Source organism: Arvicanthis niloticus, chromosome 6 (genome assembly GCF_011762505.2).
Source record: "Arvicanthis niloticus isolate mArvNil1 chromosome 6, mArvNil1.pat.X, whole genome shotgun sequence".
NCBI classification, from domain to species: Eukaryota; Metazoa; Chordata; class Mammalia; order Rodentia; family Muridae; genus Arvicanthis; species Arvicanthis niloticus.
Window position 1 is genome coordinate 58,619,131 of NC_047663.1, and position 72,089 is coordinate 58,691,219.

The window sequence follows — 72,089 nt, forward strand, 5'->3', positions numbered from 1 at the left end:
AGGAGCTTCTCAGAAGCTGCCAACACTGATATATTCGAGTTCTGCTTCTAATCAGGTCAGAATTCCATGGCTGCTTGCTGGGCACGTGTCCTGTCTTTGGTGGTGGCTGCACCATGCCCTCTTCAGAGGGGTTGTGATCTGCCAACTTGAGGAGGATCCAGAGTGAGGATTTTGGAGCTGGGAGGATCATGGTGCCAATGTGGTGAGACCATGTGTCTAACTAAGAAAGGCTGAGGTACAGGAGGACGGTGACTTTTCTTTACTTGGAGTTGTAGTGTGTTTCTGTAGGTCGCTGAATCTCAGAGCAGGTTTCCCTCAGTAGCTGTCCTTCAGTACCGACATCAAGTGAGAACATGAAACACATTGTTACATATGACAATACACACATATAAATAGAGTCCTCCGTATCCACAGGTACCCTGTCCAGAGTCAACAAACTTGATAGGCAAAATTTTTAAAGGATGTTCTAAAAAAGTATTGAACACACAGAGCATTTAATTGTCATTATTCACCAACCACACAGAAGAGTAACATTTACATAATCTTCACATTGTCATATTTATCATCTAGAGGTGATATAAAGTAGATAGAGGACCAGGTTCTTTGCTCTAAGCTGATATGAAGCCTCGGCTGTCCTGTTATGCTAGATGGGGAAAGGCAGACAATAGGAAGTACCCTGCTGAACGTTGCCATTGTCTTTTCCAGGCCACAGAACTAGACACAACTTAGGAATAAAGCGTCAGTGCCATTGTGTCTGTGATGGAGAAAATAAGGAAGCCATTAGTAAGAGGAAATGAGGTGCAGGAGGCTACAACATCTCCAAGATTAACAGAGGCATTGCAGGGTTTAGAATTCACATGGATGTACTGAGATCCATGTTCAAGGTGGAGCTGGCCTTCAGCACAGAACAGAAATCAAGTTTAGGTTGTGGCCCCCTGAAAGTAACCCTGCCTAGCAACAACTGGCATTCTGCTGCCCTTCTCCCCGAGCCTACAAGGTTTGGTCTTTATGCCCTACACAATGTTATGCTTTGGCAATCTGCAAGAGCCCCAGTGGCTATGTCGAAGTAAAAGAAGATAATTCTTTTTCTGGGATGATACTGGTGGGCCAGGATGACAAGTGGCCATTGAGACAATTTTGTGGAATATGCAAGCATTCCCCCCAGAGCTTCACAAGAAGTGCTTGGGAACTTCCCATTGTCCTCCTGATAAACTGCAAATGAAAAGAATATGTCCTCCTAAAGTTTGCAGTGGTCAGAATCCTCTTTCACAGATTGTAAGAAAAGCAGCTACTTGCAATCAGCATCATTTTATTTTGCAATCAATCACACACACACACACACACACACACACACACACACACACACACCAATGGAGATCAAAGGGTAATGAAGGAAGAGAAGGAGGGAAGGAAGTAGACAAAGAGAGAAGGAAGGGGAAGCAGGAAGTAGATACGGAGGAAGGGACAAAGGAAAAGGAAAGAACCATGGCAATAAAAGTGATGTCAAGATTAAAGTGCACCCCATGCCCTAGCTTCAGAGATCTGAAAAAGCAAGGGAGCTGTAGAGAGAAGACGAGAAGACCAGAACTGGAACTTCCGAATGCGAGAGCTAGGAAAGTGAAGGTTGGAGTCTGAAGGCTGCTTGAGGTTAGGGTCTGGCACCTGCCCAGGTCTGGGGTGAACACTCTAAGAGCCCTCAAGGTCTCCTTTGTCAATGCCCAGCCCAGTCATCCAGGACAGAACACCAGGCTGAGAGTAAGCCTGGGGACAAACTGCAAATGTTGGCACTTCCTCTCTGCTGTCACTAGGACCAGAAAGGGAGATGGTCTCAGCAAAAGCCAGCCTGAACTAGGAATCAGCTCCATGGTGCTACAGAAACAAACATGGAAACTGGGGCTGAATATAAACTGAAGACAGCTCTGCAAAGTTTTAAAAACTCACCCAGCCACGAAAATTCAATTGGCCGCAGCTTTGACATGACCTCACTCTCTTTTATGAGCAGCTGTCCTGACACTAATCCTGCCTCCTCCCATAATCCCCTCTGCATGAGGAAGGGAGGTCATGAGCCCTCGGCAAATACACTCTTACAGTGCCCCCTGCTTCTGCAAAGCACTCCTTACGCTGCTCCCCAGACGGTATGCTTGTCCAGTATCCCTACCACAAAAATAGAATTCCATGTCTGCCATGTCCATCCGAGGCCCTGGCACACTGCCTGGCACAAGCAAGCACTTGGTGTGCATTTTCAGGATGCCTGTCAGCATGTTGCATTAGGGCTGTGAAATTATGTCCCTTCTGATAAAGGCTAGAGGAAAAAAAGCAAACTTGGAATTTCATCACACAGGCTTGAAAGGCTTTTTAAAGGCACAGGACTAACCATATGTTTTATGACTTTGTGCCCCATGTTCCTTCTGTTTTTCCAGTATCCTAAAAGGAAAAGTACATAAAAGGTGTCCCTTATTATTTTTTAAATAATAGTGTCTAAGACCATACCACCCTGAACATGCCCGATCTTGTCTGATCTCAGAAGCTAAGCAGGGTCAGGCCTGGTTAGTGCTTGGATGAAAGACCGCCTTGGAATACTGGGTGCTGTAGGCTTAAAAATATGTACTTATTAAAAAATAATAGTATTAAGACTAGGAGTAGGGTTCACGGCAAGGCAGCCTATTCCTGACTACAAAGAAAAACGTGTTTATCAACCTCTTGTCACTAAAGAAGTCTCTTCTCAGTACCTTTTGTTTTGAGTCTTAGAGATTGCTCTTAAAAACTCCTTACTCAATCTTTGAGCACCAATTCTGAACACATACCAAACTTCAGGGGATACAGGAAAATGTGGCCAGACTTGTCTAATACCTACACGACCACTGGCACAGATCAAGCTGACTATATGAAGAAGGGTCTCAAGTAAATCTGCTTTACAATATGCCCTGGGCTCAGCAATTACAGACCAAACCCAGCAGGACTGTCATGAATACAGATTTGAGGCAATCTGAGAGCAGGGGAAGTACTGAGTTCAAAAGTGATCCCACACACCACACACGGTGTCGAACTATATGGGGGTCCAACAAAGCCTCTCTTACTTCCATTATCACCTACTTACCAAAGTAAGCATCTCCCGGCATTCTAAACAGTAAAGCGGAGACAGACAGGTTCCAGTGTGCAAAAACGTGAACAAAGAGTCAGCCACACTCAGGCCAACTTCCCTCCAGTTGCAACTGGCCCTTGAACCGCCTGTTCTCTACAAAAATATCTGCCCAATTGGCACATGTGGAGAAACAGTGCCAGGAGTCAAGTTTCCAACTTGTCTGAAATTCTCAGGTCCCTCTCTCTACTGAAAAGAATGGGTGGCTTTGGGTCGCTGAAAGGTTGAATGGAGACAGGAAGTGAATGAATCAGTAAAAAGAACCACCTAGAAATGCCAGAGGTGGGGTGGGAATTTTTATTGCCTCTGGAATATAAAGTTAAGGTCACACGGTCTATACTCAGCTTGTGCATCCACAAGGAGGCAGCTCCACCTGGAGAAATCAGCCATGTTTAGAGTGAGGTACAGAATCCGGGGTGATGAAATTGCAAGTGTATTCTGTAACCTTTACTGGAAACAACATAATTCGTAGTTAATTTGTCTCTCGCTCCATGTTTGCAGTGTGCTGCCAAGCATCCTACAATGTGTGCCAAGTGTCAGGGCCTGTGCGGACACAATGCAGGTGTTCTATATTGCCTTCTGGCTTTTCCTAAGAACCCAGCCATGCCCCCTACAGATCTTGTAATGTCACTCTGTGGTTTCCAAGTAGTTGGCTGAGGCCCTGGGTCCCAGATAAGAGAGATATGAGCCAGAGAGGAGTAAGAGGTAGGAAGAGATTTTTCGACAAACAGGAACTCTGCTTTGAGCTTCAATCAGCTCTCTGTCTCCTTCCCCTCCCCCACAGCCCTTCTGTGGCTTCCTAAGTCTATGTTCTATTTGCCACAGATAACTTCAGAGCTCTAAGAAAAAAAAATGTGCCCTTTGGTCTGTACATACAGATGAAGATTCCTTAAAAGATTCTAGGGGTGGTTGGGGGTGAGGGGTGGGGACTGACTTAAAGCCAGAAAGAACCACATGGTACAGATGGCCCTGTTGGCTTGGACACAACTTAGAGAACACTTTGTAATCTTTTTGCTACAGCTGCTGACACACAGAGAGAGTGGCTGGAGGGCTGGAGCATTTAAGGCTTGTTCTTTATCTCCACAGATGCATGGTCAGTAACTGATTGGGATTCCAATGCAGGGAGCTGGTCCCTGCCCTATGCTGGCTCCGCTACTTCCCATGTTTGCTTAGCTAACTTGAAGGAGCCCTGGCAAGGGCCAGAAATCCTCTGGCTCAGGAGCTGGTTACATTCTCCTTATCCTAAAGGAGGAAGCTATATAACTGTGTGACAGTTACCCTTCCTGCACTAAGGACACTGGACCACAAAATCAAAAAGGCACACTGGGCAGGCTACATCCACCTCACTTCAGCATGGCTCACAAAGTATCTACTCTATTCAATTGGGCCCCATCTCTAGCTCTCATTCCAGTTAGAGACCTCAGGCAACCTCCAAATACCTATACCAGAACCTCTGTTCTGGAAGTTTCCCTGAAGATTCCTGCAGCCTCTTCTAATTGAGGCAGGCCTAATCTCCAGATGTGCCCCAGCTCACAGCTAAGGAAACTCCAGAATGGAGAGCTGCTTGAGGTCCAAAGCAAAACCAATCAGCAGTTTGGATACGCTATGGAAGCTAAACGTCAACTGTCTGGCACCCCTTTGGAATTTGCAAGTGGTAAATATATTGTACACAGGAAGCCAAGGAATCCGTGTAAAACGGCTGAATGAAATGTGTCAGAATGTGTCCTTAGTTACCAGCAACACAGACAGGCTAAGAAAGTGTGCATTCTGATTCTGCACAGACTACAAAAGCAAGAAGACCCATTGCAGCAACTCTGATAAGCAAAAACCACCACACAGGTGATGAATAAGAGGTGACCATAGACTCTGAGCCATCAGAGAAATCCAGTTCCTTTTTCAAGATTACCATTAACTATGCTCAGAGTAACCTGAGATACTCCAGGCCTCTCTGGTTTGAACAAGCAGATGAGGTTACATGGAAATAACCCACATTCCACTTCATGCATGCCCTGACTTCTCCAGATGAATGTCAGGGTCCTGGAAAGGCTCCATGCTTATTTCTGGAAACATCAAAGATGAACAAAGTTAGTCTCAACAAGTGTTCTTTGAGCTTTCCTTGACCTCAAGATTCCAAGGCTATACCTAGAGTAATGGGACCTGTGTGCCGGTAGGCTGTGACATCAAAGACATATCCTTCTCTTTGTCTTGATACTCTAGGACCACATCCTTTGGGAAGATGGATCCAGTGGTCCATGTCCCCATAGCCCTCAGGAAGGTCTGAACCAATTGATACATCAAAGCATTGCATGCTGTAAGTCACTGAGGCTAAGAATCATCTTGTAACCAATGTCCAATGCTTTCTTACATGTACAGTTAGTCCTGCCCAGAAGTTTCTTCCCTGGGACAATTCTTGAAAATATAGCAAGAGATGCTCCAGCCCCTAAATGGCCAGACCCCCAGTGTCCCAACCTAGACTTAAGCTGAGTTCAGTTCTCCACTTCAAACGATTTGTTTTTTGTTTTGTTTTGTTTTGTTTTGTTTTGTTTTTCCTTTCTTAAAGACGTTGCATGGACAAGGTTCAGGCTCTTTCCATGAGGGTAGAAGGTATGAATGGCATCCCTGGCTCATGCCTATGTTGTTACACTAGGTGCTGAGAACTAAATTATTCTAAATCATGCTAGCTGGAATTGATTACTATAGAGTTGGGTTCTGTTTGTTTGTTTGGGTTTTGTTGTTGTTTTTAGAATTTATCAAGTACAAAGAAAGCAATACCTATATATGCCTATCCAAATTACACATCACTCTGTCATTAAAGGCACTGGGAGACATGACTACAGTAACCTCAGATCCCTGGTAACATTCAAGAAGGAGCCTTAATCCATGCACTCCCAGATATACCCTGACCAGAAATGCCCATAAAGGGGTAAAAGAGGTGGTTGGGGGTTTTGTTTGTTTGTTAAAAAATTGTTCTGTTTGTTTTGAGCCATGGCTAAGTAAGTAGACCATCACTCTTCTGCCTCAGTCTCCACCACTGAGTGTTTGAACTACAGGTATATATCACAGCATCACAGTCTTAAGATAAATACTCTCCTTAGAATTTATCATGTGCTTCTAGGACAGAAACTATGCTTTTTGAGATTCACCCAGAAAATATCTACAGTTTTTCAGAACTCATACTGGCCAAGGGTTAAAAACATAGGACTGGATTGGGAGCTTCTAATTGACAGTGGTGTTTGGACAGAACTGCACAGGAGCCAGAGACGGAAAAAAACTATCTCCATGAGTAATGCCAAATCGAGTGTTTACAGTCAAGTGATGAAGAGAATGTGCTGCAGGGAGAGTTGGGCTCTTTCAAATACCATTTGTAACTGTTAGTATATCACACGCTGGTGTACTGGAGGAGAAGGGTACCAGCTGCCTTGAAGACACGCAGAAACATGGGTAGGGTCATCATCCATGCTAGAGACAAACCCAAATAGAAGACTGTCTGTGTCTAAAGACAACTGTTGGCTTGGTGACTGGGGAGAATATATTTGCTTTGGAGCCAATGCAGAACATGTATGAGGACATTTCTAGCTTGCCATCTAATTAGTGCCATCTAATTAGATAGTGTCCACCCAGGAACTCACCCCTGAATTCTAATCCTTCCCCCATACTCACATTCAGATCTGTTCCCCACACTAAAACAAAGAAGTACAACAGAGTGTCAGCAAGATGGCTCAGTGGGTGAAGGTGCTTACTGATCAGTTTGACAACCTGAGGTCACTTCCCAGGATCCACATGAGGAGAAGAAAGGACAGACTTCCCCGAAGTTGTCCTCAAACCTCCACATGTATGCCATGCATAAGCACTATGGCACATTCACCATGGCACACTTAGACATGTACACATACAGTAAATAAATACGGTAAAAAATAATTTTTTAAAAACGCAGAAGAAAGAAACCCTCCATTGCTCAGCACAGGCACCCAACGACCACCACTACCACTACCGCCACCATCATATGCCCTCTGTCTTAGGGTTTTACTGTTGTGAACAAACACCATGACCAAGACAACTCTTATAAGGACAACATTTAATTGGAAGTAGCTTACTGGTTCAGAGGTTCAGTTTATTGTCATTATGGAGGAAAAAATGGTAGCATCCAGGCAGGCATGGTGATGGAAGAGCTGAGAGTTCTATCATACTGAAGACAGCTAGAAGACTGACTTCCAGGAAGCCAGGAGGAAGCTCTTAAAGCCCACCCCCACAATGACATACTTCCTTCAACAAGGCCACACCTACGACAAGGTCACCTCCAGATAATGCCACTTCCTGGGCAAAGCATATTCAAACCACCACATTTCACTCCCTGGCCCCTATAGGCATGTTCAAACACATGAGTCTATGGGGCCCATACCTAGCCATAGCATAATAAAAAATACATTTAGTCCAACTTCCCAAGTCCCCATAGTTTATAGCAGTCTCAACAGTGTTAGAAGTCCAAAGTTCAAAATCTCTTCTGAGATTCATCCAATCACTTAACTGTAATCCCCAAAGCAAGTCAGGAAACCAGCTGGGAAAACTCCAAACTCTGCATCTCCATGTCTGATGTCAAAGCAGTCTTCAGATCTCCTTTTTCATCTTTGCTAACTGCAACAAACTTCTTTCTCCTGTGCTGGTTGTTCCACTCTCTGATAACAGCTTTCCTCGGCAGGTATTCCACAGATCTGGCCTCTTTAAGATCTTGGGGGTCTCTAGTTCAGTTTCAAGTTCACAGCTTCTTATCCCAATGTCTGGGATCCACATATGATTTTTTGGGCTCCTCCAAAGGGCTTGGGTCATTTCTCTAGCTCTGCCCTCTATAGCACTCTAGGCTCTGGTTGACTCCACTGCTGCTGCTGGTTTTGGTGATCATCTCATGGTACTGGCATCTCCAATACACTAGGGTCTTCTGCTGCAACTAGGAAATAGCCTCTCATAGGCTCTTTGTTGTACCAAACCTCAGCTTCTTTGCATGATCCATTCATTCCTGGGTTGTCAACTGCAACTGAGGCTGCACCTTCACCAATGGCTTTCCCTGGCCTTTCACAGTGCCAAGCCTCAGCTACTCTTCATGACCCCTCATAACTTCAAAACCAGTACCACCTGGGTGATTCTTACATATTATCAAGTCCAACTGCATTATAAGGTACAACACTGGTTATCTCGGAAACATAGCTTCTTTGTGCTCTCAGAAAACACTTCTCAGAAAATTGCACCTTAGTGATGCTGGTCTCTTCTTAATCAGCACTAATTTCTTAGTTCCATCTAACCAGCATCAGTTATCCCAGTATTCCTTTCTATTCTTGACTCTAAAGCCAGAGCCACATGGCCGAAGCTGCTGGGTTTTGCTGCTTGCTGGAGCTGGAATATCTCCCCTTTCAGCCCCCTTGTTCTATTACCAGCTTTCTATTTTCCAACTCCTTCACTGCCTAAGCTTGGCTGTCCCAGAACTTGCTCTGTAGGTTGAACTTGAACTTAGAGATCTGCATGGTTGTCTCCATGGTTGAAATCAAAGGCATGTACCACCACACCTGGACTTAAGCTTTTCTCTACTTGGAACTTGCTCTTTACCAGATTGGCCTTGAACTCTGGGATCTGCTTGCCTCTCTCTCCTCGGATTAAAGGTGTGTACCACCATGCTTGGACCTAAACTTCGCCGGGTGGGATCTTGCCCCTAAGTCACCACTCCCTTAACCGGTTTATCTCCTTGAACATAGGATTCAGCTCCATTTCACTTTCTGGTACCCTTTTATTACTTGAATGATACATTTTATACTTTTCCTTTCTCAGCTTGTTCCTTTTCATTAAAACGCTCATCATAAGACTGAACTTTAGTAACCACACAACAGAATTTATACCAGGCTGTTTTGAGACTTCATTTGCAAAAATAATTATTCTAAATCTCTTCACTTCAGGCAGACTCTTCAGACAATGGCAAAAGCCAGCCATAGTCTTCACCAAAATATCATAAAACAGTCTCTAGGCCACATACTAACATTCTTCTCCATTGAAACCTCTTGGGCCAGCAGGCCTATACAATTCAAATTACACTCAGCACCACTGTCTTCCATATTCCTACTTAAAAGCATTCCATTGCCGGACAGTGGTGGCACACACCTTTAATCCCAGCACTTGGGAGGCAGAGGCAGGCAGTTTTCTGAGTTCGAGGCCAGCCAGGGCTACACAAAGAAACCCTGTCTAGAAAAACAAAACAAAAGCAAAAAAGCATTCCATGGCTTTCCAAATCCAAAGTCCTCAAATCCACATTCTTCCAAAGAAAAACATGGTCAGGCCTATCACAGCAATACCCCACTCCAGGGACCAAATTCTTAGTTAGGGTTTTACTGCTGTGGACAGACACCATGACCAAGGCAACTCTTATAAGGACAACATTTAATTGGGGTTGGCTTAAAGGTCCAGAGGTTCAGCCCGTTATCATTATGGCAGGAAGAATGGCAGCATTCAGGCAGGCATGGTGCTGAAGGAGCTGAGAGTTCTATCTCTCATGCTGAAGGCAGCTAGGAAAAGACAAACTTCCAGGAAGTTAGAAGGAAGGTCTCAAAGCCCACCTCAACCGTGACACGCTTCCTCCAACAAAGCTACACCTACTCCAACAAGGCCACACTTCTTAATAGTGCCATTCCCTGGACCAAGCATATTCAAACCACCACAGCCTCCAAGGGGAAAAAAAGCTCTCCAATACCAGGTTCAGGTGCCACAGGGAGCATCACATTGGTAGTTACTAAACTAATTTTCTGTTGGCTTAAAAAAAATCATCCTCTCATCATATGTCTGAGAGATGCTAGGGTTGGGAGTCAGCCAATCTCTTCTTATGCCTCCTAAACTCTGTCCACAGAGGGTACTAGCAAGAGACTGCATGGTTAGAGGGGATGAAGAAACTCACTAGCTTCATCCTGTTGGTTTCTGCTGACTCCATTCTGCTTCTGCCAGCTTTCCTCACATCCCTTTCTGTCAGCCAGCCAGTGGCAATGCCTTCCAGGATCATTTGAATCCAGTTTTTTGAGTTTCTAACACTCAACTGAACCAGTCTCTTGAATGTGTCTTATCGGTGCCAGGTGAACAAAGACCCCCTTCTCAGAGGTAAGGATGTGTTCCCTGCAGGGGTTCTCCTCAGCACTGAGTCAGCAGCAATACAAGCTGAGCACATCCAGTCCCCACCTCAGGAAGTCTGAGCTTCACCCCCATTATCTCCCTTCTGCAAACATCTAACATTCAATACATCCAGGAACAGGACTGGTTTCACACAGAGGCTACCTCTGTTGGTAACTGGCTTTTTTTTTTTTTTTTTTTTTTTTTACCTTTCTGCCCTCTTTAGTTGCCTGGTTAAAGAGCCTACTAAATTATGGCTGGTAAAGTCACTGCTGTGGTTTCTGTCTGCTGTCTGGACATGGACAAACATGCCTACAGTTAGGCCTTCAGAATCTATAGGCGCCCCCACTCCAACAGACTCCAGTGTTGGGGTTGTCTATCCAAGTACCCCCAGCCCATTTTCTGATAAGGTCTCTGTCTGTCAACCTATGTATAAAAAAGAACACCCTCAAGATTCAAGGACATGATGTAATTTGTAACAAATGGAGAGTAACTGTTGTACATTCTCAGGAGATGGCTACAGGGCTCTTTGCTAAACTTTGGTATGTGTTTCCTTGCTGGCCTGTAGTGAGCCAAATGGGAGTTTCCTCATAGCAGGCATCTTGGAGAAAATGATCTTGTTGTAGTTTGGTGTGGGCCCCTCTCTGGCTTCCATTTGGAGTTGTGCAGATTCTGGGACAAATATGGGACTCACATTTGTGGTGGAGCATTCCCACACAGGTAGCAAGGTCTCTGACAGAGCATCCTTCAGCATGAGTTCTGAGGGCTTAGATGACTTTCTCCTCTTCAGCTGCACGGCACTAGGTTTGCTTGACCTCATTGGCTTGTGGTTTTTCTCAGCAGCATAAATGCACTCCAGATCTCTGGCCCAGCTTTTTTCGGTGAGTCGGGTTACTGCCGGGGAGATAAATGTGACATAGGCTGGCCAAGTGTTTTGTTTTTCAAGCAGTGTCAGAGGAAGTCCAATGTTTTCCGTGAGTCTTGCTGGAAGAGAAATACAGTGGTTTAGAAGTGTTTGCACGCTCAGTAATCTACGTCATCAAAGAATGCCAGGGGGCTGGAGCCACAGATTGAAGTCTTTCCCCAGTATCTAATGGGAGTAAAATCCAATCCAAAGATAATAAACAGAGCAGCAGAGAATACAGGAGAGAGAGAGAGAGAGAGACAGACAGAGACAGAGACAGAGACAGAGACAGAGACAGAGAATTGGAATTGAGCAGGCTCACTTTCAAATATTTTTATCCAATTGTTGGCTTATAGCCCAAACTCTATTGTCCTCAACAAATTGCTTAGAAAGTTGTTGAAGGACTGGAACATAGTGATCCTTAGTATTCACAGGAGGTTCATTCCAGGGGCTTCTACAGTCACCAAACTTTATTCATGCTTAAGCTTCTTATTGAAAGGTATGTTGGACATGGAGGCTCATACCTGTAACATATAGTAACTCAGGAGGCTGAGGCATGTAGATTACAAGTTTGAGGGCAGCCTGAGCTTCATAGGCTGTTTTTAATTATTTTAAAGTAAAGTATATCCTCCTTTGTGCTTCAAAATCATCTCTACATAACAAAAATCTCACACAACCAAAGCTGTATGACTGGCTATTATACTGTACTATGTAAAAGACTGTGGCAACTTTTTAAGTGTTTCAGTTGTACCATTGATTATGTTCAAGGATTTGTAACTACCTGCATACATAGTGTTAACATTATGTTACAGCTTGGAACAATACAGCTTAGAGGACTAGAGTTCACTGGTGTAATGCTCACCCAGCATGCATGAGGCCCATGTTTGAGACCCAGCGCTGCTAAAAAGAGAACTGTTGGCTGAGTGTGGCGGCTTAAATGTATAACTTAGTCGAGAGAGGAAAATCAGAAGTTGGAGGCTTCCCCGAGCTATATGAGACATTGGGAAAGCAAAACAAAACAAGATAAACAAAAACAACAACATCAACAACAACAAAAAGAAACAGAAACATTATCAAAGTAGGTTTAGGACTTGAAACATGGTCCTACTATACCGAAAAAAGGATGAATCTTAAACAAGTGTCTCACCCTTTCTGAACACCAGTTGCCTCGTTAGAGGCATTGCCTTATTAGAATGAGTCTATTTTCCAAAAGCTTCCTTGACGATCAGCAATATGTTTGTTCCAAAACCTTAGCAGTCTGTGACAGGAAGTAATTGTTAAAGAACAGCTACTACCTTCCAGCTATGTCTCTAGGTACCATGTCTCAAGTCTTTATTGCATCTTATGATGTAGACATTCTCTCTATTCAACAGAGAGTATTGCAGCTGGTAAGCCTGTACAGCACACTAACAGTGAGTCTGAATTGAGCACACCCCTTCCCGTGACTGCTCAGAAGTTCTGACATCTGAGACCACAGTGGGAAGCTTGGTGAGAATTCTACCCATCCATCTGCTTGGCCCTTTGCAGGTATCGAGTTAGGGGTATGGCAGGCCCTTCTCTCATCCCGGTGGCACTCTGTGTACCAGAAGTGCCAAGCACCTCCTCTGCATCTGGCACTGCCCCATTTTCTCTGGTAGTGAAGCCTTTCCCTGGTTTTATAGCCCTAGGTCATTTCAGTAGGAGTTTATGAGGCAGAAGAATTAAACAAATTCATCTTGTCATCTCTAAACTGAGTTCAAACAAACATGGTAACTGGTAATCAAGAGCGGTAGCCCCTAAGCCCTTGTGTTACTTTCCATAATTCCAGTTACCTGAAAAGATAAAGGAAAACATTCCAGAAATAAATAATTCATTAATGTTATTATAATATTATGCCATATTATATATATTATTAGTTATTATTGCTAATTTCAGTGAGCATAACTTTAAATCAAACTTCGTCACACTCATACATAAGAGAAAACAGAGTAGATAATAGAGTTTAGTACTAACCGCCATTTCAGGCATTTATGGGTGTCTTGGGACACATCCCCTGGGGAACAGGAACTATTGTAGACAGCTATGTTGCCTTGGGGACATTGAGAAGCTGGAGTTTGTCTGAGGACAGATCTGTCAATAAAGAATGTGTTGACGAAGGGTTCCAAATCTCTGCAAGGGTCATGTATTCCACTGCCTGAAGAAAACGCGTGACACCACCTCTCATTGAGAAAGACTTACAGAAGCTCCAAGAACAGACTTGGATGTCACCTCTCCCTGCCCCCCCCCCAATTATATCCTCATGGCAAATGCCAAGATCTTGCAATGTAGACCTTCACATGACCATGGCTGAAGAACAGCAAGTAGTATCCATGGAGTCCGCTAAACATGTTGTGTTTTCTATCAGCGCAAGCACAGGCCCCTCTCCCCATTCCCCAACTCCTCTTGTATTCTTCTGCTTCAGTTCTCTTATTGATACAGTTTTCTTTATATCACAGATCCAAATGGCTTTGGGAAAATGAGAAAGCCAGGGATCTGACAAGTGATCAGTAGCTACCCTAGGGATCTAAGTCTGTCCCTCACAGGAGAACTGAGCGAGTCCTAAGGCCTGCTAGTGTGGCCTAGCTCTAGCTCCTTAGGTAGCCATGAGTGGTTCTTCAGGGTTCTGCTTTCAGATCCCCTGGTTTTACAGTCTGAGTCGTGGGCAGACCCTGGAGGCTCCAGCTATGGTCTGGTTCCTTTAAGTATGGCAAGGTCCTACCCTCTGACTTGTATTTCTCAGTCTGTAGCTTCTCAGTCCAGAAGTGGCAGAGATAGCCAGGCAACTGCCAAGATTTACCTAGAGGGGCCCCAAGGACAGACTGAAATCAGAAAGTCATAATGCCCCACGAGCCCATGAACATGGAAGATTTGGTGAAAACCACGGTCAACGGTTCACAGCCTCACAGGCCTACCTAACTGGAGAGCCTGTCCAAGCAGGCAGATACCAGAGATAAAATTCAAGTTCTTATGCATGCATAGCAAGAACTTTACAGGCTGAGCTCTCACTCCTCCACCCCACAGATGTATTATTTATTACTGTTTTTCCATCTCTATGGCCTTTAAGTATTTAAAAGTGTCATGGAACATTTCAGCCCTCACCTGCCAAAGCTCCATGAAAGCATGCAGCAGATGATCTTCAGTAAGTTTCCAGGAGATGTCAGTGCCACTGGGAAACCATGCTCAAAACTCTGGGTCTAGGATCAGTGCTTCCCAACTCTAAGAAGCCCTAGAATCACCTGCAGAGACTGGCTATGCCTGACTCTCAGATGCTCCAACTCAGTAGATCTGTTTGCAGAATCTGAGAATTTGCTTCTACAAACAACTTCAAAGGATGATGATGCTCTTGGTTATGTGGACCACACTGAGTACCACCACATCCCCAGTTTAAGAAGTGGTGCCAAGTCTGCAAGCTGCAACAGAAGTGAGCTGTGGTTTGTTAACTTGGGTAGACCATCCACCTTTAAAGGAGGTAACACATTTGCACACCTTCTGTTCTCCCAATCAAGGAACTGTCATGGAATTTGAGTATATCGTTAACAGAAACTTTAAAATCTGATGGTTTTAGAAAACAAATTATTCATAAGTTCAACAACTTTATTCAAAGTTCCTACAAATAAGAGCACCCTGGAGATTTGTTCATATTAGAAAGAAAAAGACTATGGTAGTTTGAATGAAGATGGACCCATAGGCTGGCCTCTCAGCTATCTCTCCAGCACTGTCTGCCTGCATGCCACCAACCCATCTTGCCCTAATGATAATGGACTAAACCTCTGAACAGTAAGCCAGCCACGATCTAATGGTTCCCTTTATAAGAGTTGCCATGGTCATGGTGTCTCTCCACAGCAATAGAAACCCTAACTAGGACAAAATCAAAATTCAGTTTTTGTCAAACCGTTGTGATCCAGGTCTCACAGGATTCTCCAACTGAGTTTAATGGCAATGCTCCGTAACAAGGCATTTTAAACTACAATATCAATATAGGTTTTGGAGGCTACAAAACAAATCATGCTCAAATCGTCTTCTAACCTAGAAGGAGATACTTGGACTTATTTTAAAGTAAAATTTAAGGCATCTTATTTTTCTTCTAAGACCAGCCATAGGTGCTCAAATTTTAAGGTCACGCATTCTAAGTGCCCTCAAACAGAGGGCATCTAAGTGGCCACCCAGATCTTGCCTGTCTACCTTTAGTGAAAGATAACTCAACTTATCATGCATGTTTATAGAGCTGTTAGAGTTTGTGCCCCTCACATAGTACCAGACAGTGGAAACACGCACACACACACACACACACACACACACACACACACACTTGGAGTTGATATTAAGGGGATTGAGAATCCCCTTTTGTCCTTGTTTCTAAATTCCTGGTTAACAAATCTGAAGCATCTGGGGAGCCTGGTTCATAGTGTACCCTGTTCAAAATGGTTAAGAGAGTCTCAAACGCATGGGGAAGTCTAGTCTTCTGAAAAGAAGAGATAAATAGTTGACATAAGTCAGAAGACAAGCTGTGTGGCCTCTGACAATTTGTCTTCCCGTAAATAAAATGCAAAGCTGTTTACAGTCTCCAGACAGAAGCCACATTGACGGGAGGGGCAGGAGGCCACGCTGAAGTAAGCTTTCTTGTTTCTCCCACAGATGCCAAGGTCCATGTTCAGTTCTCCCCAGTCCTCACTTAAGTTTCCCATTTTTAGAACCTAGTCTGAGATGCCAAGCTCAGATTCAAAGGAGGGACACTGACTTAAAATGTGGTGTGACCATTGTGGCCTTATCATTCTGAGCATGATAAGGCCTCAGTTGTTACTCAGGAAATGAATACAGCAGAGAAGTGAGCCCAGCTTCTCTTAGACAGTGTCTTAGTTAGGGTTCCTATTGCCTGGAAGGAGAGTCAGAGCAGGCTTTGGAATTAAAGCTTCCCAAAAGTGCAAAGGCCTTGAGGAAGGTGGGTAAAGGGGGGGCTGGATTTGATGAGTGCTCTGTTGTGTATTTGTATTGAAGTATCCCATTGAATCCCATTATTATGCACAAATAACTTATGTGCATCATTACATATTAGCCGAAATCTTCATTCGTAAGAAAGTTAGCTTTAATTGTAAACTTGACACAGCCTAGACTCGTCTGAGAGGAAAACCTCGACTAAGGATTACCTAGATCCAACTCCCCGGGAGAAGTATGGGAGTGGGTGTTGTCTTAACTGTTAACTGGTATAGGGGGATCCCAGCCTGCTGAGAGCAGTGTTATCATGGGAAGGTGGTCCTTGACCATGTAAGAAAGCTAGGTAAGCATGAGCATGTGGGTGAGCCAGCAGCATCTTCCATGGTTCCTGCTTCCCTCCCCATGATGGACGGCGATCTGCTCATGTGAGCTAAATAAAGACTTCTGCTTTTGGTCAGAGTACTTTCATCCCAGCAACTTTAATGAGCTGAACACTGGGTGATTCCAACATGCAGTACAGTTTGTGACTGGGTGAATCTCCCACCCAAACACTGAGGATTTGTAAGGTGATACTAACTACTCAGAGACAGGAAACAGGACCAGGAGATTGTCTGAGACACCAGCTTTCTTTCAGTATTTGCTTGTCATGTGCTGTTTCTCGGTGCCCTTTGAAACACTAATGAGGCCATGGTGCCTTTCCAGAACCATGTGACAATAGGGGATGAACTTGGATCAAAGGCAGAAGCCAGCCAGTGGCTTACAGTGCTGCAATGAGGGACAGGCAGTGCGGATGGGATTCTCCTAAACTGATTACCTCACTCTCTGTCTGCCACAAGCTGTGCCCTTATCTCAGGAAGCCATCTTACAAAAGGATTTTGTGGTTCCAGGCAGGATTAATGGATTAGTACATTGGTCCAAGTCAACCCCACTCGACTTTTTGCCTGATACTGTAAGATAGTGTATCCTCATGAATGAGGTACTAGCTTCATTTGATGTTGCCTAAATTGTCTTTCATAGGATACAAGAATCTCTCAAGATGTTAATAGGCACTGTTTAAGAAGAAAGGGAGCAGGGAGTCCAGGGTAAGGGCCACACATCCAGCTATGGCTGTATTTGATGCACTGATCAAATAGGTTACCTAGCCCCAAAGTCGCCATTTATAGGATCTATTTTAAACATGATTGCAGGCATATTGCCAGCCCAGTTTGTTTAAATAACTCAGTAAATACCATCCCGGCAGTATTTCTCAGGGCTTGCTATAGGTTGACTTGCTTTGTAGCCTTTCAAGAAATAGAATGAACATGTAGAATAATCTCCTTTCACGTGTGGATCATTCATTCATTAAGCTGGGAATCTCATGCAACTAGAAATCAATGAAACATTCATGCAGAATTTTAAACAAGGTTCCTCCCCAGCCTTTGGGACTGCATGCCTCAGAGAACGCTACACCAGAAGAGCATAGAAGAATAGAGATACTCAAAGCATAGCCGGCTCTGTCGTTATTGGTCCTCTCTGAAATCACCCTCAGAAGCCCGGAGAGCTATGAAAACGTACAAGAGCAAGCCAACATGAGGGCCACATTCCTCTCTCTTGCCTCCCTCCCCCTCCTCTCTGTCCGTCTCTCTGTCTGTGTCTCTCTCTGTCTCTCTTCTCTCCTCTCTCTCTTTCCTCTCTCTCTTCCTCCTCCTCCTCCTTCTTTTCTTTCTCTCTCTCTCTCTCTCTCTCTCTCTCTCTCTCTCTCTCTATCTCTCTCTCTCTCCTTCTGTTGTCTTCATACTTGTCTGACTGGACTCATTTTCAACCTCTGAATTTTATCTTCCTTCCCTGCCCTGGATCCTTTTCCACTGTCTGGCCACTCCCCAATTTACTTTCAGCAGAGGAGGAATCTGCCATTACAAGCAAAAGTGTCTTGATAAAGCTGATCTCTGAAGCACCAGGATGGGAATCAACTCGGTGTAGTGCATGCGTGTAGCAGAATGACCTTCTGGGAGCCTGCCATTCTCCGCTGAACAGAACAAGGGCCTTCACAGAGTCCCTGCAGTTCACCCCTGAAGGAAGTATTGAGTACACACCACACCAACTTCTGCCTCATCTCTACTCTCTCTGCTTTCCCACCTACCTCTGTCCCATCCCACCTACCTCCTACCAATCCCAATGGACTTTGGAGACAGGGTGTACAGGAGAGTCACTAAGTATGCTGAGGGGCACTGGCTACCCTAGAACTGTGAAGTCAGAATAGGGAGGGACAAGTTGACCTTTTAGGAAAGAAGAACACTGTCTGTTCCTCTCCCTGTATGGCCATTCATGAGCCACCTTCTCTTCCTCACTACTGCCTCTCAAGAAGAACTCTAAGTCCTTTACTGCACTCTCTTATGAATCAACTTCCAAATGGTGGGCCACTTTAATAGTTCTGACACAGAAAAGGCCTCCTTGGGGGATGCCAACGATCACTACTCCAAGGGTGGGGTGTCCTCTTGGAGTCTAATCAGAGCTGCTCATTTTCTAACACCAGTCTGCCATGACTGGATTCCACCTATTGTTCATGAGAGAAGCCATGCTTCCAGCTAATATGGCTATATAGTACATATGTTCTCCAATTATTAATGTCATAACTTTCAGGTGCTTTGTTCTTCAAGCATGGAAACAGTCTGTATTCATAAACATCCACAGCGTGATTTCATCACTGAGTTTACAATGCACCTCAAAAACTGCACTTCTGAACGATGTCCTACATTGGCTCAGAACCCAGTGGATTTACCACATTTACCTCTTGCTCCAATGTCTGCCCTTCTCAGTGTCCAGGATCTGCAAAGCAGATTTCTCATACTTATAGGAGATTGAACAAGACTAATATACGTCATCCAAATCATCAGAAGGAAAAGCTAAGAAAGCCGTGTACATAGGTCTAAATAAATCCCATCAGCCAGTCTGCACCAGATACTGAGCAGATGAAGACCACCTTGGTGCAAGCTGCTCATAGCCCTGTGAGGAAGCAGACCACCTGAGATGGGAGGGATGAAATGAAATCAAGAGTCAGGAAGGAAAACTCATTCTGCTGAATCCTAAAGGATGGGGACAGGTGACAGCTCTTGGTCTAAAGGACAGCCCTGGTGCTTCCCCACTTCTCTGCCCAGGACACATTGCTCCCTTAGGCAGGCCATCGCTGCCTCCAAATGGCCTGCTTTCTACACACAAATTATTATGCTGAACTGGTCAAAGCAACACTTTACAAATTCCCTACTGGAAGAAGTTCTGAGCATTGCACAGCTCTTGGGAACAATCATGAACACAAATATTGTATTTATTCAAGAAATACAATAATGTTTCCTTTGATGAGGTAATATGAAGACCTATTAGACATAAAGCACATGTGGGCTGTATCATTGAGAAATCAAGTTCCAACTTAAAAATTAAATTTCCAGAACAAAACAAACAGGCACAAAGAAGCCTTTCTACTTTTTCCTGCATAGGCATTTTGGGTAGACTCGTACATTACCCAGCTAGTCAAATAGGAAAGATACAGAAGAACAACCCTAAAAGCCCATACCCAGGAAACAAACATGAAAAGACTTAGGCAATCTGTGCCCAGAGACCCCCTTACTGCCTGACAGCTGGCTCCTGAGCCGTGAAAACGCATGGCCACACAACAACTAATCAATCAGAAAGAGGAAGTCCTGTTCCCGTTGGAACAATGTGGGTATTGTGAACCGAGAGAACACATGGGGGAAACAGCCAGCATTTCCCAGGGCTGATCTCAACCAGAAGAGGTCCAGGCACCCTCCTTTCAAATGCTCGGAGCTTCAGAATGGAGGCTAGGAACCCAGACTTTGAAGAGAGTGAGTGACTAATACTTGAGACCCTTCTAGAAGCAAAGTATGAAGGTAATCACTCACTCCGATTAGATTCTGCTATTCTGTCATTATTGACAGCTGGGACTCAGTTGATGCCAGAATGTGACAAAGGACTGTATCACTAAACACACTCAACTCTCAGGTCACAGGTGACTCCAAATTATGATTGAACCAAATCCCCAATTGTCTGGGGTGAATGGCCTACAGATGAGCTACAATCCAAACTGTCATTTTAAAAATTGAAGGTTTTGCACATTGTCTCAAAGGCTCTTCATACCCAGCAATAACTGTCACTCTACCACAACTTGTAGGACAGAAATTAAACCAAAAGACGCAGAAGCACTTGGCAGGGAAGGCAGGCTCTGAGCAGGACCTGAGCGTGGTGCAAACCGGAGGATGGAGGATGGTGGGTTCAAAGCTCGGTGTAAACTCTGTCTTGTAAGTACAGCTCCTTACTGCTCTCCATCTGTGGACTGCCACAGTGGTCACTAGAAAGCTGTGACCAGGAAGTAAATTGCCAGCCCCTTAGAAAAGCAACTAGAGATATGTGCCATGGTGGAGGATTGGCCATCTCTATGCTTCCCAAATTTAAGTATATATTTTGTCATATGCATTGGTATATGGTCTTATAATAGACGTTGTGTATCAACATTAAATTTGGATGATATATTTTTAAATCTCAACTATATCATCTTTTCCATCCTTACACTTAGCCTCACCGCTTTTGCTCTGCCGTTATTTGTATCTGTTCATATTGTTAGATATTCCTCATAATTATTTCAGAGGCTACTTAGCAATCCATCCAAGGAATGAATTATTATTAATGATGTCTCTGTTTGAGGATTTTAAGGTGTTTCCAGTTTTAGCCACTAAAAATGATGAGCGGCGTGTTTTAAACTTCAGGTCTCAAACAGCTGTCTGATTTTTCATGAGGCTCTGCACAGCCAACACTATTTGCTCAAGCTTTCTCCTCTGCAAAGATTTCTATATGCCCACATTCCCTTATATTCATGGACAAACAAAAAAACAAAACAAAAACAGGACTCTAGGGCTCTGAATTACCAGCTCCAGGTCTCCCCCTCAGTGTAGTACAGCCCCCAAGAATAAGAACAGGAGACACAATGAATTCTGTGACCTTCATCAAAGCAGGGCAGAGGCCTCCAGAAAAGATCTTCAGGCTGAAGGACTGTGTGGCAAAAGACCCCAGTTGCCATTCCTGTCACAGAGAGCTAAAGAAGGAGCTGGGAAGAAAGTTTTTCTGGTGGCCCAGGCCACTAATCCCAGCCACTCAGGAGGCTAAGGCAGGAGAGTTACAACTTCAAGACCAGCCTAATAAATAACTGAGAAAGACATTGACTCTAAATAAAAAAGGTATTTAAAAAGTAAAAACTTCATGGAGGTTATATGCTCTGCCAAGCATGCACAGAGACCTACATTCAATCCCTGACACCAAAAGGTAAAAGCACCCCCAAGAGTCAGTTCATGTAGGGAGGTGACAGAGCGAAGTGATGCTCTCATGGGGTGAATGGAAAGCTGGATGCTTTGTGGTATGACAGGAACAGGGTGGCAGGACCCATCAGCTCAAGCCTCAGGAGCATCACGGAGCCCAAGAGCCATCTCTGAGCCACTAGGAGCAAAGTATGCCAGCCTATGGAAGTCTCATTTGGCAGGATGCCAGGTGAGTGCCGAGCAGGCCAAAAAGCCATAGAAAGCAAACCAAAACCAGAGTTGGTATGAGCTGCTTAGTGAAGAGGCTACCAGTACCACACATCCTTCCCCAGAGTAGCAGGGACCATCCCAGCACTGTCACACAAAGTACACCTCACAGAGGCCCTTCCTGAGGCTCCTGAGGCCCTGAGAAATTGTTACTCAAGTTACAGTTAGCAAACTAAGCCAGTGTCAAGTGACACCATAGGACTCCACTATCTGCTGTATTTGAAAGCCTGACTCATGAAAACAGTTGCCAAGGGCCATAGGGAGAAGAAAGGGGACCGGTTCATTAGTGGCCTTATCACTTCATGTCTTCAGTACCACTGACACTTGGAAATTACCAAAGAACATTCCTCCAGCCATCTCTCTTCTGGGAGTAGATTCCAATCTCCTATTGCCCGTTGAACAAGCTCCTCCCTGTGCTGTTGCATCTCATCAAACATGCCCGGGACCCAGGCTCATGTCTGCTGTCACTCAGCACATCTGAAAACACGTCCTCTGTCTCCATGCCAGGTTCTGTTAAGTGCATGGTCATGCTTCCTGCTCACCCAAGCAGAAACTAACTCTTTCTTCCATATTGTACCCCAGTTTCAGGGTCTGTTCCCCAAATAAGTCTTTCTACTTTATTCTCTTTCTGGCTCATGATCCATTTGAAAGCTACAAGTAGACACGTTTATAAATCCATTCTTCTCTACAAATATATACCAATGCTCACCGAGTGCCAAGCACTAACCAGGCATGAGCAGGGAAAGAAAATGAGCAAGATCTGATTACATCACACTCCTATTTAAAATTCATAATATACTGCCTGAACTAGAAAAGGCAAGATTCCCAGCTTTGGGATTCCAAACTCTGCAATACCATGCCCTAGAAAAGTATCTCCATATTGATTATTTTTATGTCAACTTGACACAGGCTAGTCATTTAGGGAGAGGAAACGATGATGTCATAACACCGGCCTATAGGCAAATTTGCTTGTGGGGCATTTTCTTGATTAATGATTGGTGTGGGAGAGCTTAATCCACTGTGGGTGGTGTCGCCCCTGTGAAGGTGGTCCTGGGTTATATAAGAAAGCAGGCTGAAGAAGCAAGCCATGAGGAGCAAGCCAGGAAGCAGCATTCCTCTGTGGCTTCCTAACTGCAGATTCCTGCCTTGAATTTCTGATCTGACTTCCCTAAATGATGGACTACAATCTGTAAGAGGAAATAAGTTCCTTCCTCCCCAGGTGGCTTTGGTCATGGTGCTTTAGCTCAACAATAGAATCTCTAACTAAGACCATATGCACCTTGACTTCTGTAGCAAAGTCTGCCCTGCACACACACAATACACACAAAGATGAACACATACATAATACATGCACATGTGCATATGGGTGAATATGTATGAACATATACATGAGCACGAATAGGTACAGACTTGTGTCCATGCATACACATTAGCGCTTATACACAAGTGCCCACTTACACAAATGTGCATGTTTGTGCACATGGACATGTATGTGCAAACACACACCCATACTTCACACTCTCGACACCCATCATTGGTGGCAGGGGAAATGACTCCATTACACATAGCACTAACCACATGAGAGTGGATCAGTCCTCAGGGATCAAAAGACTCAGGATGCACCTGGACTTGGAGTAGCCTGATCTAATTAAATTCAAAACTGGAAAACAGGCTGAAATTAGAAGACACTACCACCACCACTATCACCTCTACCACTGCTCAATTGTGTAAGCGCAAGTGCAAGCATGCACACACACACAAAGATGTACAGGAAGTTCTGTCAGGAGTACTTTGTTAGATAAAAACAAAGAATGTACCCTATCTCCTGGCCCCCTTAGCACAGAATCCTCTGAGGCCTTGAAAGGAAGCCCAGGATGTCCCCACCCCCACTTCCACCCCTGAGTCCACAGGTTTCTGCCTGAAAGCAGGTCCCTGATCTCTTCACTCCCCGTGACTCTCAAGTCATTTCCTCCCTTGCTTCTCTGAAGCCCATGCCACCATACTAGACCTGGCCCTCTACTCCTTGGTCACTGACAAACGTTAGAGCCCGCCCCACATCTTCCTTTCTCAACCCGTGTGGGTTGCAACTCCTTTGGGTGTCAAATGGCCCTTTCACAGGGGTCACCTAAGACCAGCTGAAAACACAGATGTTTACAATACAATACATAACAGTAGCAAAACTACAGTTGTGAGGGAGCAACAATATATTTTATGGTTGGGGGTCACTACAACATGAGGAACTGCATTAAAGGGTCACAGTGTTGGAGAGGTTGAAAACCCGCTCTGCTAGAGCCGTGTGCTATCATTATCAGCAGGTCTTCATCTCCAAGCTCCATGCAAACGTCTTGCCTCAGTGTCCTGGGAACTACTCACTTCGAACAATTTATCCGTCTACCTATCTATCCCTCTCCATAGTGTCTTCACTTCCTGTTGTAGAAAATTTTAATCCCAATCTGGGGTTTCTACCCTACCTTTGATCATTCAGTTCCCAGATAAAAGACACACAACTTTCAACATTTACAATAAACCTTAAACACCACAAGCCTTAATCAAGCAAATCTGTCATGTTGCTTTTATCTGGCTAAGAAAGGAACTAATATCACCTTATCTCTCTGTCTATCACGTTTGCAGGACAAATGCCCAGCACCAGTTAAGCAAAAGCTGGTCCTTCCAAAGTGCCTCCATCTCAGCCACCAGACCTACTAGGAGATGAATCTGACTGCGTGCCAGGTCTCAAATGAAATGTTGGTAGCTGGCATCTCTATGTTGTCTACCACGTATCAAGCACATTCTAAGCATCCTATGCTAATTCTGACAAAAGTCAATTTTATCCCCATTTCACAGGCAAAGAAACTAGAGTCTATGGAGCAGGCTGCCTACCTGCCAAGGGCTCTCCTTATTACTGCCCACTCCACAGGCTCCCCTTTACTCATTCACTTGCTTATTTTCCAAGAAGTGGCTTTAAATCCCTATCACCTGCTTCCCCTTCTCACCCTCAGCGACTGTTTTTTCTGATTTCAGAAAGATCCAAGAATCCATGATCCAAGAATGTTCTCATTTCCCACTACAGTCTGTGCCAACTCACCACCACATGCTCCCAGCCACTCTGCCTGCGGCCCTATTGCTATCAAAGAATGGCTTCCCACTTACGCCCCAGGCCTCTGCACACTCATCTTTCAAAATGTAATGGCCTCCGGTAGTGCTGAGCAGTCTTCTATTCTAGAGACAGTTCCCCCTTAGCTTTCACGACAGCACGCAGACCAAATTTCTTCCCACATGGCTCAGTCTCCATTGATTATTTCTACAGACCTTTTCCATTTCATTCCCCCACACATCTCCAGCGTGACATCAACAGGTGTTTGGCTCTATGTCCCACCAAACTTCAAATAAAAACCCAAATGCCAAGTGTACATCTTTTTTTTTTTTTTTAACTAAGATCCTATCCTCCCCTTTCATAGCCCTGACTTCTCCCAGATCTTGCAAATCCCTGGAAAAAGTACAGAATGAGGAAGTGGAAAAGATAGAATATAACTAAGATAGATAGTGCTGGGAGAACAGAAAACCATGACCTTTGATTAAAAGCAAAAAGAGCATTTCCTAGAGACCAGAGACGAAGTTGTTTCCAATCGATTGATCTGTAACCAGTAGTTTTACAGGAATCTCTCTAGGCATGAATATACATGACTGGTACACAGCAGATCAGAACTGCTAGCCACATAGAAAATATGTGTGGGTACCATGCCAGGAAATCCGGGAGTTCTGACAAAAGAATTTTTTGTTAGTTCAGAAATCCAACTAAACAACAAAGATTTTAATGTGTCTCCTTGTTGTGGTGGAGGGATGCATCAAATACTTCCAGGATCCAGGAACAAGCCCTCTGCAGTGTCATGTGGGTGTCCTCTCCCTGGCAAAAGCCTGACCGTTGAGAGACAGCCTTCTCACTGATGGTCCAGAGTGTGACTGACAGAATTCACCAGTGTTCCTATTGTGATGATATCGCACATAAAGCAATTCATTTTGAATACAGTGTAGCACAAAATCAACGGCATGAGTTCAAGAAAGGCCAGGAACAGGGCTTGAAACAGAAACAAGATACTTGAAATTCTCACCTTTCACACAGAGGCAGCGAGAGGACCTGTGGATTGTTGAGAAGATTTAATAGCTAAATCACGTTAAGTAGTGAACACAGATTTAACCACATGCTAAGGACCTCTTGGTTTGACTGTTGTCATCATATTTAATATTCAAGACACGGTGTCTCCCACCGTGCCAACACAATGTGACCCAAGGCTTGAGAAATTAACAAAATTTATCTCACCAAAAATGAGTCACTGCATGGAAAAAATGGAAGTAAGCCTTAGAGTAATATATAAAAAGATATGGTTAGGGTATTCTTCAACACACTGGTTCTCCCCATCACCAATCTTGGCCCACACATTTTATTTTTCAAGTGCCAAAAGTACTGTTTACACCATCTGTCTACCAAAATAACACTATCTGGAGCTAATCCCTGAGCCCAGGCAAGATGGTTGTGTTTGAGACCAGGTCTCACTATATAGACGAGGTTGACCCCAAACTCCCAGAGACCTACCTGCCTCTGCCTCCTGAGTGCTAGGCTTGAAGGCAAGCACCACCATCCCCAGCCTACAGTTCACATCTTTATACATCATCCCAAAGCACGAGCTATGTCTGGGGACATTTACTTCTAACAAACAGAATACAGTCAAAGTGAAAGGTTGTCATATCTGAGAGTAAGTCACAAAATCTTTGGCTTCTATCTTTTCTTCCTCCTTCTCCATTTTCACATGTGTGTGAGTGTGGATTGCTGTCTATACGCAGGCAAGGGCAGGCACAAGATAAGGCGAGAGCAGTGACTGAGCAGTAGAAAAAGAAGGTGGGCTGAGACTTTTAGAGAGGAGGACAGAGGGTACAGAGGGACAGAGAAGAAGGGAAGATGGAAGAAAAGAGGAAGAGATAAGATGGAACCTATAGGAGAGGAAGAGGTGCCAGAAACACACAATCCTGGGAGTCATAAGTATTGGGGATTTCTCAGATAGATGATTAAATAATAGTAGGGTGTGTTTGCCCCTTCTAAGGGTATAGCTTATGTTTATATCAATTGAGTTTTGAGTTCATTGTGCCAGCGTTTTATGGGTTGAGAATTTACTAATATAAATCTGACTGATAAATCACAAGCCTCTAGAGTTTTGATTTTACCTGGTTACAATCCTTAGCAAGAGAATCGCGAGATGGGCTAGCCATGGAGGCAGAGAGATCGTCAGAGACGGAGAGTAGCTGGTGATAGCGTGGGATGGTGCATTTTTAAGTGGGTGGCATGCCTTGGGGGGAGGTGCACATGCATGTAAAGGCCTGAGGGTGATGTCATGAGTTATCCTTGATGATTCTCCCTTCTTACTCATTGAGGCAGGGTCTCTCAATCAAGCCCGGTTCTCACTGATGTGGCTATCTTCACCAGCCAGCTTGCTGTCAGCATCCCCTCCTCTTTACTTTCCTGGACTGGAATTCCAGATGGGCCTTTTCACCCATTAGTTGTTTACATGGGTTCTACAGATCTAAATTCTGGTCCTCAGGTTTGCTAGGCAAGCTCTTTAACCACTGACCTCTCTCCCTGGCTTCTGGTTTTATCAATTCCCTGCCCATGATATCTGTGGAAAATAAGAGACAGAAGCTGCCATGGTGAGTTGCCCCACGTGCTCAAGTTGCCCTGGGAGATTTCAGGCCACACCCAGGAAGGCCCCTCATCCAATAGCCTATACGGAACTTAAGCTTTCCAATGCGAGTAACGAGGTGAACTTGGACATGGATTCCCACATTACTGCCCTTCAGATGAAGTTAAACCTCAGCCAAATCCATGACTCTTGTTTCATGGAGAGATCTGGAGATGGAGGCGGACGGTGAAGGTACCTTCACATTTCCCACCTAACTTCAAGAAATAACCAATAAAGGCCCTTTACCAAAAGGTCTAACATAAAATGCCCTACATGACCGACAGAGCTTCCTAGTCTGGCAGCACCAGGAAAGTACTGATTGGATAGTTCCTCCTTCATCCACCCCCATCTCTAGGAGACTATAGAATTTCCTACCAAAAGAAGTGAACTTACATAAGTGTCGTGGTCATGTAGCTTGGTTTTAGATCAACTAGGAGTCACACCTCTGTGCACATTTGTAAGAGACCCCTCACATTTCCAGAGAGATTCAACTGGGGGACAAAGACTCCCCCCAAATGTTAGTGACACAATCTGGGTCACCACTGGACAAAAAGGAGGAAGGGGAAATCAGTCAGCCGGACACAATAGACATTTTTGAATGGGGACACAATATAACCAGCAGCCTGGCTTTCATGCCATGCCTCCCTGCCTTGCTGGTCTATGCCCTAAAACCTTGGACCTAAAGAAACCCCTTTCTTATGCTGCTTGGGGAGGAGATTTATGGCAGCAATGAGAAGACCAGATACAGTATGTAAGGAATTGAAGCCTATTGGATGCTCCAGAAACGAAGGTGTGCTTCTAACAAGGTTGCTTTTGACAAGGCCATGTGGACATGGTAGGGGCACAGATGCTGCCAGAGGGACCAAGGTTGGAGTAGGGATGGAGCCAAGTATAAGAGGGAGGAGAGCTCTGAGTGCCTGGGAAGTTTGCCTCACGCATTACTAGATGTATATAAAAAGTAGTTTCCTCTGAAGATCAAACAAAATGTGCAGGGTATCAAAAAGGGTTTTATCAAAGTGTCAGGATCAAAACATCAGATCTTACCAGGAAACTAACTTCTTAATACGGATACATAGACACTATCTGGGCTCTCCCTAGGCCTTCAAGGTCAGAGCCCATCTGCCTTGCCTGTACATGAGCATACATATTCATATATATATATATATATATATATATATATATATATATCTCCAGCCGTCACTATGAAGGGGTCTCATGGGTAGGGCTCCATCATCTGAAAGCACAGGTTCTAGAACAGAGAGTTTAAAAGATCTGCCTGCCACATGATTCCATGGAGCCCTAACCCTCATGGGCCCCAGGAGAATTTTCCCTGAATTGCTCATCATCTCAGACACAAGGATAAAGAAGCTGCTTACTGAACAGAAGGCCCTTGTCTCTTCCCACCCCAACCCCAACGGTCTTAATATGCTGTGGGGGAGACCCACCCTTAGGCCAGCTTTCTACCCCAGGTCACTTTGCCTCTCCGTGTCTCCTGGATACCAGCAGGAAGAGCAGGGCTCCCTGCACCTGTCTCTCTTCCATCTCTAAAGCATGTCCCTGCCCCTCCTCACGCAGCAGCAGGCCCAAGAACTGGAATGTATTGTAGGTCTTTAACATCCCACCAAATGCATTCCTTCTGCATTTACCCTACCCGAGAAAATACTGCCAGCTCTTCAAAACTCTCTTGTTCTCATTCCCGGATGCCACTCAAAGGAGACAAGCTGACTTTTGCTCTCTCGGGTGGGAAATGCAAAAGTCACTAGCAGAGCGAGCTGCTGCTGTCCCGACCACACGCCCCTCCCAGGCATTGTGCCTACAGGGAAGCTGAGGCTTTTCTGTCCACCGAGTGGAAATTCTAGATGCAGGAGGTGTCCAGACCGACCCTGCATTCGCGCCTCTGCCAACGACCGTAAACCTGTTTCTGTCCTGCTGGAGTTGCAGTGTGGAGCCAGAAATCTGGAAGAATTTAACACGTAGTGGATTCAGACACAGGAAAACATTGTTCAAAGTAAACACTGGAGTCCCTCCCTCCCTCATCATGCAGGAATGTGGAGCCAGCAGGGTCTGAGCTCAGCAGCTTCTCAGAAAAGCCCCTGCTAAATCTAATCAGTGCCCTGCATCTGGCTCTCCAAACACGCAGTGGGGTGCGCAGCTCGAACTAGGGAGACCCTCTGCATAGCCTGCGAGCAAAGGCAAATTCTGCCTCTGACCTTGAGAAGCAAAGAGCCACCATGAGGGGATAGGGGCTCAGGATGCTGTGGGACTTTCCATTTCCTTCGCTTCCAAGCGCTGTGAAAGAGTCGCTTTTCCTGGAGAAGAAAGGAGGCTCTGTGGCGGCAAAGGAGCCAGTCTCCTGCCTATGTGTGTGTGCTCCCTGGACAGGACAGGGCCACCGACATGAGCTTCCCTTTCCCTGCGCCTTAACTAATTCCATCTCTCCGAAACCCTGTGCCAAGGTCCCCGCCCCACTTCCGCTGACTCTGGAAAGTGGAAAGAAAGAATTGCTTTATCCAAGAGCTGTAAAATGGATTCCAGAAAGGGGGGTTCATGTTTAATCATCCGTGTCACTGTGTCCTTCGGCCTAAAGTGCTGCCTTCGGTTCCCTCTCACGCATATGCACAGGGCTCAAACAAATGGTTGTCAGATTCTTCAGAGTGAGGGTTTGTGAGAGATGCAAGTCCACGTGTGGCCATATCTGGGTTTTGAACCTCCTCAAAAAAGCTCAGGTTGAAATCCAAGGCTTTGGGGGACTAATGACATACTTGGGGGGGGTTAAGATAAGAGGGTAGTCAGTTAAGGGACAGTCTGAACTGCATAAGGAGTTCTGGAAGTGGGGGAGGAGGCGGGAGGAGAACAGAAAAGACTGAGAGAAGAAAGGGAGGGAGAGAGAAGGAGGTAAGGAGGGAGGAGCAAAGGAAGGGAGGGAGGAAGGAAGGGAAGAAGGAACAAAGGAACAGAACGAAGGAAGAGGATTTAATCCCCAGTGTGAGGCTGTAATGGTCAATAATATTGTTAACTTGGCAGGATCAAGGAGACAGGCCTCTGGCAAACCTGTGAGAGATTATCTCCCATTTGGCTAGCCTCGGAGCATGCCTGTGAGGAATGTTCTTGGTTAGATTCATTGAGGGGGAGGTGGGACCCACCCACCATGAACAGCACGGAGCTGATTAAAAAGGAAGACTCAACATAAACACAAGCATCCATCTGTCTCTGCTTGACCACGGGTCCTGCTGCCCCAAGCTCCTTTAGCCATGGCTTCTCTGCCGTGATGGACCGGGTTCAGGAACTGGTATGGGCACAAAAATAGACACACAGAGCAATGGAACAGAAGAGAGATCCCAAAATTACACCCACACTGCTGCAGTCACCTGATTTTTTTTTTTTTTTTGACTGCCAAAATACACTGGAAAAAAGGTCAGCCTCTTCCACATACTGTGCTGGGGAAACTAAGTGTCCACATAGAAGAATGAAAGTAGAACCGTGTGTAGAAACACATGCAAAGCAGATCAAGGGTGTCAATGAAGACTTTAAGTCACCAGATGAAAGCGTAGGTAAGACTCCTCAGGACTTTCTGAAAGAGACTCCACTAACACAGTGACTGATCCTGAGAGTCAATGAATGGTATTACATGAAATTTAAGACAGCTAGCTCTGCGTATGCAATGTCAAACTATCTCAATCAACACAGAAGACGAGGGCCAATTACCTGAGATTGTCCTTTAATCAATCAATCTCTCTCTCTCTCTCTCTCTCTCTCTCTCTCTCTCTCTCACACACACACACACACACACACACACACACAGAGCACCACTTACACTTGCGCATATGCACAGATGCACACACATACATCATACATCATGTGTTTATGTGTACAATGTGTGAATCCATTTAGGCACAAAGGAGACCATGAAAAAGAAAGGTGAGATCTTAAGGGAAAGTGGAGAGGGAGAAAGGGGCGGGAATGGAATGCAGTAATTTGAAGGCAGAATGGAGGCGTGTTTGCAGGGAGAAAGAAGACCAGGAAGGTGGAGGAAGGGGATGAATAAGAGTCAAGTGTAGTGTCATCTATAAAAAGCACATGATCATCTTAATAGATGCACGAAGCCTTTGACAAAATCCAAGCTTTCATGTTAAACGTCCTGGAGAGTGGGGCTTGTGGGAACATACCTCAACATATAAAAGCTATATATAACAAGCCCACAACCAACATCATTATATATGGAGAAAAAAATCAAAACACTTTCATTAAAATGGGGAATAAGAGCTGTCTGCTATCCCCACTCCTTTTCAATGTAGTGTGCAAAGTACTAACTGCAGCAATGAGGCAAGGGAAGGAAATCAAAGGGCTACAAAGAGGAAAATAAGTCAAATCATTCCTATTTGCGATAGGATAATAATATATGCATAAGAGATTCCAAAAATTCCAACAGAAAACTTCTAGAAACAATTACTAATTTCAGCAGGATGGCAGAAAAAAAACCAGTAGCTAACCAGGTGTGGTGGTGCACACCTTTAATCCCAGCACTTGGGAGGCAGAGAAAAGTGTTCCTTTTGAGTTTGACTCCAGCTTGATCTACAGAGTCAGCTCCAGGACTACGCAGTAACCATTAGAAAAACAACTGCAGAAAAATCAGTAGCCTTTCTATATGCTAACAGCATACAAACTAAAAGAGAAGACCACAGACACGATTCATTTACAGACTCAAAGGTAATTTGTCAAAAGACAAGTATATCGGATAAACCTAATGAAGGAGGTGAAAAACCCCTACAATGAAAACTTCAAATTCCTGAAAGAGATTGAAGAATGCTTAGAACATAGGACTATCATGGTCATGAGCCAATAGACTTAGTACTGTAAAAATGACTATCCTACCAAAAGAGTCAATGCAATCTCAGTCAAAATCCTCATGGCACTCTTCACAGAAATAAAAAAAAAAAAGCCTTAAATATATGTGAAAGTAGAAAATACTCAGATGGTCAAAACAATCCTGAGCAAACAGAGTAATATCGAAGGAATTGGCGTTCTCGATTTTTAAGGTATACAACAGATCTACAGTAATAAAACAGCATGGTACTGACACAAAAGCAGGCATGTACACAATGAAACAAAACAGAATATCCAAACACAAGTACATGCAACTGCAGCCATCCGATAGTTGGCAAAGATGCCAAAACAACGCCTTGGAGAAAAGGCAGCATCTTCAACAAATGGTTCAGGGAAAACAGTGTCCATGTGCAGAAGAACGAAATCAGAACCATATCTATCAAGAGGCACAAAAATTAACTCCAAGTAGACCAAAGACTTCAATTATAAACCCAAGATTCTAAAATTGCCAGAAGAAAACATAGACAGTAACCTCTATGTAGAGGTATACAAAAGGACTTCCTGAATAGGACACGAGTTGCCCAATATTTAAGGCCAACAGCTGAAAAGTAGAACTTCATAAAACTAAAAACCCTAATTGATTTTCCAATATCAAGTGCTCAGCCCTGAAATAGTGTACACACAAGCAACGTTACCCTTAGTTACTCAGCACACTGTGGTCTATATATACATATTTATAGTGTGTGTGTGTGTGTGTGTGTGTGTGTGTGTGTGTGTGTGTGTGTGTGTGTATGTAACAATAAAAGAGGGCATCAATTTGAGAGGGGTGGGGGAGACTTGGGAGGGGTTTAAGGGGTAGGACATGAGAGGAGCTAGTCTGAGGGAGGGAACATGGAAGGGGTTGGAGAGAGGAAAGAGAAGGAGAGAAGTGATGCAGTTATGTTTTAATTAAAAATTTTTAATATCATAATAAAACCCCTCACTTTGTGTACTAACTTAAGTGTTTCCTAAAATAAAATGCATAATAGTCTGTGTGGGGCAATCAGAGGAGTGAGTGTCTAGATGCTTCAGGACCCAGAACAGCTGTGCCAAACTATGATGTCACTGGAAACTCTTCCCGCAGTTTGAGGCATTTTTCACCTTAGTTTAGGTCAACCTTTAATGGTGATTTCTTGAATTTTGTTTTGACAGGGAGACAGGAAGCTTCTCCTCAGCCTGAGTAGTAAAGCAGGTGGGATTTATTTTGGCTTGCAGCAAGCTCCCCCTAGGTCCTCAGCCTTTCTAATGCTTTGACTCATTAATACAGCACCTTACATTGTGGTCACTCCCAACCGTAAAATTATTTTCATTGCTACTTCATAGCTGTAATTTTGCTACTGTTGTGAATCATAACGTAAATATATGTGTTTTCCAGTGGTCTCAGGCAAGCCCTGTGAAAGGGTCATTTGACACCCCTCCCGGGGTGTGGACCCACAGACTGAGAACTACTGTCCCAGATGCTTTGGTGTCCTGTTGCAAGGCAGCTCTGAAAAGGCTGTTTGTACTGCTGTCCTCATAGATCAGGAGTGATCCCTCCTCTTATTAATTCTTGGCATCAAGAAGTGTATAGAAGCAGATCTTTCTAATTGAGTGGTTTTAAGCACCAACTGATAATGTAAAATCCGATTACTCTCTACAAGTCTCTTTTATGTTGTAGAAACTGAACTATCCGCTTCACATTCGTGCCCATCATGGACCATTGCTGAGTCCATCTGGGTTTCACCTCCCAGGGAGGTCATCTTCAAATACAAACTGGCTTCTTCTCCTAGCCTACCTTTAGAGGAAAGGACTCAGCACTCTACCCTGGGCTTCCCCATCTGTACACGTTTCCAGAGGTGTGTCTCTGAGCCTCTAGTCTTGAACTTCAGGCACATCCATTTATCCCCCTTCCAGACAGCTCAGGTGTGTTCCACATACCTCAGACTTTCCCTGATCAGCTGAACTCTTGATAAACCTCGTCTCATCACACTACCAAACCTACTCCTCCAAAGGCTGGTGCTCTATCTATCTACCTATCTATCTCTCTGTTTTGGGTTTCTGAGTCAGGGTTTTTCTGTATAGCTCTGGCTATCCTGCAGACTAAGCTAGCTTCAAACTCAGAGATCCACCTGCCTCTGCTTCTCAAGTACTGGTAATGTTTGCTTTTATTAGAACACTACAAATTAGTCAGTTGCTAAAAACCTAGATATCTTTCCTATCCCTCTCGAGACTCAATTTATCAGGTCATGTCAATTCAGCTTGCAAACATATCCTAAATTCATTGCTTTATTAATAATAACAATGGTTGTTGTTGCTATTAACATCACACTAGTAATAACAACACACCAAGACAATCCTGTTTTACCTGCATTAACATACAGAGTCTTCCCTACAAACCAGGAGTTAAGTGCTAATGTTATCCCCTCTTACAGATTATAAAGTAGAGGCAGAGGAAAGTTCAGTGGCTTGTTTAAAGCCTATTTCAATGGACAAGACTCACACCTGAGGAGCTGGCCCCAGGAGCATGTGATCAAATATGAGTTCCCAATGTTTCCTCTCAGGTATTCCTCAGCCCCGCAATTGGCTTCCCCCTTCTACCCTTATCCCCATAGAATATATTTTATACACTCGGCAGTGACAGTGACCTTTCAAAAGTAGGCACCAGTGTGTGTGTCATTCCTTGACCTAAATAGTCCTCCCCAGGGCCCTCTCCAGCACACTTGGGAGTGAAATCTAAGCTCCAAAGTCTATCCACCCATGACTGCCTCTGTCTACACTTCTCAGGTCTCCCACTCCCTCCCCCGCCCCCCAACTCAACAAACCCTGTAAATTTTAGTTTGGCTGGGTTTAAGTTGTTTGGCTCAATATCCTATAACCTCATGTTATTGTCATATAGTACATATCACTGCCTGGAAGTGTTTTGGATGGGTTTTACTTTCTGATTTATTTTGTATTTTTATTTATGCATATATGAGTCTGTGAGTGGGTGCCATGTGTGTGTAAGTCCCCACAAAGCCCACAAGGGGGCATCAGATCACTTGGAGTTGGAATTAGAAGCAATTGAGAGCCACCAGACACAGGTGCTAGAAACCAAACTTAGGTCCTCTGGAGGAGCAGCAAGTGCTCTTAACAGCTAAGACACCTCGATGCATTTGTTTTTAATGTATTTCCTTCCTCCCCTCTTAGAACTTCAAATCCTTAAGAGCAAGGGATTTGTCTGTTTTTTCCCTCACATAAATTTCAGAGCCTAAGGCCATACAAGCACTTTCTGTGCACCTTCTCTGTAAGGTACAGACATGGAGCTGGAGAGATGGCTCAGAGAAGGAGGAGGAGAAGAAGGAGGGAGGAGGAGGAAGAGGAGAAAGAAGGAAGAGGAGGAGGAAAAGGAGGAAGAATAGGAGGAGGAAGAAGAAAGAAGAGGAGGAGAAAGAAGAAGAAGAAAGAAGAGGAGGAGGAGGAAGAGGAAGAAGATGAAGAAGAAGTTTTGCATCTCTAACAAGTTCCCAGGTGAAAACCAGTATCATTGGTCTAAGTCCTTGAGAACCCCCCAAACACACTATTTCCTCCTTTGGGAACACCATAAGACCACTAAGGGTAGCTCCCAAATGTCAGGGTGTCATTTGTTCCTATGGCATGAGGGGCACCACCAGGAAGAGACACAAGAGGCAAGTCCTTGAAGGAACTGGCCACCTGTTTACTTTTAAATGATGAGCAGGCATGACTGAGAGAAAAGAAGAAGAAACAAATGAGGAAAAAATCTAAAGAAAAGAAGAAAGCAGTAACTTCCAAAGGAATGCCAACACACAGGATGCACCTGAGCTGCGGGAGAAGACAGTATGAAGAAGTGGGTTGTAAACAAGTAAAGCCAACCGTGAAGGCTCTTATGTTGTTGGGGTTTTATGTTGGTTATTTTTTTCTGTTTAGAAAAATGGTTCTCAACCTTCCTAATGCTGCAACCCTTTAATCTAGTTTCCCATGTTGTGGTGACCCCCCCACACACACACAACCATAAAATAAAATTATTTTTGTAGCTACTTCATAGTTGTAATGAATCATGATGTAAATATCTGATATGCAGGATATCTGATATGCAACTCCGGCAAAAGGGTCATTTGACCACCAAAGAGGCCATAACTCACAGGTTGAAAACCACTGGCCTAAAACATTCACACTCAAGAATTCTGTGTCTTGAAGACACTGTGGAGACTATTGAATGACTTTAAGTAGGGACTGGCATTGTCATCTCTCTTTAGAAAAAGTTTGTAGCAGAAACTTATAGCTGTCTTTCCATCAAAGACTAGTAGCATCTACCTCCCGGATTCCAGGATCCTGCAAGGAAGCTAAGAGCTGGTTCCCAGCACATCCCCACCCCTCCTCTTTTCCTTTTGACTAGATACAACTTTTGTGTCTGAGTCCTCCCTATCTGCAAACCGGACTCATTAAAATCTTTAGCCATCACTGTGTTTCTTTATCCATTCATAGCTTAGAAGTGAAGGAATCCAAGGTCCCTAAGAGATCACAGAGCCACAAAAATGGAAGATACCCGGAGTCCCAAGTCACCTCATGGCAGTCCATGCCAAAGCCAGTTGTAGTATATTTCGCTTAGGTTGAGTCCCCGAGATCTGGGAAGTAGTTTTCACAACATCTATGGGAGATTTCTGGAGTCTAATTACAAATCAATGCAATTTTAAATTCAACATAACAGAAACCTTGGCAAGGCTAGAAGGGCCTGAAAAGCTACTTCGAAACAAGGGAAAGAGTCTAAGTGAGAAGGATGAAAACAAAGTGGGGTCATCATTAACCAGGAAGGGGAGGGAGTGTGAGGGTCTAGGAAGATCTCAGGTCTCTGACTTAGACGATGGAATGAATATCAGAAAAGGGAAAGCTGGTTTAAAGACAGGTTGCTAAGTTACACCCTAAGCATTGTAGAATATCCCAGGCAGCAACCACTGGTGAGAAGCTGCTCTCCATGAACAGCTTAGTGGTCATAGTTTCATAGTGGTCATAGTGGTCATAGTTTCAGACACATAAACATGGTAGAAAACAAAGATTGTCTTATCTCTGGTTTCTGTTGGATAAGTGTGGTAGAGGGGTCATAAATGGATGATTTTTAGGTGTGAGAAGGGAGGAGAATCATGAGGAAGGACTGAGTGGTGCCCACCAGGGAGACAGGGGGAGAGTCTGGCATGTCATCTCAAGACGTCAAGCCAAGTGGTGCACAAAGGGACAGGTGTAAAGGCCACAGATCTGTCAAGAAATCCAAGGACAAGGTGTCCACTGAAGCTGCTTGTCTGTGTAGAATGCTGCTAATATACAAGAGGGAATAAGCCAGAGCTGAAGGCAGCTGAGGGCACAACGACATGAATGGGAAAATCCAAGCACTGATGAGGCCCTGTGCCCTCATCTCATTAGACTTCACTACAAATCACATTTTGTGGACAGAGAAATGGGCTTTAGAAGAAAGCAAGTCACTCCCCTTGAGTGGTACATTTAGTAAATGATAAGATTAAAATTCAGATCCGGGTCAGTCTGATTCTAAGGTGGGGCTTTGAATGTGCACACCGTTACTGCCTAGGTAGAAACACAAAATAATCTACGAACAGAATTAGTGCACTCAGCAAGGGCTGGCAGACACAAGGCAGGGATGCCCAAAATGGTTTTTCCTTTTGTCACCACCACCAAAAAAAAAAAAAAAAAAAAAAAAAAAGCTAAAAAGACACATTTGGTCATAGTACGGCCTTCAAAAACTAGGGTAAAATTAACTGGAAAACAAGATGAAAAATTAACATCTCAATAGAGAGATGTGTCATGATCGTTGTAAAACATAACCGAAACAACACAACAATGTCAATTGGCCTACGTGTGGCCATAGAGTCAGGACACCACCAACCAAAGACTAGAGAGCCGGGAAGACACCAGCTCAAAAGGTACCACAAAGATGTGGGCTCAGGCTCATTTTGTTTGTTTGTTTGTTTTTGTTGGTTTTTTTGTAAGAAATGCTATTACATCACTTGCATATCAATATGAAAGCAATACATTGGATGCCTGTCTTAGTTTCCATTTCTGCTTGATTCTTCTAGGCTTTAAGAGACAGATTAACCCTGACTCAAGAACAGAAGGTCAGCCATGAGGCGGTCATTGACCTTTAGGAGTGAATTCTCCCCTTCTGCCTCGTGGGTCGTAGGTTCCGGAGATCAAACTCAAATCGTCATGTGTAGCAACAAGCGCTTTGACCTACCGAGCCATCTTTCTGGGCCATATATTTAATTTAAAATGTTTTCCTTTTAAACACACGAGGGTGGCAGAGAAGGCGGAAATACTGGGAGTGGAATAGAACAGAACAAAAATTGCTCTCGGGAAGACTGCATAGAAAAGCCACTGTTTTGTAGGACCCATGTACCATGGCAGAGCCTCAGGGCAGGGCCACAGGGTTGGGGGGTAGCGGGTAGTCGTCATGGTTGGCTAGTCTCATTAGTATCAGGCAGAGGTCCTGGAATGGAGTGAGGAGAAGATCAGCCATGGCCACTGACAAAGACTCAGGTTGAGGGACAGTTCTTGGCAGTGCGACTACAAAGATTTCAGATGGACCACAGGCACCTGCACCGACCCAAAGATGCATGAGCCCACTGTCATGGAAGGACCCCCAGGCCCAAAGTACATTTCTAAACCTCAAACAAAGTCATTATTTTTCATGTTCCTCCAAATTTTACAGTTACAAAAGTAAAGCAAACATTTATTTTAGAAATTAACAATGAAAACTGAATCTAAGTAGGCAAATATTTTGCAAGCATGGGCCTAGCCAGCCCTACATTCTTACTGTCTGGCTTCAGCCAGGCACTGGCTGGAATTTAGCCCTGCTTTTCTCCCTGCTCAGTGACTTCCCAGTACATTCCACAACGGCCCCGCCCTCTAAGTTCTCAAGGTGGAATGGGCCGCACGGTTTCTGATGGGATATAGTCAATAGTGGCAGGGAAGGTGACTGTGGAGGAAGAAACTGAAGAACATCAGAGACCATGTGACCCATTCCACCTTGAAATGCCTCCTCCTCACCATTTGCATCTGTGTCCTGCCTCTCTTCCTAAACTGTTCTACCATAGGGGATATACAAGTGGCCTGAAGACAGCTACGACTGGGAAGCATCAGAAAGACTGGTGTGTCTGTCTAGCTAGGGCTGGTAGCCAGAAAGTCAAAGCTGAGTTGCAAAGCTGGCTGGCTTGATCGGCTAATGTACAAGTGAAACAGTCGGAAGAGGAACAGGCGCCAAGCTATATTCAAAGCTTAAACATGCCAGAGTCAGAGGTCAAGCAAATCACAGGATGTCTGGGCATAGCGTGTAGATGCTCCCTGCTGGAACGCTGGTGTCAGACGATGATTCTATCATTTACCAGCTGTGTGACCTTAAGCCACGGTGCCATCCTCACTGTCCTCATTCCTCTCTAGTGGCATGCCCAGGGAGCACGGGCATAGGGATAAAGTGGAGGTGGAATTTGGGGGGTTGGGGACTGAAGGTCTCAGGCCAGGCAAGCCTACAGGTTTTTTAAGAGGGTAATTTCAAGTAGATCTTAAACCTTTCAAAAGGAGAGGCTACCTCCTGGCCTAAGCTTGGCCCTTGCTACTCAGAAAGAAATGAACATTCATACGTACATGCTCTGTGCATCAGCCTCCTGAAGTACTGGCTGCTTTTCTAAGCAGTTTCTGTCCCTTCTTGTGGTATTGGGATTATGAGAGTTATCCGGAGTGGCAGCCCTATCTATAGCTTATGGTCTTAGGGGAACGGGTCCTAGGCAGGGGAGGAGCTACCAGCATCCATTTTCTGTGTCTTCTCCCTGCACCCTTGACCCAGGATCCTTATCTTCTCCCAGGCTCCTCCCCTTGGGTTTTCTTAATAACATTTCCATGTCTCTCCATTTAACCTCCTTTTCACTCAGACATCTCCTCTAATACATTCTCTTGACTCCAAGCTTTCTTCCCATTTTTCCCTGTTTTCTGTCCAAAGCCCAGTAGTGGATGGTTGTACCACCTGCTAGCTTTGCCAAAGTCGTCAAGCAAGGTTCCACGCCGGCTGTCCATCCTCAGAGCCTGGCGGATAGCATGCTAGTACTTAAACAGAGAGCATAGCCATGGAGGGCCTTGGAAAATGCAGAAGCCAACCTTTCATCCCAGGCACAGGTCTGGAAGCTGAGGCAGGAGGATTGCAAATTCAAGGCTAAAGGAACTACAGTATGAGTTTAAGAATCCCTGCCCAACTTAGTGACACTGTGGCAAACAGAAGGTAAAAGAGAGCCAAGGTTTCAGCTCAGTAGGAGAGCACTTGCCTAGCATGTGGTCTCCAGAACTATTTTTAAAAGCACTAAAAGCACAGATGGGCACACACAGGAAAACCATCATACACACCAACAGCCTGATACACACAAACATGGACACACACCTAGAAGCACACAACATACACAGATACAGAAACAGAAATACATATGGACAGACCCCAACACACACCAAACACATGTATACACAGACAGGCAGAGAACTCCCATATTCAGACACACACACACACACACACACACACACACACACACACACACACACTAATCCATTTGCCAGGAGAAGATGAGGTAGGAATTTCAGGGCTATCCACTAAGACCACAAACCCAGATGCTCATAGCACAGAAAGAAATGAAGATCTCGGATCTGCACTCTGGGAGGGGAAAGTCTCATGGGAGCTGCAGATTATTCTGTATTTCAGAAGGAAGGCCCGTTCCTGCCCAGCACAGGTCCTAGAACAGGAGGCTTAGCCCTCACCAAAGGTATATGCACTTGGATGATGCCCCAGCTTTACATCTCCAAGCAGGAAGAAAGAAGAGAGACTGCGGGGCCTGTCTACCCCCAGCCAGCTGGAGGCATCTCCCAGACAAGCTGCAGCATCTGAATTTGAATCCAGAGCTCTGACTTCCCAGGCTTTTGGCCAGCAACACTTGCCACTCTTCTCACACTAACTCTCAGCTCAAGTGCACACAAACAGAAGCTGTCAACCTGGAGATGTGGCTTTGGGGGACCCTAAGGTTCTGGACCCCTCTAAAAACTGCCCTGAAGTAGAGTAAAAGACACTGTCTTAATCTAATCCAAGTGCAGGTCTCCTCATGTGTAGGGATAGGTGTCTTTTCTCCCTCATCTTTCCCTATTCTGATCTACAAATTAAGATGCCTTGTCGATCATAAGGTTTCTCACTATTAAAAAACACTATTTAGTGTTGTTTTTTAATCCTTTCTCTGAATCATTCCTAAATAATCAACTTGAATGTTAATTATTCCTTTGAAGAAACTTGGATGTGTAGCTGGACCTTGGTTTCTTTTTTATAGATTCTTTATCTTCGAGGATGAGGATTGAGAATTACACAGTGTTCCCTTCTACATAGCTCAGACTAGCCTCAAACTCTCACTGCATTGCCAAGGCAGGCTTCAAGTTCATGGCAATCCTCCTGTCTCTGCCTCCAGAGTATCAGTTATTCAGGTGTATTGCACCATGGCTAACCTTCAGATACTTAATAATAAAGCCATGAACCAGGCCTGGTTGGACATTTTGGAGGGTCTCCATTTTGTAAAGACTTAGTCATGCATCTGTGGGACATCATAGTATATGCCCTTCCAAAGAACCATAAAGTATAATGAGATATCAATGTAAATATAAATGTACAGATATAAATACAGATGTGTATGTGTATGAAAGTACTATTATAAACCCATTTCTTTGTATATTAGCCAAAAAATTTAAAATGAGTAGAAAATATATTTTTAAATGATAAAAGCCCTCATCTCCAAGCCTCCATAGGCTATATACATACATACATATAAGTTTTTGTGTGGTTTAGTATGTGTTTATGTTTACATGCTGTTGTTAACCCTGACTGTACAGGACAGTCATTTAGACATACTGTTTTTTAGACAAGGCCTATTATGTAATCCTGACTGGCCTAGAATTCCCTATACAGATCAGACTGACTTCAGATTGAGAGATCAGCTGCATCTGACTCTGAGTGGGGGATCAAAGGTGTGCATCACCACACCTGGCTCTCGCTGGGCCATTGTGATAAACTGTAAGCCTCAGGCTGGAGAGATGGCTCAGCAATTAGGGCACTGGCTGTTCTTCCAGAGAACCTGAGTTTGATTCTCAGCATCCCCAAGGCAGTTCACAACTGTCTATTAACTCCAGTTCCAGGGGATCTGACATCCTCACACATACATGCAGGCAAGACACCAATGCCCAGGGCAGACATTGAACATTAAGTGTGTGCTGGATAGTCTCAGGTGACAGGTGTTGTGGACTGTGAACTGGAAACGGTAAGGAATGCTCAGATCTTGAACGCCTTTAACCGAATGGAAAAACTGTCCTGAAAAGGGTATGACCCCTAGAGTTTGGGTTTGTGCCTTTGACTTCCTGCCTAGCCTTCCCTCTTTGTCAGCACGAGTGTCTGGCTTGAGAGGAGGGGCCCCATCAATGGTACCTGAGTAATTCCTGGGGTTCCATGTCTTCTTCTGGTTATCTTGGCTGCTTCCTGGCCCAGAGAGGCTGCTTTCTGGTCCAGATATCATTCTTGGTATCGTGCAGCCCCCTGAACTCTGGGTCCCAGATCCCCTGTTGTCCTCTGTCTGCTGCAGTCAGCCATGGTCTTGTCGCTGCCCTGAGGTGGTCTAGTAGCCAGGCATCTGTGGTGAGTAGAGGCATTGTGACATCAGCAGTTGTCAGGTTTCCCTGCCCTGAATCTTCTACCCTGACTCTTCTCTCAGGGATCCCACTGGCTACAGACATAGTCATTAAAGGTGTATGTTAGGGAAACCCATCCCTGACCTAGACAGAGAGCCCAAGGTCAGGCACTCTGTATAAATGACCTCATTCAGGGTGTTCAGATTCAGAGAACGAAGAAGATACTGGCTTGAATCTCACTTCCGATAAGCAGTGACTCTGAACCAGACCTGACCAATTCTGAAGACAAGTGAGTCCAGGAGTTCAAGTCCTTTGTGCCAAGATCAACTAGAAAGCCAATAATGCTGCATATGGCTAGGTCCTCTCCCCAACCACACCCTACACCATAGTCTGGCTCACAGACCTGGAGCAGAAACAAAGAGTTGGTTGCATTAACAAGGTACTTTGGGAGAAACTGGAGAGAGAATTAGGAGACAGACTGGACAGCTCTGCATTTACTCCTCTAATCCTCGTCATAATTATGCCAAATGTTTCTCTATGGGACCATTTTCACCCTTCTCCTCTGCTCTCTGGTTTACTCTCAACTTGTCCAGAAGAGGTCTGAAGCTGCCCTTCTGAGACTCAAACAAGCACTTGATCTGTCTGTCCTGGCCCTCCTTGGAAGCATCAGCATTTTTCATTTGCTGGATTCTCCAACTCAAAGCCCGTGCTGAGCTCTCACTGTTACTCAGTTTACCTGCCTGGATCCTTGCCTCCCTCTAGAATCCAGTCCCTCCTCAGTGATGGTGCCTTCTCTTTCAGCAGCTCCTGCCTGAGTCGGCTACAACACAGATTCACTGAGCTCCTTCTCTCCAGCCTCACGTGTCTTCACTCAGTTTTTCGAACAAGCTCCTTCCTTTTCGCCTTGGGGAAGGATGTTCCAACAATCAAAGGATCATGTGAAAAGGTAGGTGCGAAGGGGTGCAGGAAGGCTCAGATGTTGGGCAGGGCAGGATTTGTGTTGAGCCAGCCAGGCTGGGGAAGTTGGTGGGCATCCCTGTGTCTAGCACAGATCAGGTTGGAAGTACAACAGTTGGGGAGGGAACTGTCATAAGATTCCCCAAAACTTCCAAACTCCCTATCCCTAAGCCTCCAATACAGTGACGGACATTCAGTTGCTTGAATCTGGTCTAGATCTATATAGATACCAATCGCGTGAGATGGCCCAGGGCCTAGGACAGACAGATCAGTGGATGGGCTAGAGAGACGCCTGCCCATGCACAAAGTACTTCAGGAGGTATGACACTCATGTCCATGTCTATGTCACTCCTGGCAAGACTCCAAATCAAGAAAAGAAAATCTATAGCCTGAGTTGTTTGCCTCCCACGGGGCTTGCCTGGCCTTTGACTGCTGCCTCTGGGGAGATGCATTTTTCCTTCCTCTGTGGGCAGCAAATTCCTCACAAGTCAGATGCTGTGTATGTGGCCTCACCACATGCTTCTATTGAATCTGAGAAAGGGTCAAGCCGAGTAGGTATATGCAGTGAACTGGCCTCTCTCGTGACCTCCAAAGTCAGTGACGAAACCAGTTCACGGTGCACGCCTATTTGACGGCCCTTTAATCCATTAATCCACATGGGCACTAATTCACTCACAAAAGCAGATCCTCATACCCCAATCACCCCACAAAGATTCCATCCAAACACCACTAGCATGTTGCTTTGGGAATCCAGTTTCCAGTGTGTGAATCCTAGAGGACATAGTTTGTTAGTCGAAGAATCGAAGTGCAAACTCTGGAAGGCAAACTATGACAAGGGGATATCTTCTGGTGAAAGATGTTCCAGATAAGGACAGGATGCTGTACAAAGCCACAAAGGGTGAAAAGGCCTAGGGATAAAGGTGGGGGGTGTGGGAGATAGATAGGTCAGGGAAAGTTGTACACACGTTCCCCAGACATCTCTAAGTAGCAGCTGAGTATAACAACCCCCAAACGCACAAAGAATCTGCTGACCCTTGCTAGTTGCCTCCTCTACATGGATGGCTCTTCCACCGGCCTCTCTGCCTCACAAATCATTGGCCAAAGGGCATCAGATATATCTCTCTTTAGCCTCCACACTCAAGTTATATATGAAGCTAGAAAAATATCATATGAAAAAATGATTAGGTCAGAAGTTTAACTCATGGTTAATGCTCCCTTCTAGGATGTGACGCATCAACACACACCATTCAGTCTTGGTGTGGTTTTCTCTAAGGCCCTATGCCTCTGGCTAAGTATATCAAAGGTAGATGCACAATCAAATCAAGTTGTACAGGTGTCCCCCTCCATCCCTTTGTTTCTTTGTGTCTATGGAAGAAACTCATTGCTAACATGCTAGAGTCAGTGATTATGCCCTCACGGACCTTTTCACAAGTCCCTCTGTCCCTGTAAGCGCCATCTAGAGGCTTGGATGGGTTTACATTCATTCCTGGTGGTTAAAATGAAAGTGGCCTCCATAGGCTCATAGGGAGAGGCACTATTAGGAGGTGTGGCCTTGTTGGGGTGGATGTGGCTTTGTTGGAGGAAGTGTGTCACTGGGAGTGGACTTCGAACTTTCAAAAGCTTGCACCAAGCCTAGTGTGTCTCTGTCTCTCTGTGTCTCTGTCTCTCTCTGTGTGTCTCTGTCTCTGTCTCTGTTTGTCTCTCTGTGTCTCTGTCTCTCTGTCTGTCTCTCTGTCTGTCTCTCTGTCTGTCTCTGTCTCTCTCTCTGTCTCTCTCTCTCTCTCTCTCTCTCTCTCTCTGAAGACTCTAGTGCATTCCTTCAGGCCCTCTGCCATGATAATAATGAACTAAACCTTTAAAACTATTAACAAGCTCCCAATTAAATGCTTTCTTTTATAAGAGTTGCCTTGGTAATGGTGTCTCTTCACAGCAATATTGACTTAACCATCCCTACCCCAAAGTTTGAAATGATCCCAAACCTGAAACTTTTTGAGAGAAGACATGTTACAAATAGAGAATTTGACACACAACTTCATGTGACAAGTTAAAATGCAGTCAAAATGCAGATATACAAAATTATCTTTAGGCTGTCCTTATACAATGTGTATGGACATTCACAGACTTTGTGCTTAGACTCATTCCCAAGGTCCCATTGTGCATGCAAATACTCCCAAGATCCCAAATCCAAAACCCTTCTTGTTCCCAAACACTTAGGATCTGCAGTGTTCAGCCAGCCTACCACTGCTTTTTTTCTACACTCAACGATACAGTTAAATTTGCAAGTTGAGCACCATAGGAGGCTAACCCCTCTCACACTTTGGGCCATCTTCATAAAGCACTGATACTTGTGAATATTTGTCCATGGGTCACTTATTTATTATCTACTCAACAAACAAATCCTACTTAAGTAGGAATTGAATATATTCATTATCTACTCAAAAACACTTTAAAATTGTTCACAAAAAGGCTTTATTTAGCACCTTTAAACTAAACACAACCAAACCCTCACATGATGTAAACAATAGAATGAGCCTAGACATATTTCCAAGGCTTTACATGAGGTCTGGAGAGATGACTTGGCAGTTAGGGGTGATTGCTGTTCTTGCAGAGGACCAGGGTTCAATTGCCAGTACCCTCATGGAAGTCCACAGCTGTCCCAAGACTTTATACAAAATTTGGAAGATGTGAAAAAGTACAATCTTTTTCTATAGATTTCTCTCTTCGTTGCTTGGTTATTTTACATAAATCCCACAACTATTTCACGGCCTTTTCTTGGGATTACTGTTAAGTCTTGAGTACCTAATACCCGGGAGCAGGGGCCTGGTTATAGCTGAGTTCGAGAACTACCTGGAAGAAAGACAACACCCAGATGGACCTCACCAACTGGCTAAAAACTAAGTGTAAAGGCTGGTGCTTTTCTAAGCTCCACCCCCAGCTCCTGAATAATGACACAGAGGCTTATTCATTAATAAATGAATGCTTAGTCCTTAAGCTAGGCTTGCTCTCAACTAGCTCGTAATTTATTTTAACCCATTTATACTATCTAAGTTCTGCCACATAGCTGGTTACCTCTCCTCAGTTTCACACATCTGACTTCCTTGGAGTCCAGGTAGTGAATCTTCCACCCCTGGCTCTTTCCCAGAGTTTCTATCTCTTCCTGGAATGCCTACCTTCTACTTCCTGCCTTTGCTATAGGCCATCAGCTTTTTATTTTATCCAATCAGAGGGTGTCTTAGGCAGGCAAAGAAAGACAGACATGTCTTCACACGGTGCATTATCCTTACAAGTAGCGTGTAGTTTTTGCTACACTGCTTTAAGCTCCGGACAGACAATGCTACCAGCCACACCCAGGTTCCCTTAGATTCATGGCTGAAACACACACATTAACTTATTTAAATATGTTTTAGCTCAATAGCTGGGCTCTTTTAGAACAGCCTTCCTTAGTTATTGCACCCTTATTTTCTCTTCCTGCTCAACACCTCTAATTCTGCCCTTCGTTGCCTGGTTCACTTCTCCTCATTTAGGCCCCTAATCTGCTCTCAGTTTAATTGTGTTTCTAAAAAAAAAAAAAAAAAAAATTCATTTTATTTTACATATATGAGTACACTGTAGCTGTCTTCAGACATATCAGAAAAGGGCATCAGATTCCATTATAGATGATTTTATGCCACCATGTGGTTGCTAGGAATTGAACTCAGGGCCTCTAGAAGAGCAGTCAGTGTTCCTAACCACTGAGCCATCTCTCCAGCCCTTAATATCTAATATCCTGTCCACCACCCCAGGCCCAGTTAGGGAGTAGCCAATAACCACTCCATCCTAGATCTCACATGGCCCCTGGCTCCTTCTCCCTCTGAAGCATTGAGAATTCTTTTTCTCCTCCCTGTGTCTGCTAGTCTGCCTACAGTCGGGGGGGGGGGGGGGGAAGACTGAAAGTCCTGCCTATTCCACCTAGCTCATTGGTTGCTAGCATTTTTATTAATCGATCAAGAACCAATTGGAGAACAAGACCTTCAGGATTCCTGATTAGAGCATCAGAACCATCTCTCTACACCTACAACTAAGATCTAGCACGGAGATGTAAGAATCTACTCCCAGGAAGGTTCCTAAAGGCAGGCAGCAAGGGTGCCTTGTATTGTTTTTTCCTTTCTCACTGATGAGATGCAGGCCCAGTGCCCAAAGCTGGTGTCATTTGTACCATACATCAAGGGCCAGTCTCACACTGGACCATTGGCAGATGGATATTTCCATGAGAGCCAGACTTTCTGCCATTCACAAGTGAGCCTAATATCTCCTGAAGCAGCACAGTGCTTTCCTTCTCCTCATCTCCAGAGCTTTCCAGTCTACAGTTGGTGTGTAAACATTTTCCAAACTAAAGACAGGAACAGAATCACTTAACTATCAGGATTCATAGAAACCAATTATGGAAACCTGTGCTGGAGTTAGAGGCATCAGTAAGAGATACCAATTCTAGGAGACCATCAGCATCAAGAGAACGGATACCTCAAAGTAGGGTAACCACATAGACTGAAGCTGAGTTGTAGATGGCAAGATAATGTCAAGATTCTAGAAATATCCATGCTGATCAAGGGGAAGGTGATTAAAATATGAAATATTTACATAATGGAGATTCTATGCCTCTTTAATCTAATAAGGCAAAGCTGTCTGTGTGAGAGAAAAAAAAGCCATGGGCTTTAGCATGCTACAGCCCCAAAGACTACATCAAAATAAAGCAGATTACAAAGGAAGGAAGTTCACAAAGCATGATAACCCTGGAGGCTAAGCTGTCTATGGATTCATTGTATTGGCCTCTCCATATTTGCATTCCTTTGAGAAAACTCTGGAATTAAAATGAAAATACAAATAAAATCACATGAATTTGAGCTTTGTTTTTAGCTTCTATGTGTGCTTTATTTTATAATTTTTTAGCAAGAACATTTTTTAGGACTGAGAATATGTTTCCGTGGTTGAAACCCTTGCCTAGCCCAAGAGGTTAAGTGTCCTATTCTTGTCATGAGGGAAAACAAAAGTCCAAAATATTTGCCTCGTGAAAGGAAGTATAACATGTATCCATTTAAGTGCTGAAATATGCTTTAAAACGTGCATTTAAAATGTGCAAGAGGGCTCTTAGAATGCAAACAGATCCCAACAGTAACTAATGGGGAGGAAATGGAAGACCACCAGAGATGGAGACAGGCTTTACACATCACAGAAACGGTTCCCTAAGTCAGTACAGCATGCTCACTATGAAAAAACTGACCTCAAGAAGGAAGTCCCTGAAAAGTGACACCAGACAGCTGTTAAGTGTGCACACTCTGAAGTAAGTTCAGCAAGTTATCCTGCCCCCTTCCTTTCCTACCTGATACACTCTGCACCAACCTATATATTCTAGATCAAAAGTCACTTCCCACATGTAGCACAGAGCCTAAAGCAGTAGTATAAATATCCCAAGCAAACTAGTTTGAGTCGCTAGGAAATGATAGAGGTTTCAATCTGCCTAAAGTGAATTTCTTGGAAAAGTGAAGTCTTGGAAAGAGGATAGTAGTATCTCACAAATCAGTAGTGGCCTGGTTATGAACATAGGCTCTAGTTGCAATCTAAATAAATAAATAAATCCCTGTCATGCAGAAATGAGATTCCTGCTGTGCTTCATGGCCTCTCACCATAGTCCTCCAATGAGCTTGCAATGTTACTACAGTCACTCACATGCTTTTTGGGCTCGTGGCTCTTTAAATAATTAAGTCAGTCATGGCCAGCCTTATTGCAGCTCTATCAGAGGTTGGGCAGCCACCAAGAGTTTTACAGCCATGCTTTTATTTGCCTCGCATGGGCGCCCTGGAAATAAGCTATAGATTCCTTATCTCTGTTTTCTAGTGAAGAGACTGAATCCAAGATAGCAAACTAGCTTGCTTCAGCTCAAACAATGGGGCATGTGCACAGAGCTGTGTTTGAACGCAGGCAGTCTGGCTCCAGAATCTACCCACTTTGCCAGCACATTATTTTGGGAAGGCAAGATTGATGTCCTACCCTCTACTGTATGGATAAATCTTAAGAACACTAGGCTAGGTGAAAGCCAGTCCCCCAAAAAGCCTTGGATCCCATTCATCTGAAATGTTCAGTGTAGATATGTGTCTGGGGGGCTAGGGGAGGCAGGAAGGCTGGAAAAGGATAAAGGATATAGGGGTTCATGTTGGGGTGACCCAACTATCCAAAAATTGTTTGTGTTCATGGTCATACAATCTGTAGAACCATAAAACGTGAAATGTAAGTGTTCAACTGGAAAATTATTGGAATGAGAATTTTATCTCAGTGAGGCTTTTTAAGAAACCTACTGGACTGTGTTCTAACACATGCCAAAGTTAAGACGGAAGAGAATAAATGAAAGATATCACTGATAAGTAGTCAATAATAGCTAACTGGGCCATCAGCAGGTGACTGTGGAAGTTATGTCACCTGTAGGAAAATGAGTGAACAGGAGCTCACTCAGTGTAAGCCAGACAATATAAAATATGGCATGTTTGTTCTCTCTCTCTCTCTCTCTCTCTCTCTCTCTCTCTCTCTCTCTCTCTCTCATCTCTCAGGTGTGTGTGAGAGATGAAGGTAGACCAGGTGAGGGAAAGAAGAGTCTTAAAGAGAAAGGAGCAGAAATGAAAATAATGAAAGAAGTAAAATATTGCATGCTTTCTCTCATATGTGCTATATATGAAACATATATAGTGTATATACGTATTCATGTATGTAACATGAAAGCAGAAGGCAGGGAATTCAGGGGTGAGGAAGGGGACCATCAAGAGACAGGAAGGAGAAATGGGAAGGGTAGTTGAGGAGGGATAAGAGCAAGAAACAGTGGTAGACATGTATGAACAGTCATACTAAAATGGGTTATCTTTCACTGGGCAGTGGCGGCACATGCCTTTAATCCCAGCAGAGGTAAGTGGATTTTTGTGAGTTTGAGGCCAGCCTAGTTCAGGACTATAGAGCCAGTTCAAGGATAGCCAGGGCTACACAGAGCCTGTCTCAAAAAAAAAAAAAAAACATATGAAAACATTATATTTTATATTAACTTTAAAAATTGTTTAAACTACCATTGGGACTGGGGAGATGGCTCAGCAGTTAACGCTTGCTGCTCTTCCAAAGGACCCATGTTTGGTTCCTAGCATCCACACTGGACAGCTTACAACTGCCTGTAACTCCAAATCCAAGGGATCCAATGTCCTCTTCTGGCCTCTTCAGATAATTGCACACATGCATGCACACACGTACACACACACACACACACACACACACACACATGCATGCACACACATGTATACACATACATATACATAACCCTTTTTTAAAATTAGTTAGGTATACATCTGTCTGGATAGAGAGATAGTTGATAGATTTACAGACTGATGTTTGCTTATTTCTCTTCTCATGTCCTCCCTTGTATAACTAGCAACCCAGGAGCACAGAAGACAAATCTTAAAGGTGACTAAATTATAAGACAACAGCAGAGCACCACCCAAACATGCTAGTTCACAGTTTCTCAGCGGCTCTGTCACTTCTTTTGGGTATGCACCAGACACCCCAGCTTCAAGCTGTCCTGATAGAGCCAATCCAGAGTCTCCCTGGTCAGCTCTTAGTTCTCAGCTCCAGAAAGAACACTGTGTTGTCATTACCCAGAATCACAGACAATCTCATAGGCAGTTCTTTTATCTTTGGAACACATTACATCATTTATTTTGCAAGACAGTCTCTTCACTAATTAATTCCATTTTCCATTGGCAAGTTACTATAAGCTTCCACTCCCAGGACAGCTCTAAAGAAAGACACAGAGCAAGGAGGCAGGAGGAGTCCAGGAAGTGAGAGAATGTTTTCCCTGGTGTGTCTGCAGACAGTGGGGAATGCACAGGAAAATACCCGGACAGACTTACAGTCACTTGCACACAGATTTTAAGAAAGACCAAGTTGGTTTTCTCCTCTCCAAACCCAGAAAGTGGCTATGCAACCACATGTCATCCAGTCCAAAAAGCGTACACCCTCAAAGGAAACAGCCCCTAGGTCCTCATATCTTAGTCTCTCGTCTGGTGTCTCTTAGTCCTTCCTTTTGTTGTTACAATCCCATGCTCCCAATTCCATGACATGTTCATCCAAATACCTTGGAGTGAGTTACAAACACTGATGTCCACAGTTTATGGCAGCAACAGCTCCTCAGTTCTGGAACACAGTCTAGGAAGCTTTGTGCTTTTGTTTGTTTTTGTTTAATTACTTTTTTGTTCTTGTTGATAATCGTGTTGCTTGTACAAAAATCCAAATAACTGAACTGTCCATCAACTCACCTATTTAATTACTTTTTGCAGTAAGAATACCTTTAAATGGACCAAGGGGTCAGAAGAGGGGAAAAAAAGGAACAGAAACGACCAGCAGAGACATGAAAGGCACTTAGCATCTCCAGTCATAAAAGAAGTAAAATTGAAATCCCAGAGAGAGTACACTTCCCACTGCTGGAATGGCTAGCATCAAACAGACAAATGGTAGCTGACAAAAGATGGTGAAGGGAGCCTTGTAAGCTACTGATGAAAATGTGTATTTTCGGGGAGACAAGGAGGACCCTCAAAAAACTCAAAACCAAACCAGAAACCTCACTTCTGGATACAAAGCCAATCAAAGGAATTGGAATTGCCATGTTGAAGAGGTAGCTGCACTTCTATGTTCACTAAAGCACAATGCACACAAGAGTCACTACGTGGAATGAACCATGGGAGTCAATCAATGGAGAAAATGTGGACACACACACACACACACGTTTCCTTTCTACATCATATGTGCACACTTTACTACATGACCCTTAAAAAGAAGGAAACTTTGTCAAAACGAAGTTGAAAGGCATTGTGTTAAGTAAGTCAAGTACAGAACGACACATTCCATATGATCTCATCTAAAAATTAGATTGAAAAATAAACAAATGTCAATTTCATAGGAATAGCAGAACGGTGATTTGCCAGTGACTGGGGCTGGGGGAGAGATCAAAGGGTACAAGATTTCACTTAGATGGGAAGCACAATGTTTGCTGACATTACATTGCAAGGAGATCAAAATGTATGCAGCCAATACATGACATCTAGCCAACAATAGCACACAGAGCAGTGGTTCTATAGAATACTGCCTAATTACAGCATAACTGATCTTAGTTTTATCAAGTACACTCTGCGATATTCATACAATGTCAAAATCACCTAGTGATTCATTTCTTGAAATATAGCCCATAGTCGGGGGCACATGACTAACTGAAACTGCTGGGAAAATAACATGTATCTTGGGTTGGTTGACTGGTTGGTTGGTTGGTTAGTTGGGTCGTTGGTTGGCTGGTTGGTCAGTTGACCGGTTGGGTGATCTATTAAACCAGACCTTGCTATGGACCCAAGGTTGTCTCCTGTTTACTGTGTAGCTGGGCTGGCATTGAACTTCCCATCCTCCTGCCTCTGTGCAACATGGAGATTAAAAGCCTGGATGCTCTACTTTTGGGGGCACCTCACAAGCCCCTACCCATAGCCATACCCTAAACTTAACAGTATTCTGTAACTGCCATGAAAAACTTCAGCCTATCTTCACTCTGTCTTCCAAGCCATGTTGAACCAGCTCTCCAAGTCTGAATTCCTCTTGCCCCCAAACCTCACATTTCCTTTGCATCCCTCTTGGTATGGGTGATGCCAGCAGCTGCGACACACAAACTAAATCTGGGATGACCACAACATCTGACCTCTCAGCACTAGGGAAAATTCCCCACAGGGCTGCTGGAATCCTTTCAAACCCACAGTTTTTCTCTGGGCCCAGCTTCACTTCACAAGGCTCCTCATCACCTGCTCCCCCAGGAAGAGCACCCATACCTCACCTTAAGGCAGACACCCACTTCATCAGCTTCACCAGCCCTCAATGCTACTCTCACATGCTCCACATGGCAACCCAGCCGCAGGAGTGGTGCTGGATTTTTAAAGTGGTAATTAGTTTATTTCCTACATATTCCCACAGGATGCTTTTCATGTAAAGTGGCTCAAAGAAAACCACAAAGAAACCAAATCACTTCCATAGTGTAAAAAGAAATCTGGAAGCAAGTCAACAAAGCACATTTTTTTTTTTCTGTCCACGAAGACTAGACTGGAGCCTAGGAAGTAGAAAGGGCCCATTGGGATGAATGTGAGCAGAGACAGGAAGTGGGGAGAGAGCTGATTCTCAGAATTGAGAATCTGAACCCTCCCAAGGCTCTATGTAGCGTTCTGTGGTCCTGCTGGTATAGTTGATCTCTTTTTTCAGGGGGGCGCCTCCCTAACTCTTTTCTTCTTATCCCATAATCTTGAAGTGGGTCACATGTGTGTGCCAGTGGCTCAGTGTCCTCTCAATTACTGCTTTATCTGAGGCTGGTGCTGTTCCTGGCCTCCCTGCTGCCATGTGCTATTATATAACATCTTTTGATATCCTACAGGTCATGTAAATTAATTCCATTTCATGGCAAAGCATTTTGTATATCTTCGTAGGCATTACTTTTTCAATGAGCATCAAGAATGCCACCACATGTGCTGGAGAGGGCTCAGTAGTTAAGAGTTAAGTCTCCCAGGGGGCCCACATTTGGTTTCCAGCATCCACATGGGCAATTTACAACTTCTTGTAATTCTGGCTCCAGGAGATTTACCATTCTCTTCTGGACTCTACACACACACACACACACACACACACACACACACACACACACACACGCACACACACACGCATGCATGCACACGCACACGTACATGTACACACACACTCACATACACGCTTGTGCACCCACACACCACACATACACACACACACACACACACACACACGCACGTACGCATGCACACATACATGTACACGCACACTCACAAACACACTTGCGCACCCACACACCACACATACACACACACACACGTACGCATGCACATGCACACGTACATGTACACGCACACTCACATACACACTTGCGCACCCACACACCACACATACACACATATGCATGCACAGCACACACGCACATTTTACATTCACTCAAACACATTCAAGTAAAATTTAAAATAATTTTTAAAAAAAAACACCACAAAGTATTTAGAATTCTCTCCTTTCTGTTTTCTCTAATTCCAGGAACCTGATGTGACCTGCTATTCTTTTGCCTTTGTGAACATCAAAGTCTTACACAGAAAATACTCAAGAAATAACTACTGATCAACCACTTCAAGGTGGCACTTGGCAGAAGCTAGCGGGTTTTCCATAGGAGATAGATTTGGTGGTTTTCTTTGCTGGCTCCATTAGAGGCTATGAGATGTCATAGACCAAATCTCTGACTATTGACCCACCACATAGCAGTGATTTCATCTGGGATATCTCTCACTGGTATTTCCTAGGCCTGGGCACTCCATTTGCTTGTTCTACACAGTTAGCAGAAGGCTGCAAGGTTCCACTTCCCCTCTTAAAACCTCTGTGCCTTTGGAAAATCTCCTTCCTCTTGGGGCGTTTGACTTCTTCCTTCCTAAAGGGAGCAGTGATAACATCCGAACTACTCTCAAGCAAGGATGCTTCTGAGTCCCGACTGAAAGGACGGTTTGAGGATACCTCTCAGGCCACGCAGATGGACAAGTTCTGGTATTAGCTCCTACTGTGTATGTATATTGCCATTTATGTACTCCCCCCCCCCAAAAAATCAACACAGGTCATGGCCACTGCTATAGAACACAGTTGTTGGGGCACAGAACAATAGACAAACTGGTTTTATTGTGTGAAGGGCTGGGCTCTGTGACTTCTTTTTTAAGTCTTTTTTTATTGCAAATATAGCTCATTTTTAATGCTATTTTGAGATTTCTAATTATTAAAAATATTAAATATTATGATTCCAATATGACTCTCTGTCCTCTTGGGCCATAAGCTATCTTATTTCCAGATAAAATTATAATAAAAGCTAATGTTTATTTTAAGACGTGTTGTGTGCCCTGTGCTAAGTGCCTTACAAAGACTATCTTGATAGTCGGTGACTCTGTAAGAGGGCTGCAGCTACCCTTCACCTTCCCACAACCCAGACAGAGCTCTGCGACTCCAGGAACCTTCACTTCCCTCCGGGATGACCTCCCTCCACCCTGGGTGGGAAGCAGCTGAGGGCCCTCATCTCTGGGACAGGACCGAGGTCATTTCTATTCTCTTGAAAGCCCAACTCCCTTCTGAGGAATCAGTCTCCACCCAGCCTGACGCCTAAAACACTTTCTAGAAAGCCTCATAACCGCCCTAGATTAAAACATCCATTACATTTCTCTGTGTGTGCTACATTGAATGAGTGAAGCCTGCTTCAGCTGAAGGAACTGGGGGCTCTCTTGGTCCTTGCCAATTCAGGTACTGAATGAAACATTGGAAATAACTGAGACTGTCTGGAGCATGGGCATAGCAACCAAAGCCAAAAACTGAAAACCACAGTTCCTGGGATTTGTAGCCTTTTGAGGAAAGTACCTGTTGAAATGAAATCCAAAGGAGAGCACGAGGGGGACAGTGACACCAGAGCAGACACGGCCCTGCTCACAAGTTCTCGACTCTGACAAAACACCTGAAAGGAGCTACTTAGCAGAAGAAACGGTTGCCTTGGCTCCCATTTTAGAGGAGTTTCAATCCATTGTGTCAGTGGAGGTCTGGCAGTGGGCAACTTGGGCCAGGGCAGCAGGAGTACTAGGTGGTATCAGCTTGTTCCCATGGTAACAGACATGAACCAGAGAAAGAAAACCAGAATGGAGAGCAAGTAAAATCTTCAAAGACGCAAACCATGTGAGTACCTTCTACTGCCCAGACCTCACCTGCTAAAGCCTCCCCAATGGTTAAATTAATAGTATATGCAAGGAACCAGCTATTCAGACCATGAGCCCTTGGAGGATATGGCAGATTAAAACCATACATACTCTAGCAAATACTCCTGCCCACAGGCTCAGATGAGGCCTTAGAGTGGCAAGGATGCCACCCATACCCTCGCCAGGTACAGAGCTAAATCTGGAATGGGTCTTAATGTGCAGGTGCACAAACTGGAGTTTTCTTGATGGAGAAATTAGACCAGGCTGGGAGCCAAGACCTGGAACCCTGAGGACAACAGGGCAATCAAAGCTTTCTCCCTTAAACCACATGGAACTAGAACTCTGCAAAGTAGGACTGACTTCTCTGTACTGAACTAGAGGGAAAACAAGTTCTTTAATATGCAAGCCTGTGCTGCACCCCCCACCTATCCCCTAAGACAATGGGTCTCAGCCCTCCTAACACTGAGACCCTTTAACACAGTTCCTCGTGTTGTGGTCTCCCAGCCATAAAATTATCTTGCTGCTACTTCATAACTGTAATTTTGCTACTGTTTTGAGTCATAATGTTAATATCTGATATGCAAGATATCTGATATGGGACACACAAAGGGATTGCCACCCACAGGTTGAGAATTACTGCCCTAGAATAATGCATGATCAGAAGCCAGGCCAGCTGGTCTTTGATTGCCTCACAAAGAAACCAACTGAAAAGAAAAATCATAGATAACTGTTCACCCAGTAAGTGCCTGGACCGTCAACCAGAGAAGACACCAAGCAAGGAGATGAACTCTCTACACGGGCAGCTGGAGCTGTACGTATACATGGAGACAAATACCATGCTCTCCTCCATCCGCATCCATTCTGCTCTGTGTCTGGTCTCCAGCTTCCTGTCTCATGGAAAGATCACGCACAACATAGTGGAACTTCCCACCCTTTCTTTGGCTTTCTTCAGAACACAAGGCTTTGCTTTAGAGAACTGAATCAGTTAAGTGCAGAAGGCTCTTGGCCACAGAGAATGTCACAGGGTGAAGTGCCTGTATGTGTGGCCTCATTTGCAAACTGTCTTTAATCGAAAATGGACCTAAAATGAGATCTTTTGGACAGCCTCAATCAGTGTGATGATGGTAGGGGGAACTTGAAAAGAGACGCAGCCGGCATGAAGGGGGAGCACAGAATGAAACATCAATGGAAACCTCAAGCAAGAGGAGAGCGGAGAACAGAGCCTCCCTCGGAGTCCTCAGAATCCATCAAAGCTTCAGATTTCAACAGTGAACAGCCTGCAATGGGAGCAAGACGTTATGCCATTTGACAGGATACAGTGTTGCATTGTCTTTTATCCCGGAACTTGGGGGACAGAGGCAAGAGAGTTTCTATGAGTTTAAGGCCGGCCTGATCTATAATAGCAACTTCCAGAACAGCCAGGGCTACATAGTAAGACTCTGTCACAGATACTCAGTTTGTAGCACATGATACAATAGCCCCAGAAAACTGAGTTCTTACCCAGGAAAGGCAGCGTCCTCAGAGCCCAGTCCATCTTTATCTTCCTAACTTCTGCTTTCTTTATTCTGCGCTCCACTGACAGGCAAGCAGCTGATATGGTGTCCCACAGCAGTGACAACCTTACAATCCTCTGGTTTCAACGCCTCTCAGGGAGAGGTATTGGTGGTTTCTGAGGGCTGTAAGCGGGGCTTTCTCCCCTGCCCCTCACTTTGCTTCTGGTAGTTTTCTGGGGGAACCTCTGGTGTCTCTCAGCTTGTGGATGTATCACCCTGCCCTTGGCTTTTACCTCACTTTACCTACTCTCTGCCCTAGACTGAAGATCAAGTCAACTGATTTGAACTTGAAGTAGAGTTAGCTCTGTCATACCACAGGCTGAAATCAATAGATTTTCCTATATGGCTAGAGCAGTCACTGAATGTAACTGAGGTCCTGGGACGCATGTTCAGCACTTCATAACACACACACACACACACACACACACACACACACTACTACTACTACTATACTACTACTACTACTATACTGACTATTCTTGGTTGTCAATTTGACTATATCTAGAATGAACTAAAACCCAAGCTACTAAGTATACCTGTGAGGGACTTTTCTCAGTTGAATCATTTGACATGGAAGACCCACCTTAAATCTGGGCTATACCTTCTGATGGTAGCCCATGGAAAGGACATGGGAGGAAACAGTTCTTGCTCTTTGTCTGCTTGTCTTCTCTCTCACTGGCCAGTGCATCACTGGCATTAGAGCCTTGAGATTCTGACACGTAGTCAAGACTAGCTGAGATATCTAGCCTTGTGGACCAAGTGACTACTGGAGTCCTAGGCTTTCCACGGGTGCACAGCCATTGTCAGAATAGTAGGACCACAGACTGGAAGCCACTCTAATAAATCCCCTTTATATAAATACATGTGTACCCATTTATATATGAATATATTCATTCTATCAGTTCTGTTTCTCTAGAAAAGCAGGAGAATCTAGAGAAACCTTAATACACATTCATATGTAAATACAGAGAGAGAAATAGAATGTTTCCCCCCATTAGAGAATAGGGTTCCATTACCAAGCAGGGGAAAGTGGATGATGAGTGCTAGGCAGGCAATCAGGGAGATACCCAAGCACACTCACCTACAGCATCCATGAAGTCACTACATTGTTAAGTATAAATCGCTGTTCTAGATGCATCAGTGAGGAAAATGCACAGACCACTGCATCCCTGGGACTTTCACTCTAGAGGAAGGAAAATTAGTCGGTGACGGCCAGGACATCATGATGGCCAATTCAGGGCCTACCATTTTATGTGTTCTGAAGGTTTATGCAATGAATAAATAAACAGAATGAGAAAAGTACAGGTGGTGGAGGTGGATTATAAGTCTCCAACACTCCATAGACTGGAACATCAGTGAACAGGGAAGCAGCTGGATTCTGAACCTCAGAAAGGTGACTGACTTCACTCTCTGTGGAGAGCCTGCTACCTTCAAATGTGTCATCATTCCTCAACAAACATATGAGAGACTGACTGTCAAAATGGATATGTAAAATCCTTATGGCACTGGTCCTTTTATGGAGTTAAAGTTGGCTGTCTCTTTGATGCTGTTTTTCCATTCCCCTAACGAGCTGCTTTCCCAGCATCCCAGCATGGCGAGAACTGTGTCCACTCTGAGGAGAAAAGAAAGGAGCATGAGGTCACCCGATTTTGCAATCTGGATCGTGCAACAGCCAAATGTGCTGTTCACGTCCAAAGTGCTCCCTCCCTGGATGAGATCACAGATGCAGTGAGTGCTTACAGCTGAGCTGGTAAGCTCTTGGGGGAGAATTCTGGAACATGAGCTCCCTGTGAGGCCCCGAGCCACGGAGAAAGAGTCCCATGTCAATGTGAGGCAAGGAACACTGGCTTTTAGGCACATTCCCACCTTCAGAGTCGTCAGTGTTAATTGCTATCTTCACTAATCCGCATATCCTTTTCTGAGCTATAGTTTCTAGCCAAGAGCATGAGGCCAAGAGAGTACAGCCTGAACCCTCTGACACCAAGAGCCAAAATAAATATTTCCTCAAGTTGTTTCTGTCGGTATTTGGTCACCACTATGCAAAAGTGACTAAACTACCCAGTTGCTGTTTCTACGACCTGAAAACTGGCTTCAATCCATCTCACACAATTACAGATTGCATGAAGCTCAAATGTGGAGACTTGACCCTGTCAGGAAAGTCCAAGAAGACTTCTCTGAAGAAATGACCACTTCTTCAAAATTTAAGGGGCTGAGTAGAAGAGACGTTGAAAAGAAAATGAGGACCTTCCCAGGAGAAGGAATGGAGTGCACAGTGGTCAATGATAAAGACAGCAAGACCCCAACAGGCATGCACACAGGATGGTGTAGTGGTAGTGAACCTGGAAAGGATGGCCCTGCCTTCACTCCAGGAGCAACGGGAAAGGTACTGGCGTTTTTAAGCAATGATTGATGCACTGTGTCTGTAGTTTGGAGCTACAGTAGGTACAGCATGGAGAATAAGCAAGGGTGGAGGAAGGTGGAAGAGACCATTGTAGTGGTCCTCAAGGATGGATGACCACCTGGATGATGGAGGCCATGGAGATAAGAACAGATTAGTGTTGCTTAAGAGAGTGAAGCAACAGCTCTTGCTGGTTAGCTTCAGAGTTGAGCCTGAGAAGGCAACAAAGTCAATGTCTGGATTGCACTCGAGAAATTGGATAGTTAGTGGAGCCACTGACTGAGGAAGGACAGCCTAGAAGAGCAGAGGTGCGCTGATGGGTTGGAGAAACCTTTTTAAACTGATAGGCTTTATTTTATGCAGTTTTAATTTTACAGAAAAGTTGAGAGGTACAGAGCTCCTGCATATTTCATCTCCCACTGGCTCTCAATAACATCTTCCACAAGCGAGGGCTCAACTGTTACAAATGACTGATCAATGTTGATGCATCATGACCACCTATGGCAAATAGTTTACACGGGAGGGGGGGTGGGGTGGGGGGTTGATGGCTAATCTTGGTTGACAACTTGACCCCATCTGGAATCCACTAAAAAGAAAGCTGCTGGTCATACCTGTGGTGGATTTTCTTGATCAGATTATTTGAAGCAGGAAGCCTCACCCTAAATGTGTTTGGCACCTTCTGGCCAGACAAAAGGACTTGGAAGAAGGAAACTGATTTTTGCCTGCCTTCCCTCACTCTCGCTGGCAACTTCATCTATCCTGCTGCTGCAGCTTGCCTTTGCTGATATTAGAAACAGCTTCTTGCTGGGCGGTGGTGGCGCACGCCTTCAATCCCAGCACTTGGGAGGCAGAGGCAGGCGGATTTCTGAGTTCCAGCCTGGTCTACAGAGTTAGTTCCAGCACAGCCAGAGCTACACAGAGAAACCCTGTCTCGAAAAACCAAAAAAAAAAAAAAAAGAAAAGAAAAGAAAAAAGAAACAGCTTCTTAAGGATTCCAATGTAAACAGAAGATCAGCAGCTTGCCATGGATCCTCCAAGCAGCCTATAAGCCACTCTAATAAATTTATATATATATATATATATATATATATATATATATATATATATATATATAGTTATATATATAGTTATATATATTGTTATATATAAATATATATTATAATATATGTTATATACAAATATATATTTATTATATATCATATATCATATATCATATATTATATATAATGATATATAGATATATAGTGATACTTCTTGTCTCTACAGTCTGTCTTTTCCAAAATTATATGAAGCCTTTTCAAAACAGCATCTTCCACTTCTACTTTTTAAAAAATTATGTATGTGTATATGTATGTATGTATGTATGTATGTATGTATGTAATATATATGAGTACACTGTAGCTATTTTCAGACACACCAGAAAAGGGCATCAAATTCCATTATAGATGGTTATGAGCCACCATGTGGTTGCTGGGAATTGAACTCAGGACCTGTGGAAGAGCAGTCAGTGCTCTTCCTAACTGTTAAGCCATCTCTCCAGGTCCCTACTTCCACATTTAAAGATTTTAGACTTTTCTAAATTGTTCTGTGGGTTACTGATGTATTTCTTTTTATTGTTGACTAATATATCTAACCACAATGCTTTCCCTTACTGGTCATAGAAATGGCAGATTCATGGAGCAGGGAGATGAAAATGAGCAAGCTTAAAAAGCCAAGGACTCTGTGAGAGGAGGGATGTGCAAGGGAGATGAGCCAGGTCAAAGAAGCTCTGCTGTAGGGCTGCACAGCAAGGCAGCCTCTGAGAGTCGAGGGTCAAGTTCACCTGCAGAGATGTGTAAAGTAAAAAACAGCATCTCTGAGCCTCCATCACTTTCTCCTACTTCACAGCAACCACCACACCCATCCTTTGCCATCCTCTGTTGACCAAAACTCTACTCCTACAACCCAAAGTATTAAATTCATAATTTTAGAATTTTGTGTATTTGTTTAACTCCCAATAAAATTATTGCTTGTAAAAAATAAAGGCTGTTTGAGTTACTGCCGTCTTGAATTATGTTTCCAGATTTTATAACTTTGAGTTGTGCATTTCTGCTATTTGTAAAGCACCCAGTCCAGCTTTTTACTTATCACAGACTAAGATGTTACTATGGACCACAGTACTGAAATTTTTACCACTCAAAACTTCTGCCTTGAGTTTCATGAAAAATCATTAAATAGATTTTGATTTGGAATTAGGAGAGAATACCCAACAATTTCTGAAATGTCCCTAAACATGATTCTGCTGTTTTGTTCTATGTATTTGCATGAAGCAACATTTTCAGCTTTGACAACTGTCGAATTATAATATGGATAAGCTATGAAAAGTGTTGAAGATACTTTGTGTCCTGCAGTAATATTCACTGAAGATCAAATTCTCTGTGTTAAAATAAATAACCACAGCCAGGAGGTGGTGGTGGCGCACACCTTTAATCCCACCTTTGGGAGGCAGAGGCAGGCAGCTCTCTCAGTTCAAGGCCAGCCTGATCTACAGAGTGAGTTCCAGGACAGCCAGGGCTACACAGAGAAACCCTGTCTTGGAAAAAAAACAAAAAACAAAAATGAAACATCCATCTCATTAGAATGGAAATTACTTTTCATCCTGAATAAACAGTAAAATTATATGTATGACATACAATGTAGTAATATAAATTTATTTATGATCAGTAAATGTTTGGTTCTACGTATCTGTATATTCTAGGTTACATAAAAATTTCCCAGGTTGGAAGTGGTCACGAGTTGGAAAGGTCTAAGTACCATGGTTCACAGTATTGTCTTAGGCTGGAAAAGGCTAGACTGGGTGATTTGTAAATAACGGAAATTCAATTCTCAAAGTTATAGACTTTGGAAATATGACATCAGGGTGACAGCATGATTCTCGTGGAAACCTTTTCCTGAGTGACAAACCACTGGCTTCTCATTGTACCTTCAGAAGGCAAACTAAGGGAGGTCCTTCACTTAACGTTGCTACTTCCATTCTTGAGGGTTCCACCCTCAAGACCTAATAACTCCTCAAAGGTCTCATCCTACTGGGCATCAGGATTTCAACATACAGATTTAGAGAAGGCAAAGATGATTATCACAATTCAAACAGTATTTGTAACAACTGAGGAAACTGAGCTGGCAGAGTGCTCAGTTGATAAAGTACTTGCTGAACAAGCGTGAGGACCTGAGTCTGGACTCCCAGAAGCCCAGGGGAAAAAAGGAGATGAGGTGATACAATCTACAATCTTAGAACTGGAGAGGCAGAGACAGGAAGAAAGCTGAAGCTAGCAGCCCAGCTAGTCTTGCCAAGTCAGTGAGCTTCCAGGTTAAAGTGAGACTACAGTCTCAGCAAAGCAAGTGATCAAATGATAGAGGATTCTGGAGAGGTGGCTCAGCAGTTAAGAGCACCATCTGCTCTTCCAAAGGACCTGGGTTTGATTCCCAGCTTACAACCTTCTTGAACTCTGGTTCCAAGGGATTCAACATCATCTTCTGACTTCCATAGGCACTGCATGCATGTGGTACATAGACATGGAGCAAACACTCATACATAAAATAAAAACAAAAATAAGTAAAGTAAAGAGATAGAAGACACCCAACGTCAATCCCTAGTCTGCACACACATGCACCTGTATACACATAAACACATATACAAGCATACATTTTTCACACACATGGAGACTACTATAACCTAAGAAATAGTGTAATAAAGGAAAATAGCCCAGAATTAAGCCCGGGAAGAATGCCGCCCCCTTACCACTTCCGTGCCACTTTGTCTAGCTCCAAACTCATCACCCCCAGCCACATTCCGCCACCTCCCAGTCAGCCTCTCTGGTTCCACACTTGCTCCCCTTTGGTCCATTCTCCACCAAGAGGCCACGGTGTTCCTCTCAAACTCAGCCCCATCCTTCCTCTGCTCAGAGGGCACCATGGAGAAAAAAAAAAAACCCTAGATATGATACATCATACAGAGGAATATTTTGAACTCTAAAAACAAAGTGTGGATATGTTGCAGCATGCTTAAAACTTGAACTTGTCAACCTGCTGTGAATGAAACGCGGCGTAACAAGAGAACCCATACGGTATTTATCATTTATGTGAAATGACTAGAACAGGTAAACCTTCAGGGACTGATGTTTGTCAAGGTCTGGGCAGGGCATAGAGGGATGGACAATGACTGCTGACAGGGGTTTCTAAAATTACATCCCAGTGATAACTGTTCAACTCTATGAATACTATACAGACCACTTAATGGTGCAAGTGGTGGCTCATGAATTATTTCTCCATTGAGCCATTTTAAAGTGTCACCACAGCATCCTATCATATAAACAAAAGCCTACTCCTGCAAGGCCCCATCCTGCCCATAGAATCTCTCTAACCTTTCGTCTCTACTCATCCAGTCCTCCTCAGTTCTTCCAGCCACCATCATCCCCTTACTGTAACTCCTATAGACACAATCCACGTCTCCCCTTTGCCCCCAGTGTGCACAGTCTACAACTCTCCCTTGCTGTGTCTCTTGTGCACACACTTGCTCCTTTGTACATGTTTTTTTTAATTTTTTTCTCAGCAGATTTCACTATGTTGCCTCCCCCAAGTCCTCATCTCAAACCCATCCAGTCTTCTAGTCCAGGCAGCCATACCTGCAATGAAGCACAGCCTCTCTCTCTCTCTCTGTCTCTCTCTCTCTCTCTCTCTCTCTCTCTCTCTCTCTCTCTCTCTCTCTCTCTCTCTCTCTCTCTCTCTCTCCGCTCTCTGTGTGTGTGTGTGTGTGTGTGTGTGTGTGTGTGTGTGTGTGTGTGTGTGTCTCACTGTGTGTCTCTGCCTTTTCCTCACTACTCATTCCGTTGTGGGCTTATTAATTTTGCCCATAGTCTGTGTCCACAATCAGATGGTAAGTTGAATGAAATCAGGAGTTGCCTCGAGCAGGAGCGACTCCCAGAACATACTCGAGACCTACATACACCATAAAGAGTATCTCTGTGTCCTGCTTTGTAGGGAAGATCAGATTTCTTTTCTTAGATCTTTTCTTTCTCCCTCCTTCATTTACATACTAGAAAAAGATGTTTTCTGAGGCAGAAAAGGAATTTATGGGTATACTGCTCCCCTCAAGTCCAAGATGAGACTCCAGACTCATAAGCAGACCTTTCCCAAATCATGCTCCCCCTCCTTTCTCTGTGCCTTGCCCTTTGCTTAAAGGAATGCAATCAAGCTCTGGTTCCAGGAGTTGAAAGATCTTTTCTGACAAAAGAAGGAGTGTCTCACTTTAAAATGTCTAAGTGGTTTTGCCTTGCTTTCTTTGCTTCCATACAGGTCTTCAGTACTCTTCCATGAATCTCGGAACTCTAAGAGAACCACAAAGGAGGCAAACTCTAAAAAATTTGACCTAATATCCTTTGACAATGGCTCATCTCTAAGGACCAGAGTTCCATGGAACACGTCAGAAGAACACTGCCCTCATCAAACAGGACTCCTGGCAGTTCAGAACACGCCTCATGCTCCCTCATTCAAGTTCCTAAAATTGTCTCCCTTCCCTACCTGCAGAAATCACACCCTTGCTTCAGAACCCAATCTGACTTGTGACCTGTCCGTGAACCCTCCCCTGAACTAAGTCAATGTCTCAAGTTTCAACAGAACTTTATTTACACCATTAACGTTCCTGCCACCATGACCGCAGCAACCTGTGAGCCCCTTATATGCAGCAGCAGTGCCTTTCTCTGTGTGGCGTTCCACACACTCACATATCCACTCAGATGACCATGCTGTCTCTGGCAAGAAAGCCTTATGGTCCCCACCACCACCAAACAGCTAAAGTGAATGGGATTATTTATCTGCCGTGACTTCCCACATGCTCTCTCAAGAAGCCTGTGTGTGGTGAGCCTCTGAGTAAAGAAGAAGCAACTCAGCACAAGGACAACTTGCTTGTGATTTATATACACTCCACTCTGTCTCCCTGGGGGTGGGGGATGGGGGGGCAAAGACTATCAATGGAACACATCCATAAAGTCAAACTAAGTAATCTCAAGATACCAACGACCCCCTAACCAGAAAGGTGCATCTTTTTGTTTTGTTTTGTTTTGTTTTGTTTTGTTTTTTGAGACAGGGTTTCTCTGTGTAGTCCTGGCTGTCCTGGTACTCACTCTGTAGACCAGGCTGGCCTCAGAAATCCACTCAGAAATCCACCTGCCTCTGCCTCCCAAGTGCTGGGATTAAAGGTGTGCGCCACCACCACCTCCCCCCCCCCCGCCCCCGCCCCTGGCCAGGGTGCATCTTTATTAAAGCCCTTATTCCCTGTGGTGGTTTAAATATAGTATGGTTGGCCCATACAGAGTGGCACTTTTAGGAGGTGTGGCCTTGTTGAAAGAAGTGTGTCACTGTGGGCAGGCTTTGAGGTCTCCTAGTGCTCAAGCTCCGCCCAGTGCAGAAGAGCGCCTCCTCCTGGCTGCCTGCAGAAGACGGTCTCCTTCTGGATGCCTCTGGATCAAGATGTAGAACTCTCAGCTCCTTCTCCAGCACCATGTCTGCCTGCACACTGTCATGCTTCCCACCATGATGATAATGGCCTGAACCTCTGAAACTGCAAGCTAGCCCCAATTAAATGTTCTTTATAAGAGTTGCCTTGGTCATGGTGTCTTTTAACAGCAATGAAGCCCTAAGTAAGACACCCCCCTTTAGAAAAATGTGGTCTAGTGATGTCCTCATTCCTCCTAAAATCAAAAAATCTCATCAGTCCGTTCTGGTCTGTTGGCAGCTGCTGAGGAAGGGGGGTGAGGGACCAGGAAAGCAAAAGAAGCAGAAAAGACAGTCAGCAAGCTGTCTTTTCTTCTTTGTCCTTGGGGCTGTTCTTGAGACCAACCCTAGGGAGCAATAAAGACTGGCTGGTCTGCCTGAGAGGGAGTGGTCCTGCATGGGTGACTTCTTGGTCAAGGGAAGGCACAGATGTCTGTCTGGCAAAGATAAGACACTTCTCAGGAAGTGTGAGTCACTTTGGTCCATCTCTCAAAGCATAGAAGCCTCACAACAGCACAGCCTGTAGGAACAGGCAAGCCTTCCTCCTAACCCAGGGAACCTGTGTATTTCCTTTGGTGCCCTTTAACCTGGGTAGCCACCAGTCCTTGGAAAGCTTGCAGCCACCCTCATCCATTCAAGTTCAGTCTGACAGGCATAGCTATTTGTTTCTTTATTTGTCTTGCCTTTGTTTCCTTTGGAATGTTCCAGGCCCCTGGTATCACCTAGAGCCAAGAATCTGAGCACTCCCAGTGTGGGAGACAGCCTCAAGTTATTCATCCTTGTGTGTAATTTCTGGACAGAAAAAACAAAAGCAGAATATTGCTCCAGATTTCCAAAGAACTGACAATCATATTTAACAAACCACTCCACAAACCTAGCAGTGTGGGGTGCTTGGGGAGGGGTGAAGGGAGCAGCTTTTGTGATTGGGATAATATTAGCACCTTCATGGCCCCCACACATTGCTTGCTCTTACCTATTAACTAGTGCTATTCCATCATCACACAGAACACGAATGCATAGGCTGTTATCATTCATTTACTCCAGAAGAATAAAGCATCCGAACAGATTTGTGTTAAATTATGATAAATTATGCAAAGCCACTGGCACCCTAGGAGGGCTGGAGTAAGCCTTAGAGAAGATTAGGGGAGGGAAAAAACACAGAAGGTTCGACTTCACATATTGTAGGGTGTGGCCAAGTACAGGGACTTTCAGAGATTAGAAGGGAGTATTTGTCAGAGCAAAAGTCATGTCAGTAGAAGTCAATTAAGGCATCCTTGATTTTCCAGGGTGGACATGGCCCTTAACTCATTACCACAGCTCCAGCAGCTGGAGTAGTAGATCCATGTCATCTGGATGCCATTGCTCACACCTGGCAAACCTCTTGGGTCCTGTCTCCTCAACTGTCAGGTATGGATGACAACATGATGGTGAGGGGGGTGGGGATGAAAGAAACATATACCATATCTTGCAATAGCAGCCTTACAATAAATATTATCAGAACAATGTTAACTGTGTCATTGCTAATACTTCTGTCCTGTTACCCGGATCTCTCATCAAGTTCTTCTGTCCCAGAACCACACCAATACTCTATATCCTTCAAAGATATTTTTAAAAAATTGAATTAATATAGGATAGTCTTAAGGAAGTCCAACTTCAATTCTTCACATCCTCAGTTTCCGGATCCTGTCTGTGGTAAAGGTTAAAAACCCACCAGCTCACTCCTGCCTGTAGGAGTCCTAAAGAGAGAGGTTATTTAAAGGGACAGCAGTACTTGAAGGCCCCACAAATGGACATCCCAACTCTAAGAGAAATGGGTATGGATGTAACTGGAGCCACAGACTGATTAAACAGGACTGAGCTGAGAGAAATGAATAGGGAAATGGAGACTATACATGTTCCTAAAACTTCTCACAGGAAGGAATAGACACAAGCTTTCGCCTCTAGCCACAGCCTGCTGTCAGTTGGAAGAGGAACAGCTGTTGACTGGGGAGGATAGCCAAGTGTCCTCTGGACTGCAACAACCCAGCCATGGTGTGCAGAGCCACCAGTGGGCCAGCTGTCACTGCTGAGCTGCACCATGCCTGCAGAGCTCCAGCTTTGTCAAAAGGGCAATTTACAGAGCTAAAGACCAAAAAGGCTCGGCCATTGTGGACTTGTCTGTCTGTGTTTCAACCCCAGGCATCACACTTTGGTGAAAGTGATTTTCCAGTTGTAAGGAGACTAGGGCAGAACCCACACCTTCTATAAAAGTGTCTAGTCTGATGTGGGCCAGAGCCACATGCTGAGGGCAGTGGACGTATTCACAGAAACCACAAAAGCCTCTCCTTATCCTCGGGAGGCATGTTGTCTAGTCCTAGAAGGAACTATGCAGAATTTGAAGTACTGTCTTTCTTGAGATCTCTCTTTCTCATTAATGAAAAACAACAAACAAAACCTCAAGAACAGTAACAATACCTTTCTGCTGGGCACTGAAAAACACAAGTAATTCTGATATTTGGAGTGGGGTTTTGGAGGTAATTAGGTCATAAGATTGAAGTCTTATGAACCGGTGAAGCGGCCAGAGCAAGTGGGCACATGCTTCATTTCACTCTCAACCTCAGGAGAAAATGACTACCTTCAAAGCCAGGAGAGACTGCTCACCAGACTACGCTTTTATGGTTCACAGTGTCCAGACTGTAAGAAGTAAATGTCTGCTATTTAAGTCAGTGTATTCTGTTACACTAGCCCAAACAGATAAAGATGCTAGCCTAAGAATGTCATGACACTAATTCTTTACTACATTTCATATATTCTTTTTCATTAAAAATTTGTTTTGTTTTATGTGTACGAGTGCTTTGCATGCATGTATGTCTGTGCACCATACATGTACCTAGCACAAAAGGAGACTAGAAGGGGGCATCAGATCTCCTGGAACTGGAGCTGTGAGCCACAACAGCATGGGTGGGGGATCAAATCCAGGTTCTCTGCAAGTGCAGACAGTGCTCTTAACCACTGACCTCTCTCCAGCCCCATATTTCACATATTTTAAAACAAAAGCATCTTTTTTTCTAATAATTATTAAAAACCTAGATGGTTAAACCTAAATTTTAGGTATAAATTATACTAATGCTAACATGCATTGGGTGAAGCATAGATCCATCTCAAGTGCCAATTCCTTGGTTTTCTTGTTACTGCTTGTGCTCCAAAGGCTCAGAAATAATCCAGTGTAGAATAAAAATTGTAAATGTAGCTTTTATTTCCTCAGAGATGAGATGAGGTGAGAGCCATACCCAAGCTGTATGAATACACAGCTTGGGCTGAGCCCAGTGTGTTTCTTTCTCTATTCTATCTCTAGGCCTAGACCTGCAAGCTTCTAGCCTCTGTACAATCTAATCTTCTGCAAACCTGAATCTTGAAGGCTTCAGCTTCCAACCATTGTCTGCTAACTTACACCTAGAATTAGCCTCCAAGATTTACTGCTGAATAAGTTCACCCTTTCTAGTTGTTTCTAAATTCTCACTGACGGGTTCAACTCATCTGTTCTGGCTCAAAACTCACCAAGCTGACTGATTCAATCTGGCTTCTCTCCAATTCTGACTGAATTGCTCTGCTTGGCCTCTAACAACTGTGGCAATCTGTTCTAATCTTCTGGCTCTTTCTCATTCTCTGGCTCTTTCTGTCTTCACCTACAATCTGTCTGTGTAAAACTGTCCTGGTAAAATTGCTCTCTCTCGCTCTCTCTCTCTCTCTCTCTCTCTCTCTCTCTCTCTCCCTCCCTCCCTCTCCTCTCTGGTCTTGTAAGAGTTGGGGTATCCTATCTCTGATTCATTCTGTCAAATCTTTCTCTGATTCATCACTATATCTGCCCCTCAATTAGAAATCACTTTCAAACATGGCTATTTCCTTTTACAAACTACATTGCTTGGGTTTGAAGATGTGCACTGAGAGTGTGTCCGTATTCCAGCCCAAGGAATTAAAGATGTTTACTAAGGGTATGTGTGTATTCCAGTCCAAGGGATTAAAGGTATGTACTAAGGGTGTGTCTTCATTCCAGACAGATCACATAAGACCTAGAAGGTCTTTGGATGTGATCCCTTGCCAGAGCAGCCATGTTACTGGATTAAAATTCCTCTTCAAAAAACAGCTATGAAAATGGAGATATCAAGTACATCTGGAATAATGTAATAAATGCAACAAAATCTGAAATACATACTAACTGACCCTGTAAGCATGGACTCAATGAGAATACAGGCTGAGAATCTATATGTCTATGACTACCAAGTATGCAAATGATTTTTCTACACACTTCCAAAAGAAAGAAATGTGTGGTTGGAATTACAATTTATGTCTTAGAATCTAGTTTCTTTAGAATTCTAATCTATGTCAGACTCCAGAGGATTAAAAGGTTTAAAATAAAATGTTAAATCACTTATGGGAAATCAATTAATTTTTTACAGTTTCCAAAAACAAACAAACAAAAAAACAAAAACAACAACAAAAACTCCATCTTTTTCACTAATGGTAAAAAAAAAAAAAGAGAGAGACCAAAACATAAAGGCATAATCTAAGTGATATTTAAATAGCAAAATAAGTCATACTGTTTCTGTTGGTTTTTAGTTATGTGTATAAATGTTTTGCCTGCATGTGTGTGCACCACATGCATGTCTGGTGTTGGAGGAGGTCGGAAGAGAGCCTTGGACCCCAGGAACTGGATTACAGATGATTGTGAGCTGCCGTGTAAGTGCTAGGAGTCAAATCTGAGTCCTCTGGAAAAGCAGACAGTGCTGTACACTGCTGAGATGCCTCTCCAGTCCTCACACTGTTTCCATGATGCTGAGGTGGAGGACATTCCAAATAACAAGTATCAGGCTTAGAATAAAACCCGGAAGTTTATTT

The 72,089-nt window shown here is 44.1% G+C and overlaps 1 protein-coding gene across 1 annotated transcript; it reads right to left on the reverse strand.

Moving 5' to 3' along the window:
- Positions 1 to 7,213: 7,213 nt before the first annotated feature.
- Positions 7,214 to 42,942, reverse strand: Cdrt4 (CMT1A duplicated region transcript 4). The gene is made up of 2 exons (XM_034506621.2): positions 42,761 to 42,942; positions 7,214 to 11,257 (listed from the first exon to the last, which is right to left on the reverse strand). The coding sequence occupies exons 1-2, from the start codon at positions 42,846 to 42,848 to the stop codon at positions 10,806 to 10,808; spliced, it is 540 nt and encodes a 179-aa protein (XP_034362512.1). The 5' UTR covers positions 42,849 to 42,942; the 3' UTR covers positions 7,214 to 10,805.
- Between the last annotated feature and the right edge of the window lie 29,147 nt (positions 42,943 to 72,089).

Bases quoted from the DNA above. Each gene is read 5' to 3' on its own strand.
- Cdrt4 (XM_034506621.2), bottom strand. From the start codon at position 42,848: ATGATATCTGGACCAGAAAGCAGCCTCTCTGGGCCAGGAAGCAGCCAA. The intron at 11,258-42,760 runs GTACCATTGATG...TTTCTCTTCCAG, and splicing joins GAACCCCAGGAATTACTCAG to CAAGACTCACGGAAAACATT.